Source organism: Lampris incognitus, chromosome 2 (assembly GCF_029633865.1).
Source record: "Lampris incognitus isolate fLamInc1 chromosome 2, fLamInc1.hap2, whole genome shotgun sequence".
Lineage (NCBI taxonomy): Eukaryota > Metazoa > Chordata > Actinopteri > Lampriformes > Lampridae > Lampris > Lampris incognitus.
In genome coordinates, this window is record NC_079212.1 from 133,017,473 (window position 1) to 133,079,836 (window position 62,364).

The 62,364-nt window shown below is 43.7% G+C and overlaps 1 protein-coding gene across 1 annotated transcript; it reads right to left on the reverse strand.

Annotated features, from left to right (window-relative positions):
- Window positions 1-42,404: 42,404 nt before the first annotated feature.
- LOC130108028 (rac GTPase-activating protein 1-like) lies at window positions 42,405-60,301 on the reverse strand. Its single transcript, XM_056274863.1, has 16 exons — window positions 60,217-60,301; window positions 58,955-59,157; window positions 58,485-58,639; window positions 57,736-57,805; window positions 57,272-57,325; window positions 56,948-57,019; window positions 56,618-56,735; window positions 54,604-54,743; window positions 54,292-54,456; window positions 54,087-54,182; window positions 53,727-53,925; window positions 53,412-53,517; window positions 53,031-53,163; window positions 44,266-44,368; window positions 43,884-43,989; window positions 42,405-42,480 (listed from the first exon to the last, which is right to left on the reverse strand). Exons 1-16 carry the CDS (start codon window positions 60,299-60,301, stop codon window positions 42,405-42,407), a joined length of 1,881 nt encoding a protein of 626 aa, XP_056130838.1.
- Between the last annotated feature and the right edge of the window lie 2,063 nt (window positions 60,302-62,364).

Here is a 62,364-nt window from a genome sequence, read left to right on the forward strand (position 1 = left end):
TACACAGATCAAATAGGCCTACATTCAGCATTTTTTTTTCCATTGCCACCCCCATACTTGGCCATAAAAAATATTTGTTCACCACAAAATTCCCTGGCTTGCACCTACCACCTACACTGTGTGTTGTAGTGTAGAAAAGTATCCGCTTCTGTAATGTAAGCAGTGACAATGTGCATATAAGCCACAGCAAGTCACATGTTTTCAGCACAGGAAACGTGCCAAGTGTTTTAGTTAGCGTGCTGTAGACAACACAAGGATGTTTGTGCATGAGCATAAATAATAATGATATCCTTTTTATTGCAACCTATCAATTATGCTTAATAATAAGTATAATAAACATAAATATGCCAAATATTGCTCATTCATTCTCAATGCTCATTCATTTCTTAAAAGGCCAATAATAGATGGAGCCTCTATCAATAACCAAGCCAGAAATACACCCTGGTCAAATTTCCAGTCCATCACAGGGCCCCTACACCCTATCTATTACAAAGCCACTCATATGTAGGCAGAATTTAGAGTCTTATATTCTCCTAAAATGTGTGTCTTCGGAGTGTAGAGGGAAACTAGTGTGCCCAGAGGAAACCCACACAAACATGTAAAAAGAACAAAATGAAAACTTCACAAATAAGGGTTGTGATGGAAATGAAGACCAACTTCTGCTGTGTGCCAGCAGTGACCGACTACATCCTGCTGTGCTTCAAATTTTAGTAATCATAAAAACTCTTCAGCTGTGGTTTTGCCAAAAAAATAATAAAACAAATCAGATTTTGGCACAAACCTGTTAAAATGCTAAAAATGAGACCCAGTTGGAAATCAGTTTTTTCCCCCCCTTTCTTTTCTTGGCTTAAACAAGTAATACAATAATCGGCCATTAAGAAAACAGGCCTGACCTGACTGGCAGTGATTGACATTTCACTGCAAACCTTCATGATTGTGTAGAGAGGAGCCAACATGGGAAAGCATTGCCCTAGGCTCTGCTGGGGAGCACCCGTGACTACCTGCAGATTTGAGTGAGAGGAGCCCGGATCATTTTTGATGTTAGTTTCACTCCACTTTGCAAGTCAGATGGCTTCAGCAACTTGGGAATGTTGAATATATATGCACACTGTTCATAATAAACACTGTTCATAATAAATTATCCACTACTACTACTACTACTACCTTTGGCTGCTCCTGTTAGGGGTCGCCACAGCGGATAATCCGTTTCCATCTCTTTCTGTCCTCTGCATCTTCCTCTATCATGTCACCCACCTGCATGTCCTCTCTCGCCACATCCATAAACCTCCTCTTTGGTTTCCTCTTTTCCTCTTCCCTGGCAGCTCCATATTCAGCATCCTCCTCCCCCAATATACCCAGCATCTCTCCTCCGCACATGTCCAAGCCATCTCAATCTTGCCTCGACAATAAACAAATGATCAAGGGACAGACATCTTCAAACAAAGTACTTGAAGACTGATAAGCTATCTGCAGTTTCTGCCTCTCACCTGTCACATCCACATCCACTTGTTCATGGGCGACATTTGTCGGCTCCACTGTTGCAGAACTGGATGCAGTGTACTTAATTAAATAAGAGCTAGAAAAACATTCGTGCCAGATGAAGCCTAACACTTCATTTGTTGAATCCAACCAAGTGCATACCAATACAGAAAGTATGGTTTTTGTGTGGTTTTATAAAACGCACATTTTGTAATTTCTCCAGTCCACAGTTGCAAGTTCAATTCTCTTTCTGTTTATTATCATTTTGTTTGTGTAATAAACAAATCTCAATGGATACCTCAACTGCTCGGTGGTTAGCACTGTTGCCTCACAGCAAGATGGTCCCGAGGTTAATCCAAGCCTTTCTGTTTGGAATGATCATGTTCTTCCCTTCTTAACGTGGTATAGATTTCCTCCCACAGACCAAAGGATATAAATTGGAGACTCATAAATCCAAATTTTTGTCCAATTTATATCTTGATTGCTGATTTGTCAGAGTGGCGTGAAAGACTGACTGGTGGTTGACTGGTGACCTGTACAGGCAGCCTCCCTGCTCAAACCAATGCCTGCTGGGAAGGCCTCTGGACTACGCAATCCTCAACTGGATTAAGTGGGCATGGGTAATGATTACGGCATGGTGGCGCAGTGGTTAGCGCAGTCGCCTCACAGCAAGAAGGTTCTGGGTCCCCGGGGTAGTCCAACCTTGGGGGTCATCCCGGGTCGTCCTATGTGTGGAGTTTGCATGTTCTCCCTGTGTCTGCCTGGGTTTCTTCTGGGGGCTCCGGTTTCCTCCCACAGTCCAAAGACATGTAGGTCAGGTGAATTGGCCATAGGTGTGTGTGTGTGTTGGCCCTGTGACGGCCTGGCAGCCTGTCCTGGGTGTCTCCCCGGCCTTCCCCCCAATGACTGCTAGAATAGGCTCCAGCATCCTCGCGACCCTGAGAGCAGGGTAAGCGGTTTGGATAATGGATGGGTAATGATTGCAGTAACATAAACTGATATATGCAGTATGGAAACCTACACTGTAGTTATCAAGGCCACACATGACCTCAAGAGTGTAATTGTGACCAGTAGCTCATCACCTAGATTCATAGTATTTTTAGCCAATGTTTGCCAGTTCCTGATACTATTCCCTGAGCCGTGCTAGAACAAATATGCATGAATTGTCAATTTTCCTGTCTCGAAGAGTATTTGATGAAGGTGTAAAACCTGAAAAGGCTTTTTCCCACCATGATTACGGGTGCAATAGTGATGTAATAGCCATTAACATCACCAACGTACTCATTATCGTAGAACTTTGACACAAGACTGCACCACCAAAGGGTGTTATTGATTTTAGACCTAATTCCCCTTTTTGACAAAAGGAAGGGGTGGGAACTGAACACTGGTGATAAAGTCAAGAGAGACAAAAGTGACCCAGCAAACCTGTGTCCAAATAAACTCTTGAGAATAGCTTTTTAGATAGCGAAAGATACTGGACCATACGTTGAAGCCTCAGAGGTCTGGGCTGTGCCTTACAGCCTCTGAAACCAATTAAATTGATTCTGATTCTGGACTCGATACTATACATTTTTCTCATACAAGTTTTTCTATGTTGGTCTTGTTTTAATAATTACCAGCACATCAGTATTGACTTACAATTTGTCATCCAAATAGTGTACACACACACACACACACACACACACACATATATATATATATAGCAAAGATCATATATATATATCATATATAGACAGGTGGCAACTCGTGATCTTTACTATATATATAGTAAGATCACGAGTTGCCACCTGTGTATATATGATATGTATATGATATATATTATCTTTGCTATATATAGTAAAGATCACGAGTTGCCACCTGTGTATATATGATATGTATATGATATATATTATCTTTGCTATATATAGTAAAGATCACGAGTTGCCACCTGTGTATGACCAGTCAGATTAGAGTTAAAGCCATTTGTTTTATAAGCAGCAATAGGCAGTTATTAAGTTTATCAGGCTTTTGACAGCAAGGCAGCCTCCTTAACCAACCTGACACCCTAGGAGCATATAGTATGGTTAATATCACAGTCTTTGTCATGATAAGCTGCTAAAAGATCTGCTGCGTGACTATCCCGAGAAGAAGGTTGTCATCAGTGACGGAATGGCTCAGGGAGATAAGAGGAGCTAACTGACCAGAGAATCAGGCCTTAGTTTTCTGCATTTCACCTCCCTCAATGCCACCACTGTCCGTCCTTTGGAGCTCAACGGAGCAGACAACCTGAGCTCACAGATTGGAGGAGAGAAGAAAGTCAATATCTCTGGCTCCCCCGGGATGCTTGAGGAAGTCAAGCAAGAACAACAACAAAAAGGGCCAAGGATAAAAAGAAAAAAAGGAAAGAAAAAAACAAACCTGCGGACCCTGCAGAGGGAATGCACACACGCTTGTACCCACATAGACACACACAATCAATCAAACAGCGAAACTATTTATTTTCTCTCTGGTGGCTGTTTTGTATCTATCAATAGCGGTCAAATATGCAAAATTACATGCAGCCTCCTTCGCTCGCTTTTTGACAAATTATGCATCCAAAAAACACATGGCGGTTTGTGCACATGCACACACACGCATGCACATTTATCATCCAATTGAAAATATTTTGTGGTTTTCTTTATCATATTGTTATTCATGCGAGTCTCTGTGCCTCTCTCTGTCCACCTGTCTGTCCTCCCATCCCAAGTGATGTAACAGCTGTGTAATGGCGAATATATTTCTAGAATCCAAGCTGCATAGAGGAGAGAAAGGCGTGTGAGTCACTATCCTGATCCCCAACTGAAAATCTGGTATTAAATTCAGGAGCCTCTGGATTCCAACATAAAGTCCTGAGCCCAAATAGCGTGGTACACAAACATGCAACAAGTGCACTTTTTCTCACGCTCTCTCTCTCTCTCTTTTCCATATACATTCACACAAAGACACACACACACAAATACACACACACCCACACAAAGGAAGAGCAGTACAGGTGATTCTCACCTTATTGTCATGCAGCATCTAGCCATGTATGAAGGTCAATACTTTGAAGGAGGGCATGTGAGGAACAAGCCAACCAGAGGGAAGAGGTGAGATGAAAGTGTGATTGACTGGCTCCGGGATAAGGTGTGTGTGAGCCTGTGTGAGCCTGTGTGAGCGTGTGTGTGTGTGTGGGGGGGGGGGTGGCATGTGGGGCAAACGGAATCTGCATACCCAATGAAGAATCGGCACTGGCTGCAGATGAAAGGCCCTGTTGCTATGGTAACACACCTGCTGTATAGGAATATTAGTGCAGCAGCTTCGCTGATATGAGGGATTCAGGGTTTGAGGGCATGACGTTTGTGAGAAGATGGGAAGTGTGTGTGTGTGTGTGTGTGCAGGTGTGCGCACAATCCATCACACACCGACTTGACATGCAGCTGTGAAAACACTGCCGCTATCCATATCGCCGCAACCTTTTCTGCTCTCTGCCAATATGATAGCGTGTAATGCTCCACGAAGCAACAAAAGTTGGGCTTTTCTTCCCTTCCTTATACGCTGCACTGTAGAGTTCAGCTTGTGTGTCTCCTTTTTGTCTTTGATTACTACATCTGACATGCTGTGTTTCAGGGAGCTCAAACATCCGATCGTATGAAACCTAATTGAACGTAATGACAATTTCACAGACCCTTCGGTGGATTCAGAAGTCCAGCTGTATTTGGACCATCGCAGATTAACTGACCTCGCAGCTAGATACAAATGCCTCCTACAATCCCGAGCCTGCAGAATAATCACGCAGATTATCTGAATTGACTTGTCATTTCCCCTGATGCTATGAGGGTCACAGCCCCTTCGCTGATAAAGAAACACAGATAGCAGTGATCGGGGCTATATAACACAATTTATCATACTGTAAATCCCTCATGGTTTACAGTAGATAAGGAAATGATATATGTGTTTGGCTTTCCCCCAAAGCCATTTTTCAGTTTGCTTACACTTTTGCATCATATGTGTTTTGTAAGAAAGGATAAAAATCTGCTGTCACGGAAATGTATTATACCGACTGTACCACCCACGATAACCTTGGTGAACATTTTCCATGTATGTTTCAGAAAAAGGTCAACTTTGGATACCGTTTGTACCGAGGGTCTTTTGGGATGTTCAGTGGTGCGAGTTACACATATTTCAATGTTTTAAAACCGTTTCTGGCATCTCCCCTTCTTGCCGGAGGAAAGGGGAAACTGATAACAAGAGCTGTCCCTCCACTTCCTGCCCCCGTGCAGATAAATAAACGACAATACAGAAGGCTTTGATAGAGGTGGGGGACTTCTGACTGTGACGGAAAAAGAGCGAGGGGAGGGGGAGAACGAGAGAGCAGATTTAGAAGACTACAAAGAGCTGTCTTCCCTGCAAGGCCATATGGAGAAAGGGCCTCGTCCACCTCCTCCTCCACCTCTCTTCAACCCGCTCCCTCTCTCATTTATTTCAATTTGTCATGCTTTACTTTGCTCTTAAGAGAGCACGCTTGCCGGCGAGCAGCCCATATAGGCCACGAAATTGTGTCTGCGCCCAGCCTGTAATGAAGCATTTAGATGCGGGGGGGGGGGGGGGGGTTGATGGTTGCACGTTAATACAAGCGGCGGTGTTGGTGATGCAACACGGCCTACCGAGGAGCCGTTTCGGCTCGGCTTTTCAGACAACATGAGCCCATGTGGTACACAGTATGTCACAGTGACTTGTCTCCCTCATCACCAGAGGCTATGCGCCCTGGATGAGGGGTCAAGGGTGCGTTAGGGGTGGATGATGCCTGAGGGTGGTTGTTGACATCTGATGAAATGAGACTGGAAATGTGGCACGCGGGTCAAGGGCCGGCAACAGCGCAAGTCAAAACATGCTGATACTGCCTTAATGGTGGTATGATAGCATACTGTCATACAGGATTGTGATGATGCTGATAAGGATTCAGTTGGATATGATTGGTTGTGCGGAACTTTTTTGTGCGCAACAGCTCATGCATGTTAATGACTGGATACATAAAGAGAAGATGTTGTGTAGCATAATGGCAACACATGGCTTCATGTGTGATGACTTGGAGGTTAAATATTGAGTTTCGCATGAGATAATGCCTTTTTTTTGGGGGGGGGGGGTTCCACATTTTTCTCTCCAATTGTACTTGACCAATTCTCCCACTCTTCCGAGCCATCCCGGTCACTGCTCCATCCCCTCTGCCAATCCAGGGAGGGCTGCAGACTACCACATGCCTCCTCCGATACATGTGGCGTCGCCAGCCGCTTCTTTTCACCTGACAGTGAGGAGTTTCACCAGGGACGTAGCTCGTGGGAGGATCACGCCATTCCCCCCACCCCCCCGAACGGGCTCCCCGACCAGCCAAAGGAAGCGCTAGTGCAGCTACCAGCACACATACCCACATCTGGTGTCCCACCCGCAGACACAGCCAATTGGGTCTGTAGGGATGCCCGACTAAGGTAACACGGGGGTTCGAACCGGCAATCCCCATGTTGGTAGGCAATGGAATAGACTGCCACGCCACCCGGACGCCCTATATAATGATAATGCCTTTTAATCCCTGCTCGCCGCGCTTTAATCACAAGTTGTCTATCCACCTCCATTTCCACCTCCACCTAACGATGGAAAAAAATGAAAAGCGAGTTAGTTGTGAATTATCATTTTCACTGATATTAAAATCATAACAAATGAGTGTCTCGTTCTGATACAAAATACATCATAAAGGTAGCTGTGTGGCTACCACATCTGGAGATGCCCTGATAAAATTGAAAGAGTCGAATTAGCCTCGGCCCAAACTCACTGGAGATTAATTAAACTTTGAAAATCCCGGCAACACGAGGTTTTCCACTTTACCAAAAACCACTCCACACTGGCTTACTGGCGCACACGCTATTTGCTTTGTAGATGGTGCAGTTTTTTTTTCTGAAGCAATGAATAAATTTGCTTTAAACTGTTGCCAGTAATGCTTGCGTAAACATGCTAAGGGGCTAACCTTTGGCCCCCTCGTGTTCCTCCCTAAAGGAAACACACACACACACACACACACAGCCTCTCCTCGTGTGTGTATGTGTGTCTGCTGCCTTCTGCACATAACTTGCCTTTATGCAAATATCTTCTCTCATCCGCCATGTGCACGCAGTAGAAGTACACGAGTAATATGTGAATGTGGAAGTGTTAGCCCGCATATCACGTGTAGGTAAAATACACACCGGCTTTATAAGGCGTCGCTTGGCTGAGCCCCTTGCAGAAGGAGCTTTTAGCTCGAGTCGGGATGTTACGTCGGTTCGTCTCATCCTCTCTGACGCTCACCTCAGCGTACTTCACCGGCTCTCTTTCTTTACTTCTCAAGCACACGGTAAGCAGAGAAAGCATTTAAACCCACTGTGTTTGTGTTTGTGTGTATATGCTGGTGTGTTTCCTGTGACGCGCTGCCAGGCTGTCTACACCGCAGCCTCTGACACCGAGATAGATGCCCCTCTGAAATGAAAATAAAGCAGAGGAAACTCCAGCAGGCGAGGGTTTCTTTTCACCTTGTTAATGTATTGCTGGTTATGGCTTCAGGCACGGCCTGCGTTCATCACAGGCACGATACCAACGAGACTTCATACATTTGCACAACACAGCTAGATATTGTGTGTGTGTGTGTGTTTTTAACTAAGGTTTGCTACAGGTGTATGACATAGGGGGAGGACATATTCTATACTGAGATGAAAGGAGGCATGTCATGGTAAGTTCTTGTGTCCCTTTGCAACTGCTGCAATTACCCAGGGTGCTACACGTCTGTTACGTCTGTTATGCCAAGGTAAAAAAACTGTGCACCTAGATATGCACAGGTATTGTGTGTGTGTCTGTTTTTGTGCATGTGTATGCATGTAAATGTGTGTGTATGTGTGTCCGTTTTTGTGCACACGTATGCATGTAAATGTTTGTGTCCGTTTTTGTGCATGTGTATGCATGTAAATGTGTGTGTGTCCGTTTTTGTGCACATGTATGTATGTAAATGTGTGTGTGTGTCCGTTTCTGTGCACATGTATGCATGTAAATGTGTGTGTGTCTGTGCATGTAAATGTGTGTGTGTCCGTTTTTGTGCATGTGTATGCATGTAAATGTGTGTGTGTGCCCATTTTTGTGCACATGTATTCATGTAAATGTGTGTGTGTGTCCGTTTTTGTGCACGTGTATGCATGTAAATGTGTGTGTATGTGTGTCCGTTTTTGTGCACGTGTATGCATGTAAATGTGTGTCGGTTTTTGTGCACGTGTATGTATGTAAATGTGTGTGTCGGTTTTTGTGCACATGTATGTATGTAAATGGGTGTGTGTGTGTCCGTTTTTGTGCATGTGTATGCATGTAAATGTGTGTGTGTATGCGTATGTCCGTTTCTGTGCACGTGTATGCATGTAAATGTGTGTGTGCCCGTTTTTGTGCACATGTATTCATGTAAATGTGTGTGTGTGTGTGTGTGTGTGTGTGTGTTTGTGTGTGTGTGTGCGTGTGTGTGTGTGCGCATCTCCACACTACTCTATGGATGTGAGGCGTGGACCATCTACAGCCACCATCTCAGAAGCCTGGAGGCCTTCCATGTGAGATGTCTCCAGAGGCTCCTCGGCATCACTTGGAGGGACAGAGTGCCACACACAGAGGTGTTGGAGCAGGCAGGCAGCTGCAGGGTGGAGTCTACCATGAACCACCATCAACTCAGATGTCTACCCTAAACCACCATCAACTCAGATGTCTACCCTAAACCACCATCAACTCAGGTGTCTAACCTAAACCACCATCAACTCAGATGTCTACCCTAAACAACCATCAACTCAGATGTCTACCCTAAACCACCATCAACTCAGGTGTCTAACCTAAACCACCATCAACTCAGGTGTCTAACCTAAACCACCATCAACTCAGGTGTCTAACCTGAACCACCATCAACTCAGATGTCTACCCTCAACAACCATTAACTCAGGTAGGCTGGGCATGTCATCCGCATGCCCAGCCAACGACTCCCACGTAAAGTCCTCTACGGCCAACTACACCTTGGTCAACGCACTGCTGGTGGGCAGAAGAAGCGGTTCAAAGACCAAATGAAGACCACACTGAAAAGATGTCGGATCAACCCTCTTCTTCCTCCTGCCGCATCACCTGGCACTCTCACGTCTCAGAGGGAGTGAAGTATATGGAAAACCAGCGCACACAACACCGTGTAGCAAAGCATGAAAAGAGGCATGCTCGCAAAGCTACCCCTGCCCCCCCCCCAGCCCCCCAGCACCACTTTTACATGCCCGGTCTGCAACCGCAACTGTGCATCCAGGATCGGACCATTCAGCCACCAAAGGACTCACAAATAGGAGAAGATGGTCATCATCGCACACGATGGGACAACCAGCAAGCATGAGGGTGTTAATAGTTTACCATGTTTCAAACAGTACCATTCAATAACCTTTGTTGATATTTACTTTTCAAGTATACTTCAGGACAGCACAAGTACTACACATAGAACCTTTTGAGGGATCCAGAGACAGGCAAACGTACAGACCAGTGACGTTAAACTGATGACCGGTGTGCGGTATGCTTCAAGGCCTTCAATTTGCCACTTATTGTCAAGCAGTCCTATGACAGCACAAGACCAGGCCTCATCTGACTCAGTGTTTCACTGCATCGCTTGTACAAGAAAGCACCGGGACATAAAAGACGGGATGGGCCAGGAGTAAGGCTGGGACACGAAGGACAACAAAGACGGGGGGGGGGGGGGTAAACGGCACTCGATGGAGGGAAAATCAAAAGTCGAGACGACTGTAAAATGGTCGGGAGACGAACCTGCATGATCATTGCTGGTGTGCCAGGGCCATTACCCGAGGTCCACGAGCTCACACATAAGCCCGGCAGACTGGCAGAACTAATTTGAAAATGGCTCCAGTCTTCCCGAGGAAGTCAGTTCATTTTCACTGCAAAAGCAACGTGACAGGCTTATGAAAAAACCATCATGTCTGTTGTAATTAGTCTGTAGTTATAAAAAGAAAGGAGGTAATGAATTGCATAATTCCGGAGAGTAAGTAATCCGTTTTCCTGCTTAAAAAGTCCTATTATATCTTTGTAACACATCCATCGCATGTGCACACCCCCCCCCGCCAGACACACACACACACACACGCACGTGCACGGAGTGAAGACTGTAAAAACTCCCGTTTTATTGGCCCTGCCGCTCCTATCTCCCCCCGAGGTGGGAAGAGGAGCAGGAGTAGGAGGACTAGGTGGGAGCGCCTGCAGTCTCTCGCTGAAGGGCCTATATTGGCTCTTCTGTTTGCTGGAGGGTGAAATGAGCCCAGGTGGAGCATACTGAGCACTAGCTGGTGTAGCGTGACCACACAGGAGGCTATCCCACCTTAAGCCCTCCTGCATGTTTTCCAGCTGATAAATTGCATATCTGGTCCGGGAGTGTGGCGTGGGGATGGTCCATCGGTTTTTTGAGTCAAGAGGCGCTTGGCTTGGGGGGTGTATGGCGGCAGTGGTGTTACTGAAGGCTTTTGAGGCGACTGTTCAAAATTCAAAAACCGATTTCACTCGCAACCGACGTTTGCTTGGCCGGCCACAAGTGGCTTAAAATCAATCAATCAATAAACTTCAATATTGTGCGGTGAATGAAACGCATACCTGACTCAGAGATAAAACTCCTCTCTCAGCTAGGCGTTGCTAGGTCTCGATAAGCGGTACTGTATATACTACAGTACATGGACGCCGCACAACAAAGGCATTTCATATGTTCTGTTGGCAAATATAATCTTGAAGAAACGCACAGCCCTTATTTTCACACTATTTTCCACAGTACAACAAACCTATCGCAGCACAACAAAAGCAGTGCCTGTCCTCCCCCTGTGAGCAAAAACCACCAACATCCATCAGATTGATTGAAATGCAAGTGGCGTATTCACACGTGGTGGAAAACAACACTTGTTTCTTATTTTCATACCCCCCCCCCGTGCTCCGCTTTGCAAATTAAGTGGAGTGTTTGTGACAGCTTGATGCTGGCGAAAGCAATAGCAAGCAGAGCTTTGGATTGCAAATGTTCCCTGAGGGGGCCAGCCCTAGTTCTATATACTTAATAAACTTCAAATCCGACAGGCTGGCAGAGGTGGCACACCACTTCTTATTCCTCGCCCTTCCCACAGAGCGATACGGGGCGCTGTGGAAATATGGGGAGTGGGGAGAGTTTTAGGCATCTCTAGAAAGGATCAGCCAAGGACAGGTTGTGTACGCATTGCTCCTTATAGGAGAGAGTATAGAAAATTGGAAGAATGTGTGTTTTCATGAAGGGGACACACAGAATCTTGCAATGTTTCTATCAAATATAGAGTCGTGTGGATATATGCCCAATGTCTGCTGGGATAGGCTCCAGCATCCCCGCGACGCTAAGAGCAGGATAAGCCGTTTGGATACTGGATGGATGGATGGATGGATGGATGTATATATATATATATATATATATATACACTACCGTTCAAAAGTTTGGGATCACCCAAACAATTTTGTGTTTTCCATGAAAAGTCACACTTATTCACCACCATATGTTGTGAAATGAATAGAAAATAGAGTCAAGACATTGACAAGGTTAGAAATAATGATTTGTATTTGAAATAAGATTTTTTTTACATCAAACTTTGCTTTCGTCAAAGAATCCTCCATTTGCAGCAATTACAGCATTGCAGACCTTTGGCATTCTAGCTGTTAATTTGTTGAGGTAATCTGGAGAAATTGCACCCCACGCTTCCAGAAGCAGCTCCCACAAGTTGGATTGGTTGGATGGGCACTTCTTGCGTACCATACGGTCAAGCTGCTCCCACAACAGCTCAATGGGGTTCAGATCTGGTGACTGCGCTGGCCACTCCATTACTGATAGAATACCAGCTGCCTGCTTCTGCTCTAAATAGTTCTTGCACAATTTGGAGGTGTGTTTAGGGTCATTGTCCTGTTGTAGGATGAAATTGGCTCCAATCAAGCACTGTCCACTGGGTATGGCATGGCGTTGCAAAATGGAGTGATAGCCTTCCTTATTCAGAATCCCTTTTACCCTGTACAAATCTCCCACCTTACCAGCACCAAAGCAACCCCAGACCATCACATTACCTCCACCATGCTTAACAGATGGCGTCAGGCATTCTTCCAGCATCTTTTCATTTGTTCTGCGTCTCACAAACGTTCTTCTTTGTGATCCAAACACCTCAAACTTGGATTCATCCGTCCACAACACTTTTTTCCAGTCTACCTCTGTCCAATGTCTGTGTTCTTTTGCCCATCTTAATCTTTTTCTTTTATTGGTCAGTCTCAGATATGGCTTTTTCTTTGCCACTCTGCCCTGAAGCCCAGAATCCCGCAGCCGCCTCTTCACTGTAGATGTTGACACTGGTGTTTTGCGGGTACTATTTAATGAAGATGCCAGTTGGGGACCTGTGAGGCGTCTGTTTCTCAAACTAGAGACTCTAATGTACTTATCTTCTTGCTCAGTTGTGCAACGCGGCCTCCCACTTCTTTTTCTACTCTGGTTAGAGCCTGTTTGTGCTGTCCTCTGAAGGGAGTAGTACACACCGGTGTAGGAAATCTTCAATTTCTTAGCAATTTCTCGCATGGAATAGCCTTCATTTCTAAGAACAAGAATAGACTGTCGAGTTTCAGATGAAAGTTCTCTTTTTCTGGCCATTTTGAGCGTTTAATTGACCCCACAAATGTGATGCTCCAGAAACTCAATCTGCTCAAAGGAAGGTCAGTTTTGTAGCTTCTGTAACGAGCTAAACTGTTTTCAGATGTGTGAACATGATTGCACAAGGGTTTTCTAATCATCAATTAGCCTTCTGAGCCAATGAGCAAACACATTGTACCATTAGAACACTGGAGTGATAGTTGCTTGAAATGGGCCTCTATACGCCTATGTAGATATTGCACCAAAAACCAGACATTTGCAGCTAGAATAGTCATTTACCACATTAGCAATGTATAGAGTGTATTTCTTTAAAGTTAAGACTAGTTTAAAGTTATCTTCATTGAAAAGTACAGTGCTTTTCCTTCAGAAATATGGACATTTCAATGTGATCCCAAACTTTTGAACGGTAGTGTATATATATATACACCTAGGAGGGCCTTTACCGGGTTTGAAAAAGCCACCACAGGTATAAGGGGCAGTGGCGCCGGCAGCCGTAATCCTGTACGCACCGTGCGTACAGGGATCTGTACGCACCGTGCGCTATTAGCCGGTGACGTTAACACCAATCATCGGCCTTCAAATGCATTTGCATCAAACGGCATGAATGGCAAAAAAAACAAAAAAACAAAAAAAACAAAAACAAAACCATAAAAAAAATGTACACACGGTGCATACAGGATTACGGCTGCCGGCGCCACTGATAAGGAGTATGCATAATTCCTGGGCATGTTGGTAAGGACTGGCGTTGGTTGTCTAACAAGTCTCCTCTAACAAGTCTCAACAATTCCATCCTTAAGACCTTTTTTTCCCCCTCCTTTTTCTCCCAAGTTGTATCTGGCAAATTACCCCACTCTTCCAAGCTGTCCCAGTCATTGCTTCACCCCCTCTGCCAATCCGGGAAGGGCTGCAGACTATCAATCAATCAATCAATCAAGCTGCATTTTATATAGTGCTTTTCTAGCTGCAACAGCCACTCAAAACACCTGTTATAATAGACTACCACACGTCTCCTCCAATACATGTGGAGTTGCCAGCCGCTTCTTTTCACCTGACAGTGAGGAGTTTCACCAGGGGGACGTAGCGTGCAGGAGGATCACGCTATTGCCCCCAGTTCCCCCTCCCCCCTGAACAGGCGTCCCGACTGACCAGAGGAAGCGCTAGTGCAGTGACCAGTACACATACCTACATCCGGCTTCCCACCCGCAGACACGGCCAATTGCGTCTGTAGGGACGCCCGACCAAGCCGGAGGTAACAGGGATTTGAGCCAACGATCCCCATGTTGGTAGGCAACAGAATAGACCACTACACTATCCGGACGCCCTTAAGACCATTTCATATTATGTATTTTCAGACAGCACAGTCCCATACAAATCCAATAGGATTTGTCACACAGGACCCAGCTTTTCAGAATGCCCAGTATTCCCAGGATCGCGGTAACACCACTCACTAATTCCTTACTTTCTGTTGTACAACTTCTAATAGCTCCACGAGTGAAAACTAACAGCAGAGAAGCACCATAAGCATAATCTAGCAACATCTCTTAGGAGTTCCCATTAATCCTCCCCTAGCAAATTAAAGTGATAAATTGAATTAGAGGCCTTCCTTGTTCAATTATACTGATTTAGAACAAAGTATCTGATAGAGAGCAAATATGGCAGTCTACTCTATTCTGACACATCCTCAGAAGTCTAATCTCTCTTGCACATGTCGTGTTTGATGTCCAATTAGCCAGAATGCGCACGATTGAATATCCTATTTAAACCGCATTATCTACACTAGGGAAAAGCTCAAAGCTACCTCTGAGTTTCTCGTCAAAATCCCCAAGATCTGCATTTCCGATGGTGCCAACTAATACTAGAGTTTATGGAGAGATAAGTGGGAGTGGTGGTGGGGGAGGGAGGGGGACTCAGCAGTGCCAGCTGTGGTTCAGTAAAAGCAATTAAGAGAAGTTGGATGTAGGGTTGGGTTCTGTCAACATTTGCAGAATCAGCACCGGGCCCACCAAATAAAACTCGGAACTTAACAGCGTGTTTTAAAGCGCACCGATGACACTGTGGTTCGGACGGCCGCCGTGTGATGCCCTTGTAAAAACAATCCTCATAAGAGCTTAATAATTGTTTGGTTAGTGCCGGGTTTGCGCTCGTCTCACTGGTTTATCCTGCATACCAAGTGTGGGTCCGGAGATGCCGGGATTTTGACAACTAAATTACTTCTTATTGCCCGGTACACAAGACGCTGACCAGGAATGTGGCGTTTACTATCCACATGAACCGCTTTATTAGTGGGATCTTTCAGAACGGAATTTCATGGAAGCCAATGACCTTTCTGCTCAGCGCCGCCACTGCCGCTGCCTCTGCAGAGAGCGTGTCTGAGACTGGATGACGTGAGCCTAGTAATGCGAGCCTCACTCCCCTTCTCCACTGGCTGGTGTGAGCGGAGCTAGCAGGCGTGTGCTAAGGTTGTGTGAAGCCCCACCATTCCCTCTAATAAGGCCCTGTGGGACCTGAACACTGCTGAAAGTACACGCAAGCCGTCTAAAAAGTATGAGTGCCAGCTACTTTTGGGGGGCTTCTTAACAAGGCGAGTGTGAACATTCCCAGTTAGAGAATAACGACCTAATATCACACCCTGCTATATGACAGGCTATTGCACAGCACGGGGGGTTACAAGAAGATGTCAGCTTCCATGATAGTTTGATACAAAATAAATTGTATAATTGCACGAGGCCTAGACTGGAGCGAGCTTGTGCGTTTTCATGTTCATGGGTGCACGTGCATGAGCTTGTGTGATTGTGTACATGTGTTAGTGTTTGTGGGTGCTAGTACCCGCATGCATGCACGAGTACGCAATGTTTATTTATGTACAATTTAAAGAAACTGGTTTGTTGGTATAAATTCCTCTTACTGCCACAGGTTGTATGGGAATGCAATCCCATTGAGCTTGACAGAGCTATCCGTTTCTATTAACCGCTATCCTCCATGTGTACTGTGGCCTGGATGCTCCTGTACTCTGCAGCAGTCACAATGGCTACATAGTTACACACCGGGAGAAATTAGAGTACAATAGAGAGAACACAATTCCCAAATGAATGAAGTGGTGAAAGTTTTCACAAAAGAATACATTTTCTTTTTTTCTTTTATTTTCTTTTTTACTTTTTGCCCCCCTTTTCTCCCCAATTTTACATAGCCAATTACCCCACTCTTCCGAGCCGCCCCGGTCGCTGCTCCACCCCCTCTGCCGATCCGGGGATGGCTGCAGACTACCCCATGCCTCCTTCGATACATGTGGAGTCGCCAGCCGCTTCTTTTCACCTGACAGTAAGGAGTTTCGCCAGGGGGACGTAGCGCGTGGGAGGATCACGCCCCCTCCCCCAAGCAGGCGCCCCGACCAACCGAGGAGGCGCTAGTGCAGCAACCAGGACTCATACCCACATCCGGCTTCAGACCCGCAGACATGGCCAATTGTGTCTGTAGGGACGCCCGACCAAGCCGGAGGTAACACGGGGATTCGAACCAGCGATCCCCATGTTGATAGGCAACAGAATAGACCGCTACGCTACCCGGATGCCAAAGAATACATTTTCTAATAAATACTGATGCAGCAAGCTTATAGAGGGAAAGTTAGAATGTAGTAAAACTATGAAAAGAACAAAAAACGGTATGTGTGAGGTTTAGCTAAATCATGCGGTCAAACTTTAATTATATAGAATATTTTGTACATAAAAATCCAAAGCGATGCGGTCTACATGAGAACAACTAAAGATTACATGAGAAAATGTAGAAATTAAGAAATATCCATAAAATATACATAGACAAGGGGACATCTACATAGTATATGTAGACTGAAAATACGTAGAGGGTGAGAAAATGAAGCCCGGTTGGGATAAGGACCAAATGCATGTACAATTATGTATGCATGTATGCTAGTGAGTATTGTGCTGAGTAGCTGTGTTGGGACTGCCTGGGAGTTGGGGGGCGGTGGCTTAGATTTATCCCCACAGGGTATGAACCCTGGGAATGATGCTCACGAGTTCTCTCTGTATGGTGACCCTTCACCTCCATGTTTCTGTCATTTCCAACCAAGGCACTTAATAGTAGTATAACAGGAAAGTCCTCAGGAACCAAAAAGAGGGGGGAAACTCTTGTGTAGCTAATTTACTATAAGCCTTGACCATGGAGCGACAAAGTCCTCCCTTTCATTCCCTATCAGATCCATGGATCTCGTACCTCATAGCCTCTTGGTTCTGCTGCAGGGGTCTCCAGCTTTATCTGCAGCTGAGGTCTTATCTCTGACTTGTCCCCAAACCTGACTCAGAGAAGATTAGCTATGTGCCTCTTGTCAGCAGCCAGTTTTCCCCTCTGCCAAGACAGAAAGGGAACCCGACATAAGCCGAGATTAAACAGGTTTTCTTGGGGTTCTGGGGATCTTCTTCTGGAGCGACTTAAAAAAACAAAAACAAACCCATGTGTACATCCATTATCTGCATTTGGAGTGTGATTTGGTAATCAACCGAAATTATGAGGTTTTTACGTTTTAAATTTCCAGGAGCAGACACTGGCATCTTTACCAATTTATTACTCTAATTTGGGAAGTTACATTACTTCTGCAGTGACTTCCACAGATCTCAACTAGCTCCGCACATGGGCGTAGGTTTCGTTTGAACATGGGGGAATTATACAGCGGGTCTGGGAGATGTCCAACAGGAAATTTGGAGTGTTAAATACTTAATTTCCTTCATTCTGGTGAATTTTTACGCACCAATTCGTGCATTTTCTGCATCAGTTTAAGGTGGAAATGTCTTTATGTATTTATGTAAAGGAGAACACAAAATTCAGGCACAAGGTGACAATTCAAAATACAATGGAATATAATGCAGTAAGGCTCTCAGGCATTCTGTATTGCTCTCATAATGTATTCTCCTGTACATCAACTTTTCTCATTTAATATAATCCCTGCTGAATCAGATCACATGTATGTCCTCTTCTGTATCTTTTGTTTGGGCAAGTAACCTCTTTAAATGTGCACGTGGCACCTATTCACATCAATGATAAATTAATTCAGTTTGATTAATTTACAAACACCTGGGGCCTCAGGTATCAATCGTTACTATGAGCAAATTTGTGCGTACACACCCATGGGATTTTTTTAGCCCTGAAGTTTGTCTCAGAGACCAGTGTAGAACCCAAGTGACCCCTGAATTTATACACCGATTGGCTAACACTGATGTCTTTGCAGGCCTGGGTGACTGCTCGTTACAAGAGATAGACAATAGATGTTAGGAGGAAGGAATTACAAATAACCATCATGCTTTGCTGCTGACTGTCAGACAAACTTGAGGCCTAAAAAATTCCATGGGTGTGTATGCACAAATTTGCCCATAGTAACGATTGATACACGAGGCCCCTGGACTTCAATAGCTCATATGTGTTTCAGCGAGATTTTTGCTCACATCCAAAACTTTCTGCACATTCAAAACATATCACACACATCTGTGTTTTGGCATGATTTTCAGGAATCATGTACATCCTAACGATGTCAAAGCAAGAGTATAACACATTTTGGCCATAGCCAGTTAAAACACTGATTCAACCTATTAGAGAACGAGGCCTCGTTAAACCATAGTTATCAACCTGCCTGCGTGGCACACGGTGCCAGAGGAGAGGAGGCGCTGTGCTGTTGCTGCTGACTGAGATCACAACACTGTTTGTCTGTGAATGTGTGTGTGTGTGTGTGGCGGGGATAATTACATTGGCCACAAAAGATTCAGTGGTTGTATGAGTTCATAATTCATATTCATATTTTGGGAGTAAAAAAAAAAAAAGACCCGGTGCAGAAGAAAAAACACCCACCCTTGTCGGAGGCATTGTTGCACCTATGAGTAACATTATAGTGGTTACAGCTGTAAAAGTCGTCTGCTTCTTTCGTGCTTTGATTGAAAATGCGGGGGGGGGGCAGATGCACGTGTTCTAAATATTGAGGGGGACATATCTCCTGCTCCCCCCCTCCCCCCGAAATCTACGCCTATGGCTCGGCTCATTCTTCATGCAAAGTAATGGTGTGCTTCTTTCTTGTCTATTGAAGCCCTAGACTGTCTCTGATGCATATTTCATAGGGATTCCTCATTCTGGGCATCGAGCAAGCGCCACTAAAATACATGGCAGGGGAATGTAATCGGGCTGTTAAAAGCTTGGTTATGCCTGGTTGTACAGTAGATCTGGGTCAGTTGTTGTTGTTTCAAAGCCGTCAGTAAAAGCAGGAGAGCTGAGCGGGTATATGATAATGGAACCTGTCGGGAGAGATCACAAGCTCAGCCAATTAGCTGCTGAAAGGATGGTGTTGAACCTTGACCCCGCCTGCTCTGCCTGTATTCTACTGAGAGATCTCATTTTGTTCATTAAGCCCAGTGTAGTATTATTCTCTGCTGTCCGTGGTTTAGAGAAGCACAGGCATCACAGGCAGGGTTAAGCCGCAAAAGGCCCAATTACAAATTCATGCGCCCCTGTTTTGACATTTAGAAGAACAAGAGGAGAAGAGGGGGTTCCAAAGAGATTTTGCAGAGGAATAAATAAATAAATAAATACATTGTATATCGTCTCCAAGAGTTGAAAATCAATGTGCTTTTCCAACCCTTTGATGGACCCCCAAATAATTACTGCCATGGCTGCTGTTGGATTTAAAGAGGGAAAAACCAAGATCGGATGAAAAAGTGTTTTGTATAGGCTCAACCTGAATCCTTTCCATTTCATTTTTGATTTTTTTTTTTTGTCTTTCGGTCTCTGTTGAACAAGTCAGAGATGTTATGTTGTTGGACAACGGGGAGCCATTCTTGTGGGTATAAATGATGTTGGAAATGTCTTAATCACGTCTGTTATTGTGGCCGGCACGGTGGTGCAGTGGTTAGCGCGGTCGCCTCACAGCAAGAAGGTCTTGGGTTTGAGCCCTGAGGTAGTCCAACCTTGGTGGGTCGTCCTCTGTGTAGAGTTTGCATGTTCTCCCCATGTCTGCGTGGGTTTCCTCCGGGTGCTCCGGTTTCCTCCCACAGTCCAAAGACATGTAGGTCAGGTGAATCGACCGTACTAAATTGTCCCTAGGTATGAATGTGTTTGTGTGGGCCCTGTGATGGCCTGGCAGCCCGTCCAGGGTGTCTCCCCGCCTGCCATCCAATGACTGCTGGGATAGGCTCCAGCATCCCCACGACCCTGAGAGCAGGATAAGCGGCTCAGATAATGGTTGGATGGATGTGTTATTGTGGTCTTCGCTAGAACAAATTCGAGCGTGGCATAAATTTAAAACACTCAAAATTAACATCAATGCCGTGTTTCTTTTACGTCAGACTTTACTGTTCGGGTTACTTTGTTAGAGCGGAGCCCAACAGAGAGCCCCTCTCTTTGGTTCGTTTCACCATAATTGTCACCCGTTTGATTTGGCATTTACATCTCGCAGAGGTGAAGCAGTGACTTGCATTGTATGTATTGCACATGTGCGTTTCACCCCCCTGGCATTTGCACATGAACCATGAGGTGATGCATATTCCTGTCATCCTTATTTGCACAGGGACCGCCAAGGAGCTGTGCATCATTTCAGAATGTTTGGCCATCTGCAGACGCCGCTCTCCACCCTCGGAGGGACTTGGACAGCGTAGCAGTGGCTAACACAGTCGGCCCGTGTTGTTTGCACAGGAACACTCTCCAATCTGCACTGTGGTGGCCTCTGTTTGTATTTAGAGCTGCACCCGTGTCTCTCCCTGTTTTACGGATATGGGTTTCAGTCTGCTTACAGCCTGCTCCTCCAGCCTGGACGTGTGCGTAACTACCGAGTGGCTGAAGTTTCTCTCTTTCGACAACGTTCACATCACAAACTGCTTTTCGTCTCAGTGTTAAAAGGTGAAATGTGGAGGGGCGTCTGGGTGGTGTGGCGGCCTATTCCGTTGCCTACCAACACGTGGGTCGCTGGTTCGAATCCCCATGTTACCTCCTTTCATATGCAAATAGGCGTGAGCATTAACTACAGTTACAATGGCCATGTGTGCTATTCACAGAGGAGTTGGGAAAGTTTGCAATCACAGCATTGTAAGATGGCGACAGGTGTACTCTTAGCCCCCCCGCCGGTTCAGGGATAGTCCTTCCCTCTTCCCATGGCCTCTTTGACTCCCCGTTCAAACCAGCGTTCCTCCCTATCAAGGATGTGCACATCCTCATCCTTGAAACAGTGGCCACTGGCCTGTAGATGGATGTAGACTGCAGTCAGTTGAGACTGAGGAGGTCACTTAGATGAGTGATGAGATGTATCCGTCTGTAAACGTTGTATACAGGTGAACTGACTCAACCTTCTTTGAAATATTCAGGAAGTTTTTGTTGTCTTTAGTGTTTCCGTGACGTTAAGAGGCATCGGTTACAAGCTTCTACCTCAGCCACCCCCACCATTTGTTGGCCACATGCCTTAATATACACAAATAATGATTGCAATAAAAGCGATTCATTGAAATCTTCAGTTGTGTGTGCTTAAACTGTGACTGCAACAGCTTTTAGAGCAAAGACAGCCCGTGTCAGCGAGACATAAATACAGGCAGACATGTTCACTTTTTGGTCTCCGAGTGCACATTTCAACTTGATAGAAAAAACTACAGCTGCTAGCTGATGTGCGGCAGGTTTCATACACGGCAGGTTAACCCTTCCCTGCTGTGGATGAAACATTAAATGATAATTGACTTTAACATATATTTCTAATTTCAGGGTCGGATCCAATCACCCGAGTCTGAGTTGCTATGGGAACGTCTGCGGTGATTGACAAGCAACAGCTGGGTAGGAGGATAAAAGTGTCACAGGCAAAACCGGCGTCAGTCACAATGGGTAAACAAAGGCAGCAGTGTTAATGAGGAAATGATGAGTGACTGTATGGCAGCACTCATCACTGTCAGAGAAGTTTTGACAAACCTATCAGCAAAGAAAAACCTGGAAAAGAGGATGAGGCACGAACGACTAAACAAATGCACATACACACACACTCACAAGTGTGTAATGATTTAATAATTTTCCTTTTTTTTCCTCTTTTTTTTTTGTGTGGATTTTTCCTCCTTTTTCTCCCCAACTGTACCCGGCCAATTACCCCACTCTTCCGAGCCATCCCAGTTGCTGCTCCAACCCAACTACCGATCCGGGGAGGGCTGCAGTCTACCACATGCCTCCTCCGCTACATGTGGAGTCGCCAGCCACTTCCTTTCACCTGACAGTAAGGAGTTTCGCCAGGGGGACGTAGCACGTGGGAGGATCACGCTATTCCTCCCAATTTCGCCCGCCCCCCCGAAACAGGTGCCCCGGTCGACCAGAGGAGGAGGTACTGCAGCGACCAGGACACACACCCACATTTGGCTTCCCACCCGCAGACACAGCCACTTGTGTCTGTAGGGACGCCCGACCGAGCCGGAGGTAACTTGGGGATTTGAACCGGCAATCCTCATGTTGGTAGGCAACGGAATAGACCACTACATTACCCAGACGCCCCATTTAACCACTTTTCTGTAAGGGATAACCCCATGGTTGCAATATCCATCCATGATAGTTACCTCCCTGCTTGGTGAGATTCAAACGTTAGGCCTGGACAAGGACAACAAAGAATATGCACAGTCCTCTCCGTGCTTTGACACAAAAGCACTCCTGTGCTCCGCTCAGTGAACGCCGCTCTCCATGCGATGCAGGTCGCCTTTGATATCGAAAGGAACAGAAAGATCTCATTTTATAATTCAAATGAAGCAATTAAGGCTAACTCAATAACAACCTCTGGATGATATGAGTACAGGGGCTTTTTTTGGGGGGGGGGGCTTGGTCTACAGAGAACATTACAGACCACACCCCTACATTCGCTCTATCTCATGTCATTGAGAGGGACCAGAGGAAGCAGGTCAGCGATAGAGACTAACGAGAGAAACATTTTTTTTTACACTGGAGCTTTGATAGCAGTTGATGTCCTTACATAAAGATGGTGTTTCTAAAAACCAGCCCATATGTAGTCATATGTTGTATGGGTAACAAAGTACCACCAGGGCCAGCATTAAAGATGTTTTTTAACCCAGAGGATGGACTAGTGTATTCAGCCCATCCCTATGGCTTTGCCATCGGAGACGCTGTCAAAGAAGGAAAACGAGGACTACTTCGACGGGGCCCAAGGCAGTGAAGGGCCCTTCTGTGTACTAAATTATGTGCATCATGGCCGGGGGACCGGCAACACTTCCTGTCAATGGCCCCAGAATTACTAGCAGGACCTCCCGTTTTCAATTTAAGAACTTTGTCGAGCAATGCGAGACATACAGACTTCTACTCTTTGAGAGGAGGAGTATCCAGATGGCATTTGAAGTTAAACGAAATCTCCCAAACAAAATCTCACAACATAGCATGCCACGTTATGCCACTTTAATCTTTCAAAAAAGGCCGGTTATACTGAGAAATACATTGGTTTTTCTGAAAACATGTTTATTCATAGAAATCTGCAGGCTACATCTGAAAGAGCAGTGCGTCAAAATGGCACCTTAAGGGACTCGAATTAAAAGAATTTAAAGTTGCAGTGATGAGCTTTGAAAAAGACATCAGAGATGCAGTTGCTCCATGTGACTTGGCATCTGTCTCATGCAGTCAGCTTAGAGTTCATTCACAGGGTGGGTTTAATTTAATTAGCCAAAAGTCTGCGGGTTTGTGTGTGTGTGTGTGTGTGTGTGTGTGTGTGTGTGTGTATATATGTGTGTGTACAAAGTGGTTACTGGTGTTCAGCCCACCTATCCCAAGGATCAATAATGGTGGCGCTCTTATCTGTTCCTCCCTGCTGTTAGTGCAAAGGAAACCATAAATTGACGAAACACAACACTGGCAACCTTACACAGGAAAACCTACAGCTGTAGGACTGTAAAACATTGTTACGGATGGAATTAGCCTTAAATACTCAAAACCTTACAAAGTTGTGTTCTCGTTAATTTTAATTAACATTTTCTAATTTAGCAGACACTTTGATCCAAACCGACTTGAGAGAGTCAGCAGATATAATTGCGTGTCAACCTACACATATCTTATAGCACTAAATAGTGATATATGCATTTCATGTCAAGTGCAATTAGCGTAAGTGCGGTTTTAACGCAAAGAACCAGAAATATATTGATTAATGAGTGTCAGCTTCAAGGATAATTTGGGGAGTGTTTACTACTTTCCTAGTTTTTTTTTTCCATGGTGCATATTGGTTGCATCATTTTACTCACCGCCTTCATTTTGGAGATTTTAAATGCAGGTTTACAATGGCGAGCCTTAAACCTGTTCCCTCAACAGAAAAAAAAACAAAATAAAAAACAAAACACAGTTAGTGCAGGAGTTAAGCTGTGTATATGATTTCACATTATCATAGTAGTTGATGGATAGGTAGCAGGGAAGTTAGACCAGGAAGCAGTTCAGCAACGCAATCGACCTTTATAATATTGGACAATTCAAGTAAGTTTTTAACTTGCACTTTCATTCTCATTTCCAAATATGCTGTTTAGATAACTGAGTTAAATTAGACCCCCCCCTTCTCTCCCCAATTGCATCCGGCCAATTACCCCACTCTTCCGAGCTGTCCCGGTCGCTGCTCTGCCGGGGCTGCAGACTACCACATGCCTCCTCCAGTATGTGGAGTCGCCAGCCACTTCTTTTCACCTGACAGTGAGGAGTTTCGCCAGGAGTTTCGACGTAGCACGTGGGAGGATCACGCTATTCCCCCCTCCCCCAAACAGGCGCCCTGGTCGACCAGAGGAGGCGCTAGTGCAGTGACCAGGACACATACTCACATCCGGCTTCCGACCCACAGACACGGCTAATTGTGTCTGTAGGGATGCCCGACCAAGCCGGAGGAAATAACACGGGGATTCGAACCAGTGATGCCCGTGTTGGTAGGCAACAGAATAGACCACTACACTACCCGGACGCTGACTTTTGTTTTTTTAAAATGTGTGACACTTGTTTTGTGATGTCCCCATGAGACACCGTTGTGAAGGAGTGTCAAACGGTGGTCCCCGCATCCAAGATCTCTGCAATGGGCGCCATGCACGATGGCAGAAACAACAAAATAAGACCCAAGTTGTTAAAAAAAAAATTCATTTTACCCTTTTAGCCTTCAGTGGAAGGTCCCTTGCCTGAATAAGACTCTAAATATTGAGTCAGCTGTATAGTGCCTTAGAGCCGGTTTCCTGCCTGTTCGTATAGCACCATAGGTATCTGCAGCTGATCCCAACCAGCCAGAGGATGACCAGTCTCAACAGTGGCCCTCAGCCATGTGCCTCGGAGGGCAGAGAGGATACACACTTTCATCCACCCAACCGGACTCCATGCCAGCTGATTTCAGTGTTTGGTCCTCTTTGGTTAGAGCCGGTGTGGAGTCCGGTTGGGTGGATGAAAACCTGCATACTCTCGACCCTGGGCACATGGTTGAGCTATGAATAATTATGAACTCATCAAAGATTTGTGCAACAAATATCCAACTCACAAAGGAGGTACAGAGTTATTAAGAGTGGCTTTTAGAATATACTACAACTGTCCTTAAGTCAAAATAAAGATTCTGATGTGTGTTCCTCCTGTGGCTGACACACACACACACACACTTGGGTTTTTAAAGATTGAAGAGTTTTTCTTATTCAAGTTGGCCGTTATTAATCCATCTCTTCACTACTACTGTCCTTAGCAGATTGGTCAGTGTCACCACCGCCTGGTGATCTAGTGCTCACAGCTCATATCTGAAGAAAGTCTGGTCTTACAACAGGAGAGTATCTCTGTGTTTGAGAATATCCAAGGAGCAGATAGGTTTTACTTTGACTCAGTCTGAGCAGGAGCAAACCTGGAGAGGCTTTAGATCAAAATCAAACACAAACCAAACCCTGGTTCGTGGGTTTTTGTTGATGCTCTTCCTGGTGTTTACCTTTTTTTTTAGCTTCAGGTTTATCAGTCTTTTGCATTAGTCACCAGCCTGCTCAATACAGTACTGACATGGGTACCTGCTGCTGTTCTCAATGACACCATTTAAAAAGACCCAGTCATGGAAGAACGTAAGAAACCGGGGGGGGTAGAAAAGGTTAAGAATAAAAGTACAAATATAGAAAAGAGGATACAAAAACACAGAGGATATCTACGTGTTTAATGACTCGATGTCAAAGTTAATGAGAGAATATTCTGTAAATCGCAGCTGTAACACACCTCCTCACACCCTGAAATCAGTTCGTCAGCGTGGTTACAGTCGAAATACGATTGGCCGACCTGTTTAGCTCCATGGTTTAGCACAATTTAAAGGTCTTGAACAAAATTGGTCGGATTTCGCTGTGATCTGATCGGCATCACTGGGCTTTTGATTTTGTCTGGGGCTGCGATCAATAATCTGTGACCCTCAGAAACCCTTTTCAGAGAGCAGTTTTATTTGTATCTTTTTAAAAAGGTCTATTGCCCCAAAATGAGGGTAGTATGCAATGCTTACTCATCTGTCTGGGCTAAGTTTTTTGTCAGTTTGAAGATAATAGCAGTTTTATTTAGTGCAGCTCTGCATGTAATTAATGTCTTGAAAGGAATAAACAGCTAGCTTTTCTGATCCTACCTTAACTTTTGGCAGCACGGTGGCCCAGTGGTCAGCACTGTTGTCTCAAAGCAAGAAGGTCCTGGATTCGAACCCCAGGCCGTCCCAGGTCCTTTCTGTGTGGAGTTTGCATGTTCTCCCCGTGTCTGCGTGGGTTTCCTCCGGGTGCTCCGGTTTCCTCCCACCATCAGAAGGACTTGCATGTCAGGGTTAATACTCCTGTCTGTGCCCCTAAGCAAGTCAGTGGAAAGAAGAACTGGAGTTGGTTCCCGGGTGCTGCAGCTGCCCACTGCTCCTATAGATAGGATGGGTTAAATGCAGAAAACAAATTCATTATAACTATACAATGACAAAATAAGGCGGCTTTCTTCTTCTCTTAACCTAACCCGACTTCAACCTCTACCTAACTCTAACCTTAACCCAATGCTTACCTTAGACTAACCTTAACTGATAGCTAAGCTATTCGCTAGCTAACCCACAGACAGGGCTGACCTCATTTAGTGCTAAACCAGCAAAACTGTGAACATTATGATGATTTTAGGGATTTTATTTTAGAAATGTTTTTGACTAAACTTTACCAAGATGAGAACAGCATCACTGTTTCGCAACATAGCTGTTGTGCATAAAAACTTAGCTCCAATGTCCTGTTTGTTGTTCCATTTGTTCCCTGTTTTTTTTTCCTCATTTTTTTTTTTTTTTTTTGTGAGTGATGTCTGCAAGTGCTTAAAAACTGCTGTGTACCGGAGTCAAATTCCTCGTGTGCACAGACACACTTGGCCAATAAAGTTGATTCTGATTCTGATGAAGAGGAGCCCTGAGGCAATTTTTTTGCACAGAAGCGTTATTTTGACAAAATGGTTTTGCTTTAAGTGATCTAAAATGGTATCAAGTGGTGACCCTAAGTGTTGCAAGCTGTGCATTGCCCTGCTATTGAACATTTGAAAAATAACAAGACGTACTAGGCCGGACAAGTTTTGTTTTCCACTGTGTTTACGACTCCAGACAATTTGTGGTCGGAGTAAACCAAACACCATTGTGTGGTGTCGTATGTTAAAATGACAGTATGTTTAAAAGACAAGGCCATTAGAATCGAGGTCTGAAGGAGCACTGACCTTTCGACACACTTGACGGTGCTCAGCTGACAGGAGCCAGAAGTATGTCTGATGGCGTAGTTACAAATGATGAGGCGGGGTGTATGATAGGTGGTGTAGTGGATGTTTGACAGGTGGTGCACCTTGTAGTTTAGATAAAAAAGACGACGCAATGAATTAGGCTACACATATGACGAGGCTCCTTTACACACATTGGTACCCAGTACGCATGCCTTTATGTATGAACTCTGATCTACCCCATTTGATTAGGACCCTTGAGGTAAAATCCAAGGGAGGACAATAATAGTAATAATGATAATAATAATAACAACAATAATAATGTTGTGTGAGATTGATGGACCTATACTAACAATGCCACTTTTATATGTTAATAAAAAAACTAAGCTAATATAGTGGTAGAGGTTGGTCAACATTTTGGGTGTGTTGAGATGGAGAGGATTCATTTAAACTTAGCTGCGCTGCTACATGACATAAATTACAGGGTGCAACAGTGCCCTCTAGTGGCTACCAAGACGAGCACGGGAAACACTCGAGAAGCCCTCTGCTGTAAGCTTAACTTATTTCTCGAGGGCCTCTCATGGCCATTTTGCATAATATGAAAATGCAAATTCAGTGTGAATGGATATATGTTGCATATGACCTTGTATTATATGCAGCATACATGCTTAGGCATTTTCACTGCTGATGCAAAAGTTCTTCGAAGGAGCGCGTTACGGTAGGCTACTCCCAAATCTGCTGTAGAAACCTACTACCAGAGTGGAGCAAAATCACAGAACGGCTTCTCTCTCTCTCTCTGGAATGGGTTAAATCCACAGAACGTGTGCCTGTCAGGTTAGTATTCAATTCTCTACTGACCACCATGCTGAGATCCAACTTGAGAAATACCAGAAATTAAATAAAAACACACACAAAAAAAACCCCAACAAAACATACACATAAACAAGAAATTTCAATTGTAGCGTATAGGGAAAGATGCGTTAAAAGCAAACGTTTAAGGGGAAATGTTGTGATACAACCTTAAAAAAAATGTCCGTCTGACAGAATAGGATAGGGTCTGACGTTTGAGGGATTATACATCTCATAATAAAGCAACAGACTTTGGAAGAGAAAGAAGGTTGACGATGGGTTTTCAATTCTACTCCCTTCGGCGAAGAGATGGGTGTATATATGCTGTATATAAAGCCATGCCTGTCCATGTGGAAAAAAACAATGACAAAGTCTGAGACAGAGGCACACACATACCTAGGCACACGGTGACTGCACACATACGCAATACAACACTGGCAGGCATTCATGCTCACAGTCCCTCCACTATTCCATATCATGCACCCGTGCACACACATTCAATTACTTGAATTTAGATGCACTCATGCGGCAGTCACACACAAATTACACACCTGCATAAAAGTATTTTGGTTTGTATTTGTATGTTTTGTTTTTCCTGTACATTTGTGTTTTTTGTGTGTGCATTGTACATGTGCACATGTGAGAAAGTCCAGCTCCGAAGAAGTGTTACTAAAACATGGGAACAGTGGTGGTAGTCACTGATGTCACGTGTGTGAGTGTGTGTGTGTGTGTGTGTGTGTGTGTGTGTGTGTGTGTGTGTGTGTGTGTGTCCATGCAGGTGAGCCCACCAGCCCACATGTGCAGCTGAACATGCGGGGGATGTCAACCCACTAGCAGGCAATATGTCATTTAGAATGTCCTTATTCTCTGAAGACCTGTCATTTTCATTGCATCAGAAATGGGAACTCTGGCACTAGGTCTTGAACAATTTTTTTTTCCATTTCTTATAAACATCTGGCCCTCTCATTTCCTCACTTTTGGCTGGAACTGCTTTTTAATTAAAGGTGGAGATACGCTCTTGCTGCAATGGCCAGGGGATGCAATGTAGTCATGATCTATTTAATCAAGCTGCCCTGTATACATGTTGGAGCTTTATTAGACCCCAGGTCAGGTTATTGGGCACAACCCCATCAGAGATCGCGGCACATAAACAAGAGATTAAGCGTCAGATCAAATGGACTGACTGCATAAGGATTAACTGAGAATTCAGGTTCACATATTGGCTTCGGGACACTAGAAGCCACCAAAGAAGCTTAAGGTACTTGCCTGCTGGAATGATGGAAGTGGGCTGGGTTATTAAATATAATTTATATTCACCTTGTGAGAGAAATGAACAGGATGCCGCGTGTTGCTTCTCATCAACGATATGCACTTCACTCTCTTCCCTGGTACAGACAAATATTCGGGTTCCACTGTGTCTGACAGAGATGAGAGCCCAGCTGAATGGAGAAGAAAATATCAAAGCACTCGCCATCTTTTTGCAGTGATTTGTTAAATTCTTGTCTTTAAGGGGGGCAAGTGAGGGATGGAAAACGAGAGAAAGTGTTTGCGTGAAAGTGCATGTGAAAGAGAATGAGGGAGGGGGGAAACAGAGAGAGCGAGAGAGAGAGAGAGAGAGAGAGGGAGAGAGAGAGAGAGAGAGAGAGAGAGAGAGAGAGAGAGAGAGAGAGAGAGAGAGAGAGAGAGGGAGAGAGAGAGAGAGAGAGAGAGAGAGAGGGAGAGAGAGAGACAGAATGTGTGCATGTGTATTTGGACCAGCTGCACCGCAAATCTGTTTATTCTGCACAATTTGGCATCAAACACAACAGACTGCTGAGTGCCTTGCTACTGCTTGGTGCCCCATTAAAATTGAATTTATTGCTGCCTTTAGAGCAAGAACGAATTACACTTTTTCCTTACGCTCCCTCACTCCTCTTTGTAGCTTTCCCTTTTCCTCTGCTGTGGTGATAGTAACAGTGTGGGTTTTTTTTCTTCTTCCTAGCAGCAGCTGTCAAACAAGTCATCAGAACATCTCATTACAGACCCAAATGGGAAGGCAGAGTAGGCAGAGAACACTGGCATGCCTTCCTACTTGTCAGGCATATTTGGCATCACTGCCATCTATCCTGTCACATGAGAAATCTCCTTGAAAAGCGTCAACCAGCTCGGCTAAACCCAGCGGAAACTCCTATCGGGCCTCTGTTGTGTTGGTGGCATCCGGCGAGGCCATCATTTGAGTTCAGTCAAAGTGATACATACACCCCTCTTGATCCTTAACAGTCCTTGGTAGGGGTAATTTGTGTTTAACTGTGTACTGTACTCGCCTTCATTTCTGTATACACTTACTTTTAAAAGATAGTTTTCTGACCGTGTCCATGATGTAAAATAGGTTCTCTCCTGTACCTTAAGCCCATCTCACTCATTATAACCTTTCACCCTTACCACCTCCCCCAATCCAGGCAAAATGAGTACAAATTATTGCGCAGGACCCATCAGTCTTATCATGAGCTATGGAGCGAGTATACTACAAGGATGGTAACGAAAGGTAAGTAAGCCAATGATACTTAAATATTTATGCCGTTATTGTAATACGTACTGTGGGAATTTATGTTTGTTTTTGCACTTTGCTGCCGATTTAGGCCGATAGCTGAACAGCAAGTAAGTACGGTTATCAACGTACAGTATATTTCATTATTTATTACTAACTGGTAAACAGCCACAGTTGTCCTTAATTTAGACTATAACCACCTTTCTCTGTGTCGAGTGTGGTTGTTCAATGAGACAACTAGTATGTGGTGCTATCTAAAGAATGGAAGGAGGGACTGGTGAAGAAAGGGGTAGAGACATGTTGCTTTCAGCTCCAGGTCAGGGAAAGACACACCTACGATAGCTGGCTTCCGTCAGTTAATTATAGGATCCAGAATGACGACCGTCACTCGACCTTTCTCCTCTCACACATGCACGCCACAAGCACGGGGGTGATTACACATTTCTGTGCACATAAAAACACAAGAAAGAAAACAACATATCTGGAAGATGTTATGTTTGAATTCAGTGATTAGGACAGTAATTCAAGCAGTTTTATCCGTTTAACTATTTCATTAATTAAATTCAACACAATACAATTTTTACTATTACTGATTGTAATGTAAAAAAAAAGCTTTTAAAACATAAGATTTGTAAGCTTTATGTGTTTTTCCGTGTGGTGTATTATTGAGTCGATTGATTCTATATACACGGTTCTTTCGACTGTTTGTCAATTGTATACTTATCTTGTACAGTTTAATGAAACAAGTCGACTGGAGGAAATGATGCAGCTGTAACCAAAGCAAAGGAATGTAAGACTGACCATAATATGGAAGATAAACAAAAGAACAAAGAAACTACTACTACCACTACCACTTCTTCCTGTCCTCTACATCTTCCTTTGTCACACAAGCCACCTGCATGTCCTCTCTCACCACATCCTTAGCCCTCCTCTTTGGCCTTCCTCTTTTCCTCTTCCCTGGCAGCTCCATATTCAGCATACTTTTCCCAATATACTCAGCATCTCTCCTTCACACATGTCCAAGCCATCTCAATCTTGCCTCTCTTGTTTTGTCTCTAAACCGTCCAACCTGAGCTGCCCTTCTAATATAATCGTTCCTATTCCTGTCCTTCTTCGTCACTCCCAATGAAAATCTTAGCATCTTCAGCTCTGCCACCTCCAGCTCCACCTCCTGTCTTTCCGTCAGTGCCACTGTCTCCAAACCATATAACATAGCTGGTCTCGCAACCATCTTGTAAACCTTCCCTTTAACTCTTGCTGGTACCCTTCTGTCGCAAATCACTCCTGACACTCTTCTCCACCCACTCCACCCTGCCCGCACTCTCTTCTTCACCTCTCTTCTGTACTCCCTGTTACTTTGGACAGTTGACCCCAAGTATTTAAACTCATAAGCCTTCATCACCTCTACTCGTTGCATCCTCACCATTCCACTGTCTTCCCTCTCTTTTACACATATGTATTCCGTCTTGCTCCTACTGAGTTTCATTCTTATTCTCTCCAGTCCATACATCCACCTCTCCAGGCTCTCCTCAACCTGCACCTTACTCTTGCTACAGATCACACATGTCATCCACAAACATCATAGCCAAGAGACTCCTGCCTGATCTCGTCCGTCAACCTGTCCTTCACCATTGCAAACAAGAAAGGGCTCAGAGCCGATCCTTGATGTAATCCCACCTCCACCTTGGACCCATTTGTCATTCCAACTGCACACCACCACTGTCACACTTCCCTCATACATATCCTGTACCACTCCTACATACTTCTCTGCAACTTCCAACTTCCTCATACAATACCATACCTTCTCTCTCAGCACCCTGTCATATTCTCTCTCTAAATCCACAAAGACAAAGTGTAACTCCTTCTAGCCTTTTCTATATTTCTCCATCAACATTCTCAAAGCAAACATCGCAACTGCAGTGCTCGTTCGTGGCATTAAACCATATTGCTGCTCGCTAGTCATCACCTCTCCTCCTAACCTAGCTTCTATTACTCTTTCCCATATCTTCATGCTGTGGCTGATCACCTTTATACCTCTGTAGTTGCTACATTTCTGCACATCGCCCTTATTCTTGAAAATTGGTGCCAGTATACTACTTCTCCACTCCTCAGCCATCCTCTCACTTTCCAAGATTGTGTTAAACAATCTAGTTAAAAACTCCACTGCCATCTCTCATAAACATCTCCATGCCTCCACAGGTATGTCATCTGGACCAACTGCCTTTCCACTCATCCTCTTCATAGCTGCCCTCACTTCCTCCTTGCTAATCTACTGCACTTCCTGATTTACTATCCCCACATCATCCAACCTTCTTTCTCTATTTTCCTCATTCATCAGCCCCTCAAAGTACTCCTTCCGCCTTCTCAACACCCTCTCCTCACTTGGCAGCACATTTCCACATTTCCATCTCTATCCTTGATTGCCCTTGCCTGCTGCACATCCTTCACAGCTCGATCCCTCCATCTAGCCAATCGGTACAAGTCCTTTTCTCCTTCCTCCTTCATCCTTCCTGTCTAACCTCTCATATAACTCACCATACGCCTTCTCCTTTGCCACCTCTCTCTTCGCTTTATGCGGCATCTCCTTGCACTCCCGTCTACTTTCTTCATCTCTTTGACTATCCCACTTCTTCTTTGCCAACCTCTTCCTCTGTATACTTTGCTGTACTTCCTCATTCCACCACCAAGTCTCCATGTCTTCTTTCCTCTATCCAGATGACACACCAAGTATCTTCCTGGCTGACTCCCTCACTATTTCTGCAGTGGTTGCCCAGCCATCCAGCAACTCTTCACTTCTACACAGTCCCTGTTTTAACTCCTCCCTGAACTCCACACAACCGTCTTCCTTCTTCAACTTCCACCAGTTGATTCTTTGCTCTGCCTTCACTCTCTTCCTCTTCTTGGTCTCCAAAGTCATCCTACAGACCATCAGCCGATGCTGCCTAGCTACATTCTCCCCTGACACCACCTTGCAGTCTCCAATCCCTTTCAGATCGCACCTTCTACATAAGATATAGTCCACCTGTGTGCACTTTCCTCCACTCTTGCATGTCACCCTGTGTTCATCCCTCTTCTTCAAATATGTATTCACCAGAGCCATTTCCATCCTTTTTGCAAAATCCACCACCATCTGTCCTTCCACATTTCTGTCCTTGACACCATACCTACCCATCACCTCCGTTCCCTTCACCAACATGCCCATTGAAGTCTGCTCCAATCACCACTCTTTCCTCCTTGGGTACACTCTCCACCGCTTCATCCAACTCACTCCAGAATTCTTCTTTCTCTTCCATCTAACACCCAACTTGCAGGGCATGTGCACCGGTAACATACATCAATACACCTTAGATTTCCAGCTTCATATTCATCACTGTTCGACACTCTCTTCACCTCCAGCAAACTCTTGACATACTCTCCCTTCAGAATTACCCCTACCCCATTTCTCCTCCCATTCGCACCATGGCAGAAGAGTCTGAACCCACCTCCGATGCTCCTGGCCTTACTCCCCTTCCACCTGGACTTTTGCACACACAGTAAACCACAACAAAAAAAGTTAAAAAAGAACAAAATACGTATGTATTATGTAGCGAATTCGGGGGACAACGCAGCCACAGGAATTGCCGCGGCCGGGAAGCGAACTCGTATCGCCCGCACCGCAGGACGCATCGCTAACCGCTCGGCTAAAGGGTCAAATCCGCCAGCCAGTGGCCAGCGTGTCTTCTTATCCATGCACGTTACAATGTGTATTGGAAAGGCTCTTGAGGAAAGCTACACAGAGGGGCAAGAACGGCTGAATATGGTGTTGCGCTGTTTGCATAAACAAAGCGAAAACAGTGTGATTAGCATGAAGATAGTTCGGCGACATCATCAGGAGGTTTGCTTGACTAGCGGCTACTGAGCTAATGTTCGCATGCTAACGTCTGTCAGCAAACGTTAGCCCAAGCTAGCACATTCCCAGATAAATGTATGCTATAGCATAGCATTATGTATCAAACTATTCTTGTAGCTGGCAAAACAACGGCAAGTCGACATTTTCAAAGTGAACATGTGGAACTTCACAGGAATTCCAACAGCGTAATTTATCCCCTTACCGACTCTAAATGGGAGAGACTTTCCTGTAGCCATGCTTCAAGCTGACTGCGTCGTTGAAAGCAAACTTGCTGCTCGAGTTGAAAATTAAAACCCAAGCGACCAATCATATCCCTCATTTTGATTCCAGGGGAGAAACAGCAGCTTGTTGTGCTACATCGCCTTTATCACTGATCCGAGGTGTGCCAGAGTCTGGTGTTGCGTTGAGTGCGGCTGCTCCGCTAACAGTTGGCGGTGGTAATGTGCCTTGTCTGCCGCTACAAAGAGAAGTCGATCGCAAGCCGATACGTCACAGCTTTCAAAACATCCACCGTTAATCTTGGCAAAGGCTTTATGGGTTAGGAAATGCATTCGAGTTTGCTAGACCTCAAAGACGCGCAGTGTGTTCTGGAGACAACCTGTGAATGTGGGCTGGGGCCAAAACAAGAACAAGGAAAAAAAATACCACAGTGACCTTTGTTTTTTTTATTATTATAGAACGTTCTTATTACCAGGCTCCTCTAGTAGTGGCAGGGGCTTCTCTTACATGTAATATCTTTAATTTTTCTGAGTCGGGAAGACAACGAGCACTCTTCAGATGGCATTAAATAGATTACTTTTGAAATATTAGGCTTTGATTTAGGAGCCAAAAGGTGCCCACTTTTAGTTGGTTCAAGCCTGCACTGTTAACCAGTCGGTGTCTTGCGTGCGCATACACAGGAGCGGAGAAAAAGGTAAAACTCTATCCTCAACTAAATTCATAAATCTCCAAAGCCATTGATAAATTCATATTTAATGACCAGGTCCACCGCCTGATAGGAGGGGGCTAGTTCATTATTGCCTGTTCCCCCTGCTGTTTGGTCGAGATAATTGATTTCTCCGTGGTAACAAGGTATCGACCACACGTGGTAGCCAGCTAAGACGGGGATTCGATTCAAAGAAGGGGTGCCGAGGGAGCAAGGAGGGGGAAAAGAGGAGCGGTGGCGGAACGAAGCAGAGGTAGACAGGGAGGCCAAGCGGACAAGTCATTCTTTGCAAGAAACACTCACAGGGTTTGAGGTAGATGTAAAGTGCAAATGACTCAATAGGAACTGTTTTATATATATATATAATTTTGTAATGGTCTCACTTGCGAACTTATATTTCACCTTGTGTCCTTTTGTGTGTTTAACTCACAAGGACAGCTTAATGATTGCACAAACTCATATAATTGACAACAGTGTTGTGGTGGGTGGGGGCGCAACTAAACTGGAGAACCACTACCCAGAGATGCGCTTGCTCTTCCTTCACCGGTCGGTCTCTCGTTAGGTTCATAAGTTTGAAGCTGGGATTTTCTCAACGCTCCGAACCTAACTGATCGTTTTCTCCACTTGATTTCTTTTGCAACAGCAAACGAAACAGCGAAATAAAAAGACATAATCCTCTAACAGGTCAAAAAGAATACAGAAGACTCCCGCAGAAAGATGCATTTAGCTGCAAGAGCCTGGCATGTGCTGCACAATAAACATTAGCTCCGATAGAACACATAGTTACACTGTATTAGCATTCTAGTTATTTAGTAGGGACATTGTGGCTTTAATAATTATAAATCAAAATATTGATTGAAAATATTGCCAATATATTCATTTTAATTCAACCACTCCCGTTTTCCAGACTGTGAACTTCCTTCTATTGTGTCCTCACGCATGCTCAGTAATCCATCCATCCGTTATCCAATCCGTTTATCCGAATTCGGGTCGCGGGATGCTGGAGCCTATCCCAGCAGTCATTGGGCGGCGGGCGGGGACACACCCTGGACATCACAGTGCTCAATAATCCAGGTAAGGAAATCACAGGAAGTTGAATCAGTTCATGTGGACACAGCGTTTATACGCATTATGTCCAGAGGGACTATGCTTCAAGTGGACGCAAAACGTACGACGGAGCCCAGGGCGCCCAAGAGGGTTTTATGTCAGCTTTGATAGGAAGAAAAGACACTTTTCCCGCCTGAAAGGGTTGTCATTCTTTGTATTAGCTCAAGCTTCAACTTATATGGTGCTATTCCATTCAGTATTTTGCTGAAAATCTTTTCCATGATCTTTTATTGTTTTCAGTGTGCAACCACAGCCACCCAGTACTGACAGCTCACCATATAGACAATTATTTTCTGGCCGTTAATTCACCACCGCTTTCATTTGACAGACCCCCCCCCCGCAGCGAGTCACATATACATTGATTCGTTAAGCACACTATCAGGTGAGTGTGGCTGTTATGATATAGGTGGTGGTGACAGATACGAGGACCCAAGGCAGCCAGCGCTCCAGTCACCCTCTAAACACCGACTGGATGGTTAAAACTTTACAACTATTGACTCAAGTAATCAATAATGTCAATAACTGGATTTATAAGGATTTGACAATATTAATTTCATACACTGTCTAGAGATGCTAATGCCAGTTTTTTTGGCACTACGGCTTTGCAGTTTATTGTATAAAGACATTTAAATAGAATTGCTGTGTGTTTACGAGCTCACATTGTAATTTATTTAAGAGCTCTTAATTGGACTAGTTACTCATTTGGCCCTTGTAGTCCCACAGCACGGCAGCGCTCCATCACTACACACTGGGGCACAGTGGAGTACAGCGCTGCAGCGATACACACAGCCAGCTGTTTGATGTCTGCAGCCGACTGTTCTACTCTTCTGTACAGTATAAATAAACGCAATCCCCCGATGAGAAGGCAGATCGACACACTGGAGACTTTATTTCAGGCTAATGAACTATTTATGTTGATTTGAAATTCAAACATTCTTTGAAGGACCATTTCTGCAGGCATGCACAGACGTGTGTGTGTGTGTGTCTGTGACAGGGAAAGAAAACGGGGAAAATGTGCTAGTATGGAAGAATACTGTATACCATAATCTCACTTCTCACCCAAACAAGCCAAGCTCGGAGCTCAAGGGCCTTTTGTGCTGCTACAATCTTTGTGCTGAATAAAAGTGGATAAATTACACATCACTGGGTTCAATCTTGCTCAACATTTCACAGCAACTGTTAATGGAATAACCATAAGACGTATAAATGATCTCTTCTTTAATTCATAATACTGTTGGACCCTATTGCCTGCCCACTCAGCCCAATAGATTACGGAGATAGCTGTAATGTCTATTGGAACAATGAGCCAAATTGCATTATCATTCAGCGCCTTGTCCGTCTTGGACTATCACGCCGCGTGCTCCAGTCCCTTCAGTGAGGAATATCTTAAATAACAATGGCCAACATTCAATTTACACTAAGAAAATGGGGATGGAGTGTGTGAAACATGAATAAGGCTTTAACCAAGTATGACTATGGCATTAGTAAGACACGGCATCGCATTCACAGTTAATAGGGCATCAGTAATCCTTGTCCGGATTTTTTTTCCTTCTCCAACTAATTGCAACAAAACCCATGCTCAAGGTCCATGCTTCACACGTTGGAGGCAGCCCTCCTGCAGTTACGCCAACAACTTCCTGCCCCACATGCCAACCTCATGCATGAATAACAGCCACCAAGACAAAAGTCTGAGCCTTTTGATGTTTTATTTTTAGCCCAGCCGCGGCCTTCCGTGTGCTCGTAGGAGCTCAAGAAAAGGAATGAGTCCTTATTCAGTTCACACGATTAAAATGCGGCTAACCTCATCAGTTAGTCGGACAATAGTTCACCTTATAATGTGATATATGTAGTTATATTGGAACTCTTTCAGCAAACTGTTCAATACACATTTCCCTGTTAGCTAGCATAATGTATAGTCATTATCGTTAGTAACCGTGAGTAACTGAGAAACAATTGTGAATTAACATTTGTTAAAGGTATAACGAGTAGGATTTTTCTAAAACAATTAAAAAAAATCAATGTATAGACTCATAAAAAGATAAACCCTCTCAATCATCACTTATGATGACCCACTAGACGTGTGTGGCGGTGTCTGTATCTGCAGAGACCCTGTCCTCCACCTTTATTTTCTTGTTTCGCTGTGTACGGGACGTTTCTGGGCGTTACCCTTTGGGCAGCGGGACCCTATGAAAACGCAGCGACCAGGTGCCAGATCGAAATCGGAAGCACGCATCCAAGAGGAAGCTACGAAAATGGCGGATACAGCACCAAAAAGACGCAAGTATAGCGAGGTGAAACACCAAGCAGACAAAGCTCTTTCCAAAACGAGAGTGAATCTGGGGTTGGCTTTCACCCGCTGGCGAGCACTGAAGGAGAGGATGGCGATGAAGAGCGACGCGGAGTTGGCCTGTACACTGGGACGTGTTCTGGCAACGGCGGTCAGGGGGCGTGTCCTTCTGGTGACGTTGAGTCGGGGCCAACTTTGAATGTTGCGTTTACAAGCAACTGACAAATCCTACTCGTTCTACCTTTAACATGGACAATTCTCTTGAAGAGAGATACACCTTGAAAAAGTGATGCTGTTGAAAATAAAATTCAGAATGTTAAATATGGAAAACTTGTATAAAAGTTACTCTGAAAGCAGCAGAGGGGGATTTTCTGGGAGGTCCTCTGTAGTGATTTCTGTTTCGATGTAATGATTATAGTAGAATAAAGGTACATTAAAACAAAATTTCAAAGTCATTCTTTTTTTTGTCTATAAAACCAGTCTCATTCATAGTTTATGAAGAAATAGAAATATGAGATATACTGACGTCACAAGTTTAAGTCTCACGTTTCTGACTTGAGGAGATAGATGGATAAAGTTTACAAGTGTCATCGCCAACAGAAAGAACATGAAATTCATAGATCGAGCGATTTCACCCTTATAATCACATTCTAATGGTAGTTATGATTGTTGATTATTGAAGTGTTGTTAGTAATACTGACTGACCCTTACATAAAAGAAATTATATTCTCTGCATCATTGCACTTTATCACCTCATCACAGAAAGTTGAATCAGTTCATCTGGACACAATGTTTATTGAGAAACGTTTCATCCCTCATCTAAGTGACCTCTTCAGTCTCAACTGACTGCATGCATCCCCACCCTTATAAACAATGCAGTGGCATAACGACCAAAAACAACGATGGGTTTGCCGTAAAACTTGTACGTGAGTAAGAGCAAACGGCACATAAGATGGCAGCTGTCGCCATCTTACAATACTGTGATTACATCCATCCATCCATCGTCTTAACTGCTTATCCTGCTCTCAGGGTCGCGGGGATGCTGGAGCTCATTCCAGCAGTCATTGGGCGGCAGGCGGGGAGACACCCTGGACAGACCGCCAGGCCACCGCAGGGCCTATTTAGGAACCGATAGGCAGAATCAAAATTTGAATTTCTTAAAGAGTCCTTTGGAATCGGAATTTTGGAACTGGTTCCAACCCTAATTAAATGTACCTAGCAAACAAAGAGACACAAAATGTGTTTACCGTTGTTCCCAAATGCAGCAAAAGTATGGCTAACATCACATCTACCTCCTTTTAAGGTTCATGGTGTCCGACTGTGGACAAAAGCTAAATATATTAGCAGGAAGGTATGGAAGAGCTGCACAAACACATGACAGCCCTTCTTTCAACTGGAGCTCACAGTGTGGTTAACACAGTGATACTTTAGACACATAACCTATCTAGATGTGCAGGCTATGCAATAACAGAACATTCCCCAATCTTCTGTGAATAGTACACATTGCCATTGAGACTAGTTAACGCTCGCGGCAATTTGCACATGAAACCGATCGTTGTTTTCAGTCATTATGCCACTGTATTGTTTATAAGGGTGGGAATACCTGCAGTCAATTGAGACGGAAGAGGTCACTTAGATGAGTGATGAAATGTTTCTCTCTCAATAAACATTGTGTCCAGATGAACTGATTCAACTTTCTGTGATTTTCTTGCCTGAATTATTGAGCATGCATAAAGACATTTGTCATCTCTCATTTGGCCTGTATATAGTCCATCCTCGTTTAGACATCTTCCAATGATCAAAAGAGCTATGCCGTCTGGAGTTTGGCTCCTGGTAGGGTCACCCGAGGTGGATAGGTCAAGGGGGAGGTTCCAGAAGAAGGTTGCAAGCGCATCAGCCACTGCATGTAAAAAGCTGTCACGCACAGGCGTCCTCCCATTATGCGGCTCCAGGATCGGCCTCTACACCCAACTGAGGACCCAGAGGGACCCAGAGGGTGGACAGTCATACTCGACCCCGAATGACCACCGATGATGATGATGATGATAATGATAAATGATGATGATATCTTAAGATTGTTGCATTGTCGTGTCATTGTTGTATGTGTTAAGTACACACAGAGCCACGAAACCGGAGTCAAATTCCATGTATGTGCAAACCTACATGGCCAATTAACTTGATTCTGATCTGATTTGATCATCTTTGCAAGCTTAAGGATACATTTTTAAAATGGTGCAATGGCGGCCTCTTGTGGAATGTATTTCAGGCAGAAAATACATTAACAGCTGTTCCATAAATACAGTGCAAAATGCAAGACAACGCCCCACGAAATTTATATAACACTGTTAAAAAATAAAAAGGTGGGGTTACCATTCATCATGATTTCTATACTTTGCTTATCATATAAATTGATCATAAGTACAAGCAACAGAGAGCAAAACAAAATCCAAACACATCACACATCAGTAAGGCAACCTAGTCACAAAACAAGCAAAAAATTAGAATTGACTGAAACATGATAAGGTACTTTTTTGTCTCACTTAATTCAGCTGTTATAACCACAGGATAAAAAGAGGCACCAACACCAATGAATGCATAGATTATGACCACTGTCAATACATGGTGTTTACACAAAATAGTAAACAATGGTCCCACAATTCTGGATTGCTTGGTCATTAAAACCTCATTAAAAAGCCTTACGCTCACATAGAGGTTACCTGATTTGGTCAATAAAAGGTTGTTAGTTGTCAAATACTATGCACATACATCTTTTGATATGACAAATAGGGTTATAAACCGTTCAAACATCATTTGATCACAAAAGTTAGTCGTATACAATTCTAACCAACTAAAATTGCACAGCAGTTGTCCCACAATGATACAAACAATATAGTACTCCGTTATCACAGTGAATAACCCAACAGTGTATTATAAAGTGTTTTCTCCACCTTACTTCAGCTGAGGAGATGCAAAGAAATTGACCCGGCGATTAGAGGTAGCTGATGGTTTACTCTTGCTCCCAAATCTGCAGGGGAAAAAAGAATCCATTAATCAGGGAAACAAAGCAAGCCAAATATTATCTTAATTATGTCATTATGTATTTGGGTGAGTTTGAGTGAGTGAGTTGGCCTCAAGTGACATGTACAATGCTGCAGCTAGTTTCCTTTCAGACACCAGTTAAGCAGACCACATACACGCATCTCTGTTCTGGCTCCCAGCACATTTAAGAACTGATTTTGTGACTCTTGATCTTTTTTTTCTTTCTTTTTTTTTCAACCCACAACTGCCCCACATTACATCCTCTGACTTCGGGCCTCTGCTGCCCATCCTGCTGTCCAGGCTCAAGTTTAGGGGTAACCAAGCTTTTGCAGTTGCTGCTCCCAGACTCTAGAATAAAGTCCCCCTTCTATTAGATCTACTCTGATAGCAGACTAAATCACTCCCTCAAAAAGCATTTTCACCCTTTTGCCTTCGAGTGTGATAGATAGATTTATCCAGTGACTTAAAGCTGCAATCCGTAACATTTCTTCATTAATAAATCACCATCTTATCCATCTGGACCACAGAGTCAGGTTGTATAATACTAAATTTCATCTTTATCATGGTTGGAGACACGCTTCAGTCTCCATATACCGTTGTTGAAATTTATTGACTGGGTATGACAAAACTGGTACAGCAGCAAATGTGGCCATGCTTCTGTCAGACAGATGGTCAATATAGTTGTGGTGATGTAGTTTCATGAAGTTTAGATTGCCTCCATTAGTTTTGGTCCAAGAACTGTGTATTTACATGGTTTTGGACTATTTACTGGTTAGCTGATAGCACATGAGCCATAATGGCTGCTATACCTTGTTTTGCAGTTTGAGACAAATCAGTGTCAACAGGTTCATTTCTCTCAACCTCCTACATCCAAACTATGTTGGAACACTTGTCTGCAATATTGAATGATTGTCCAACAAAATCAGCAAATCGTCATCGCATTTCAAATGCCAAAAATAATGCAAAATCTTAGGGATTGAAGTTTTAAGATTGGTTTCTGTGAAACTTCAGCATTTTACTGCTTTAAATGGCTGTGGATCTTGTTTTTTAGCCTTCTATTTCTATCTATAGTTTTATTTTTAACACTGGGAGAAGGATGCTGAATATGGAGCTGCCAGGGAAGAGGAAAAGAGGAAGGCCAAAGAGGAGGTTTATGGATGTGGTGAGAGAGGACATGCAGGTCGCTGGTGTGACAGAGGAAGATGCAGAGGACAGGAAGAAATGGAAACGGATGAGCCGCTATGGCGACCCCTAACAGGAATAGCCAAAAGTAGTAGTCGCTTTATTTTTTAACTTTGTACAGCACTTTAGCTAATAGCTAGTGCTTTTGAATGGGCTTTATAAATGAATTTATCTTTAACTAGTGAATGAAAGGAATTGGGTTCTTACATGGTGGTGCTTGAGAGGGTCTGCTTCATGCGCTGGGACAGCGAGCTGGAGGAGGGGGTTTTCACCATGTTTTGCTCTGGAGTGGTCACTGGTCCCAACATGCTCACTGGATTACAGACAAACAACCAATTAAAGAATGTATCTTAAATCAGTTCAACTGAAGCCATTCAGTAGTAGGCCTGAGAGCTCAACCTGCTGTAAGGCCATAATTTAGTAATATTTCTTGTACACTAATCCCTTGATATTGTATAAATCACTGAACAAAGTAAGGAGTTTTATTTTGATTCAGCATACATACATTATGTGGAAAGAATAACTGCCAAAAGTGCATCAACAAAACATTTGAAATATTGTCTATTCCACTGTACCCTCTGTAAATTACCTTCGAAGTCTGGAGTGTGCTGATCATCGTCCATTACTTTATTATGGGGCTGGCCATACTGGCTCCAGTAGCTCTGTGGGATACTCAGTAGGCGCTCTATCACCTGGAAACATAGAAAACAACCCAGCCATGAAAGAGAGGCCCCATTTACCTTTGGCATTTTATGTGAATTACATCTAGACTATAATCTGGATAAAGGTATCTCCACCTAGCATTAACCGTTTACTTGTTGTCATACATGCATTTCCAGCAGTTGGATAAAATGTCATTACATTTCTGACTGCTCTCCAGAGCAATATGAAAATTTTTCCTGAATGTTGCACTTTTCACCCATTTTTCATGTCCATCTTTTAGGTTCAAGAGAAATGGGAGACAACCCCAAAACTGTCACTTTATATGTACACAGAAAAACGGTTATGGTGATTATCACCCAATAGAGGTAAGCAAAAGGGGTTGTTGAATGCCATTTTTATAGTTGCATACATCAATAATGCAAACGTTCAAAGACCATAGGCAGGGTGGCATATTAAGGCAGGGTGCAGATTTGGGGGAGAGAATTGTGTTGTGTACTTCCAATTACAATGACTGGGTAACTAACAAGCATTTTCTTGCAAATTTCTTGTGAAAAAAAAAACTTTGCATGGTCTTACTTCTAGAGACACCCAATTGAAGTGGCTTTGTGGCATGTCATGACAGATGTAGGCTAGAACAGCTTGTCCCACTTTTTTGTAATAAGCAAGTCTACAGCCTACAATTCTCTGTGGAGTTGTGTCATACACTATATTCATCTTTATTTGAACTCAGGCATCACAAAATGTTTTTGGAATAGAGAGAAGATGTATGCGCCTTGGAGAAACGGATCCATTTGCAAGCTTACTTCCACACAATGTGTCTCAAACAACCTCCTGAAGCATCTTTCATGCATGCTAAACAATCCAAGTAAGGAAATCACAGAAAGTTGAATCAGTTCATCTGGACACCAGATGTGTCCAGATGAATTAATTCAACTTTCTGTAACCTCCTGAAGTGGTTTAAGCAGCTGGATTACAATTCATACCATATCTAGTACATTTACACCTAGATTTCAGAATCATGTTTATTGACCATGTAGGTTTGCACTACATGGAATTTGACTTCGGTTTCATGGCTCTCTCAGTGTACTTAAACATAGAATAACAACACTACAACACAACAATCTTCAGATGTACAATAATAATAATAGTTTTATTTATTTAGCACTTTTCTAAAACAATGCTACAAAGTGTGTCACAAAAAATAAATAAATAAAACCAGACAAGGCAAAAATAAGAGTAAGACCAAATAAGATTAAAAATAAAAACAGTATAGCTAAAAACAAATATCAACATTTTCAAAAGCTTTCATAAAAAGAAATGTAAGCTAGAGACTTGGTTTGTCTTAGTACAGCAGGAAGAGTTAGAAGGAAGAGAGTCACAAAGTGTGGGGCTTGAACAGCAAAAGCCCGATCACCCTTTGTAACAAACCGAGACCTGGGAATAACTAGCAGGGCTCCATCTGCAGATCTTAATGGTTGAGGGGGCATATACCAAGTCAATAAATCACAAATGTATGAAGGGAAAAGACCATTTAAAGCCTTAAAAGTGAGCAGTAAATTTTTTAAATCAATTCGAAATATAACAGGGAGCCAGTGTAGGGAGGCTAGCACGGGAGTGATATGGTCATGCCTCCTTGTCCCGATAATGAGCCGAGCAGTGGCGTTTTGTACCAACTGCAGATGGTGGAGGGAGTCCTTGCTGATACCAGAATAAAGTACATTACAATAGTCAAGTCGAGAATAGATAAAAGCATGCAATACTTTTTGCAGATAGCCAATTGATGAAAATGACCTAATTTTGGAGATTAGTTTGAGTTGGAAAAAGCATGACTGAACAATAGGTTTGATTTGATTATCAAAACCGAGGTTATCATCAAATATTACCCCAAGATTCCTAGCAGCCTGTTTAAGATTACCTGACAGACCACCAAGATTAGTAACAAAAGAGCGGACGTAATTTTCGGGACCGAACAGAATGACCTCAGATTTATCACCATTAAATTTGAGAAATTTTTCAGACATCCAGGATTTAATGTCAGAGAGGCAAGTTGTGAGATTTGCTAGGGCGCTAAGATCTGTGGGTTTTAGTGGCATGTATAACTGAGTGTCATCAGCATAAAAATGGTAGACCACATCGTAATTTTGAATGACCTGGCCAAGAGACAGCAAGTATATAGAAGAGAAGGGGGCCAAGAACTGAGCCTTGAGGGACACTACAACTCAACTGAGCCACCAAGGAGGTAGAGTTACCCAGAAAAACAGAAAAAGTTCTGTTGGTGAGGTAAGAGCATAGTAAGCTAAGAGCCAAGCCCTTGGTGCCAACCCAAGTCACTAAGCGATGTAAGAAGATGTTGCGATTGACCATGTCAAAGGCAGCACTTATGTCTAGGAGGACTAAAATCAAGCAGTCACCTCTGTCTGCAAACAGCAGGAGATCATTAGTGACCTAAACTAGAGCTGTCTCTGTACTATTAAGTGCTCTAAAACCAGACAGGAAATTATTAAAAACAGTATTAGTGTTCATAAAAGAAATCAACTGAGAAGAAATTACTCTCTCCAGAACCTTAGATAGAAAAGACAAATTGGAGATTGGTCTGTAGTTACTTAGGGACAGGGGATCTAAATTGGGTTTTTCTTCAGCAATGGGTGAATAATGGCATGCTTAAAACTGTCTGGAAAAGAACCACAGGCCAGAAAATTATTAAGAATTTGTAGAATAATATGGCTAACAATTCAAAATACCTCCTTGAGCAGCTTAGTGGGAATGATGTCTAGGATGCAGGAGGAGTTCATATTAGAGCCTGTACTCTCCAACACTGAAATTATAATTAGTTGAAACTGGGTGAAAGAGGCAGAATTAACACAGGGAATGGAACGAATGCAGGAGCCTGGCAGAATTTGGGACCTAATATTCTCCACCTTATTAACAAAATGAGTGAGAAATTTTTCGGACACCTCAACATCAGGTTCAAAAAGAGAAGTGGAGGGACCATTAATAACAGAATCAAATACCTTGAAGAGAACTTAAGGAATTTGGTTATTTCTTGATATTAGTTCAGAGAAGTACGCTGATCTCACATCCTTAATTGCCTTCTGGTGAATTAACATTTGGTTTTTAAGGGTGTTATGTGCCAATTCGGACTCGTAGACCTTCCATTGTCATTCAAAGAAGGTTGAATCAGCTCATCTGGACACAACGTTTATTGACGTTTCATCACTCAAGATGTCACTTAGTTGAGTATTGGAGGTGTATAGACAGCACAGTGGTGCAGTGGTTAGCGCTGTTGCCTCACAGCAAGAAGGTCTCCCCGTGTCTGCGGTGGGTTTTCTCCAGGTGCTCTGGTTTCCCCCACCATCAAAAAAAGACATGCATGTTTGGGTTTATACTTCTGTCTGTGCCCTTGACCGAGGCATGGCAAGACGAACTGGAGTTGGTCCCCGGGTGCTGCACAGCGGCTGCCCACTGCTCCTAGCTACACAGCTAGGATGGGTTAAAATGCAGAGTGTAATTTCCCCACGGGGATCAATAAAGTATCTCAAAAAAAAAAATCAAAAATAAGTCATGAATGGAGGGCAGGTTGGCACCACTAGTTTTATCTACAGACCTAACTGCCCGTTGTAGTCCGTCCCTGCCCTGTTTTTTGGCTGAACCAAACTAGACAGTGATGGATGTGCAGAGGACAGACTGGATTACTGCCGTGTAGAACTGAATCAGCAGTTCCTGAGGCAGGTTGAACTTCTTGAGCTGGTGGAGAAAGCACATCCTCTGCTGGGCCTTTTTGATGTATGTGTCTATGTTAGATGTCCACCGTAGGTCCTGGGAGATTGTGGACCCAGACATCTGTAGGTTTTCACCGTAGACACCATACTGTTGAGTATGGTGGCGGAGGGGGGGGGGTAGTGTTGGGGAGCTCCTCCTGAAGTTCACTGTCATCTCCACTGTCTTGAGCGTGTTCAGCTCCAGGTTGTTATGACCACCCAGAGGGCCAGCTGATCAACCTCCCGTCTATATGCAGACTCATCACCATCCCAGATAATGCCAATGATGGTTATGTCATCCGCAAACTTCAGGAGTTTAACAGGAGGGTCACCTGAGGTGCAGAGTAGAGGGGAGAGCACACATCCCTGAGGGGTGCCAGTGCTTATTGTCCAGGTGCTGGATGTGATTTTCCCCAGCCTCACCAGCTGCCTCCTGTCTGTCAAGAAGTTTTAATCCACTGGCAGATAGGGGCTGGTACAGTGAGCCGGGTGAGTTTGGAGTGGAGGATATCTGGGACGATGGTGTTGAACCGAAGTCCACAAACAGGACCCTTGCATATGTCCCTGGGGAGTCAAGGTGTTCGAAGATGTAGTGCAATCTCATGTTGACTGCATCATCCACTGACCTGTTTGCCTGGTAGGCAAACTGCAAGGGAATGAGCAGGGGGCCTGTGATTTCCTTCAGGTGGGGCAACACCAGTCTCTCGAAGGATTTCACAACCACAGACGTTAGGGCAATGGGCCTGTAGTAATTTAATCCTGTGATACGGGGTTTCTTGGGGACTGGGATGATAGTGGAGCTCTTGAAGCAGGAGGGAGACTTCACACAGCTCCAGTGATCTGTTGAAGATCAGTGTAAAAATAGGGGCCAGCACAGACTTTAAGGCAGGAGGGTGACACACCATCCGGGCCTGGTGCCTTTCTGGTCTTCTGTCTCTGGAAGAGCTGGCGCATGTCCTCAACACAGAGATCCTGAGTGCAGGTGGGGATTTGGTGGGGAGGGGAGAGTGGCTGGCAGGGAGTGCAGTTGGCTGAGTTTTGTGGCTGGAGAGGGTGAGAAGTGTATAAGTTTGCTTTTCAAACCTTCAGTAAAACCCATTTAGGTCGTCTGCCAGTTGATGGTTCCCTGCAGTGTGGGGGGATGGTCTCCTGTAGTTGGTAATGTCTTTCAAACCACTCCAGACTGATAATGGGTTATTGGCAGAAAACCTGTTTTTCAACTTTTCAGAGTAGCACCTTTTTGCCACTCTGATCTCCTTTGTGAGTGTATTTCTGGCTTTGTTATACCGGATCCTATCTCCACTCCTATAGGCTTCCTCTTTGGCCTGACAAAGCTGCCTGAGTTTTGCTGTGAATCAGGGCTTATTGCTGTTAAAGGTACAGAAGGTTTTGGTGGCAATAAATGTCCTCACAAAAGCCGATGTAAGATGTAACAGTGTCAGTGAGTGTTTAGATGCAGCCTCAAAAACACTCCAGTCAGTGCAGTCGAGGCAGGCCTGGAGCTCCAGTTTTGACTCATTGGTCCATTTCCTCACAGTTATAACCACAGGCTTTGCAGATTTTAGTTTCCACCTATAGGCTGGGATAAAATGAATCAGACAGTGATCAGAGAGGCCCAGGGCTGCACAGGGGACAAAGCGATAGGCGTCCTTTAATATTGTGTAGCAATGATCCAGAGTGTTTTTGTCTCTGATGGGAAATTTAACATGCGGTCTTGTATTTTGGCAGTTCATGGCTGAGGTTTGCTCTATTAAAATCCCCAAGGATAATGAGCAGGCATTTTTTTAAGAGATCAGATCGAGCAGAAAATAAGTCTGATCTTTTGTTTTGTTTTGCGACACCTCCGCTCAGTCCGCTGTCATGCAGCTGTCGTAAACGTGGAGCAGAATTTGTGGCAGAATCAGGCATGACCAGGGCCCAGCTTAAATGTCTGAAGTGTGGCATTATTTTAAAATAGAAAATGAAAATAGACCAACAGCCACTTGCAATGCAAGCATTTCGTGGGGCGATTTTGTAGAGCTGCGTACAATACCACTAACTTGATTAGGCACCTAAAAAAAAACACGAAACTGAATTTAATGAGTTCGCTCGTTAAATTCCATTTAACGAGTGAACTCGTTAACAGTGCAGCCTTCGCCTCGCTAACCAAGAAGAAGGCTGCACCAAAGCAACTCACACTGGAGGGTACTTTTAATGCTGCACTAAGGAATTGATTGTTGTGACTGAATGTCAAAGTTCAGCTACCATTTTGAAGTTGAATTGTGTGACTATTTGCAGTAAGTGGAATAAGTTATATATTTTAGTTTGTTTACAATTACTTGGTTATTTTGTTAAAGAACAAATTAAAACCAATGCTGCACTATTAGTGGACTTGTGATAAGAGGCATATTTATACTGTTTATTTTGAAAATAAACAAAAACCCATTAAGGAACAGCTTGGATGCAGGCATTTTCTTTCTTAATGTATTGCAGAGCTATTCATTTGTCAAGTATATACACTGGATTGGTTATTCAAGGAAAATGTATCGGATCGGATCGGTGTCGGCAGACAGCAATATTAAATGATCGCAATCGGAGCCCAAAAAACTTGATTGGGACATCCCTAGTACAGAGTCTGGATATTTGCGCTCCATGTTTGTAATTTGATCAGCCAGGAGTTTTAACGCCTCTTTAACACAGGCCCGGGGTGGGATATAGACACCGACCAGAATAAATGATGAACATTCCCACGGTGAATAGAATGGTTTACAGTCAATGAAAAAGGTCTCTAAATGAGGAGTGCATGATTTCTTCAACACCATGACATCCATGCACCAAACTTTGTTTATGTAGAAGCATATGCCGCCACCCCGTTTTTTTTCCCCTCGATAGCTCCATTTCGCAGTGTGCCTGGAGTAGTTGGAACTGCAGCAGTTAACATGTACTGTCTGTGATATACTCACTAAGCCAAGTTTTAGTAAGACACAGGGCAGCAGAACTGGAAAAGTTCGATTTTTTTCCATTTAGGAGTAGCAGTTCGTCCATATTGTTGGCCAGAGAGTGGACATTCGCCAGGTGGATGGACGGGAGCGCAGTCCTAAATCCCCACTGTCGTAGTTTAGCGAGTGCTCCAGCTCACTTACCCCTTCAGCATAGTTTGTACAGGGCTGTACCGATCAAGACCTCAGCAAGACTTTCGTTAAAATGTTCAAATAAAGTTGGCAAAAAAATCTGTTCATTTTGTCCAGTGGACAGTTGGAGACTTAAAAGTTCTTCCCTACTCTATGTGATCAGTGAGTGGGTGCTGGAAACTAAACAAATAAATAAAAACAGAAAAAGTACAAGAGAGCGCAGAACTGAGGCTACTGTCCCCAGCAATCTGGATCACAGTCTGATCACCCAAAATGAACCCCCCCCCCTTTTCCGCCCAATTGTACTTGGCCAATCACCCCACTCTTCCAGGCCATCCCTGTCACTGCTCCACCCCCTCTGCCGATCTGGGGAGGGCTGCAGACAACCACATGCCTCCTCCGATACATGTGGAGTCCCCAGCCGCTTCTTTTATATCTGACAGTGAGGAGTTTCGTCAGGGGGATGTAGCACGTGGGAGGATCACACTATTCCCCCCAGTTCCCCCTCCCCCCCGAACAGGCGCCCCGACCAACCAGAGGAGGCACTAGTGCAGCAACCAGGACACACCCACATCCGGCTTCCCACCTGCAGACATGGCCAATTGTGCCTGTAGGGACGCCCGACCAAGCCAGAGGTAACACAGGGATTCGAACTGGCGATCACCGTGTTGGTAGGCAACAGAGTAGACCGCTACGCTACCTGGACACCCACCCAAAATGAATTTTAATGCCAGGTGTAAACGGGTTGCGAATCAGAACAATGTTTTGGGGAATAAAAAACAGTTGATCTAGAAATATAATATCTGTCACTGCAGCTTTACAATCTTTGCATTATTTAAAACAGGTCTAAATTCAGTACCATGTTTAGTAAATAAAAAAATCAATACATACTATTTATTAGTAAACTTAATAAATAGTGGCCTGAGGCAGCTGGTCAGAGGGTATGGTTTATTCCCATCTACTTTGTGAAATGCCAGGATCAGACTACACGATTTCAGCCCGATTTCGACATGATTTTGTCATTGCCGACAAATCTCCAGCATTGGGCCCGATTATGAATGTCGGGAATGATGAACAGGAGTCTTTACCCCATGCAGTGTGACATAAAGAACAGCGATGTGGCATCTGGGATGCCCCACGACACCCCGACAAAAAGTCTAGCATGTCAGAATTTTTTGTATTTTTCTGCCTAGTCTGACATCCACAACATGTTCCTTGATGTTGACCAATAGGATGACAGAGTGCTCTCTGGTGCAGCATATATAAACATGGCAAAGAAAAAGCGATGCTGCTATTGCTGCTGTCAGGTGGAACAACAAAACTGAGGAAAGGTTCGTTGAGCAGTGGCAACAATTCCCTTGCCTTTTACAGGTTTCCTCGAGGGAGCACCATGACAGAGTCAAAAAAAGATGGGCTAAATGTTGGCGAGAAATAGTTGAGACACTTCAGCAACCCAGTGAGTAGCTGGTTAAGCTATGCTAGGTTATCAAAGGTTATCATTAGCACTAGCCACAACAGCATCCAGTCATTTTTTCCTTTTGTTTTCGGAACTCAAGACCGCCAGCATCACACATAGTATTTCTGTAACCATGATTGACAATTTCCTGACCCTCCTCCCTGACTACCTATGAACTCGCACAAGATTGTGAAAGGCAGCACACGATGATTGGTCGGGGTCATACTTGTAGTGCTGCCAGTCTCCCGGCCAGGACACAGCAAAAATGTATGGCACTATGATTGCCTAATCTGACATGGTGACCATAGTGAAAGACAAAAATATCATGTAGTCCGAGTCTGGCTTAAAGCTCAGCAAACTCCCCTACCCTTGGCTGTCTGCTGGTATCATTAAGGATGGTCATAGGGTCTGGGTCAGGAATGGCGTGGCCCACCAGAGTAGGGCCAAACACCCTTGCCAGGTTGTTCACATCCATCTTGGTATCCACAGACTGAGACACTCTAGGACAGAAATGAGAATATCAATTTCTTAAAAATATGACTCATCATTGCAAAAAAGTGGAGGTACTGCTAAATTCCCACCTATTGTCACACTTCCCTGGTCCAACCATTCTTATTTATGCCCATTCTATCACAGAGAACTAGAATTAACTTGAGCATGTGTGGTCAGGATGGAAAGGAAAGCAACTTAGCATCTTTTTCCCCATCATGCCAGTAATACTTCACAACCAATGATGTCAAATCCTTACTTCTTTAAATGGATCATCAGGCAGGCCAGGGTATCTCGGTTGGGCGAAGGCAGCTCACTGATGGTCTGGTACAGCATGGCAAGGCTGTTGTCTTCATCTGGAATTTCTGACAATGAATTAAGTCAAATTATATGATACACACCGTGGTGGCCAGACACTCTTGCACATACCACAAATGTTCCTTTTATATAACCACTGAATCTGAGTTCTTATAACAAAAAACACTGATGTTAACAGAAATCATGTTCAAACAGGAACTGACTACTGTTGCTATACAAGTCTTATAAAAAGGATTAGTTAATCTCAGTAACTAACCAGCTGCCGCCATGAAGGCTTTGTTTAGATGGAAGGTCAGCAGGGGTTCTGGAAGGTTCCTGAGGAAGTCTTTTAGGACACCAGTAATGACATTGATATCTTCTACTTTACTGAGTTGAGGCAGAGTCTTTCCTCTGAGCAACTTCTCTTTTAACTCTTTGACCATGCGCTCAGTGCCAGAAACACGGTACAGACCAACCTGTGGCACGGTCAAGATGAAAAAACCAAGTTAGTCCTCACTGTCAAAGTGCTTCTAATATTCTATAATTGCATGAGTTAACCAATTATAAAAACAATGTGCTGCAATAGTAACATAGGTAGAAGAAAATAGGAAAATTATTTGAACAAAGTCCTGCTTACCTCATGTAGTCCCCTATGTTCAATCTCCTTAATGCAGGCGATAACCAACGCTGGGATCATTGGAGATGTAGTTGGCGCAAAGTCAGCCAGGGTGGTCTATACAAAGGAAATATTATTAAAATAATTTGCCATGGAAACAGCAAAGAAATCATTGAAACATGAGGGTATGTGTGAGCAGACGATTCAGCATGACAGGGCGCAATACCTCTGTATGTCTGATGGGGATGCTAAAAGCAGCAGGGTTACAGGGCAAGGGACAGCGATCTCGACAATCTGGGTGGGCCACCAATCTGCAATCCTGGCACCGCAGGTACATCTTCCCAAACTTGGTTCGCCCCCCACACGGTACACAGATTTCTGACTTGATAACCTTTGTGTTACAAAGAAGGACATCTCAATTTGAGGAGTAACCTTAGCTTACAGGTAACAGGGTGTAAACCCTGTAGCTCTAATCCAGGAAGAGACGCTGAACAAAGTAGTTCTCATAACAAGTCAACAGTAGTAAATGTGGTCATACCGTTTTCACAACAAACTGATGACTCTTTCTTCCCTCATTTGCTCTAGGGGTTCGGAATCGGGGTGGGCAATGTGTTGCTGGTGTACTGTGAGCCTCACTAGTGGTCTCAGATTGATCAGTAGTGGTTGCATCACCCCATGCTGGGGTAACTAAAAAAAAAAAACAAATCAGTGTTAAATTGGGGGACTCAAGAAGAAGCTCAATATAAAATTTATAGAAAGCAAATATCAAAACAAAAGTAGTCCCAATGCCTTGAAATCCAATCTTTTTATTTTCTGGTATAATTTTTGTTCATTTCACTTATTCAAATGAAGTGAATATCACTCTGTAAGACTGCTGTGCACCTATTTAAGTGCTGCCTTTCCTCTTTCTCCCCTGTGGATGCTCCTCAAGTTGCTAAGGTGGTCACCATGGCCAAGGCTTCCACCTCTTCCCTGGATCCCATGCCCACCATCCTGGTCAAGGCATGTTTACCTACCCTGTACCCCATTACTGTGGACATTATCAACTCCTCTTTGGAATCTAGCATGGTACTCTCCAGCTTTAAAATGGCTGCAGTCACCGCCATCCTCAAAAATCCAAGCCTGGATCCAGATGACCTCACTAACTACTGGCCAATCTCCAACCTTCCATTTCTCAGTAAAATCCTAGAAGCGGTTGCTGCCCAACTCCATCAGCACATGTCCAACCATGAGCTCAGTGAACCCCTCCAATCTGGCTTTAGAGCACACCACATCACGGAGACTGCCCTTTTCAAAATAACCAAAGACCTCATTGCTGCTGACTCCAGCCACATCAACATTCTCATCCTCCTGGACCTGTCTGCAGCCTTCGACACTGTCCCACACCATTCTGAACCACTTATCTGAATACCCTAGGCCTCACTGGTGTAAGTCTCTCCTGGTTCCAGTCATATCTCACCAACAGGAAACAGTTTGTCATCATTAGACTCCAGTTCCACCCTAGCCCCAGTCAACCAAGGAGTGCTACAAGGCTCCATGCTTGGACCCCTCCTCTTTACCATCTACATGCCCCCCCCCGGTCAGATCATCCGCTACCACGGTTTAAGTTTCCATTGCTACACTGATGACACGCAGCTTTATCTCAGCACTAGACCAGCCTCTCAGCTCCCGCCACAATCCCTTTTCAACTGCCTTTATCCAATAAAAATCTGGAAGTCATCAAATCTACTCAAGCTAAATAGCAATAAGACTGAGCTAATGGCTGTGGCTCCCAAGGTGCTGCTCCTCCGGAGGTTGGAGATCTTCTCCTCAACATGGATGGCTGCGCCATCTGCCCATCTCCAGAAGTCCGCAACCTTGGTGTCAGTCTGGAATCTACCCTCATTCCAGTCATACATCAAATCTGTCACCAAATCTGTTTTCTTTCACCTCAAAAACATCTCCAGACTCCAGCCACTACTCTCAGACTCTGTGGCAGAGACCTTCATCCATGCCTTCATCACTTCCCATCTGAATTTTGCAATGGAGTCCTGTCTGGTGTACCTAGCAAAGCCCTAGACAGGCTATGTGCAGAATTCAGCTGCTTCCCACCCTTATCCACCTTCACTGGCTCCTGGTCAAATCCTGCATTGCCTATAAAATCCTCCTCCGCACCTGTAATGCCCTTAACCCCTTACCTCCACGCCCTTGCCCCCAATAACTATCGGATCTCTTCAACCCCTATATTCCATCCCGGAATATGCGGTCTGCAGACATTGGCTTGCTTTCGAACCCCCACACCAGCCTGCAGACTTTTGGGAATAGAGCTTTAAGTGTGGCAGCTCCCACCCTTTGGACCTCTATTCCAGCAGAGATCCGCAACACTGCTTCTTTGGACAATTTTAAAAGACTACGGAAAACTTACCTTTTTACTAAGGCCTATGGTCTGTAGTCTTTTGATCTATGTTTTAATCTTTTTTTTCTTATCTAGTGTAAAGCATCCTTGGGTTCCTTGAAAGGCGCTATACAAAACTTTGTTGTTGTTGAATCTCAAAGGTCTAGAAAATTCTCACCACTCCTGCCTCTGCTACGTGTCCAGTAGGGTACAGTCTCTATGGTGGAGACAGCCTCAACAGGACCACCATTTGCAGGGACAGTAATGGTGGTTTTGGCTACAACGGACTCATTCACCTGGATCGTAAGAAACACAGAATTCTTAAATTCTTCCGACAAGTCATTATCCATGTTTATATCTAAAAAGATGCCCTCCCCTCCTTCTACAAATGTCATTAGGGTAATCACCCAGTGAGCTGACATTGCAACAAGAGTTGGGTTACAGGAATGGACAGAAATATTTGAGACAAGCATTTTTGAGCATGGCTAATTCTAGAGGTCAGCATTACTCTGTCTGCTCCAGTTGAGCGAGGTTTCTTCATAGTCTGTGGAGGAACCTCGGAGAGCTTTCTAGAGGACCGCTGTGGATGGAAAAAGAAATTTTACAAACACTCTTCACTATGAACTGCCTCCCAGAAAATTATAAAAAAGAATGGAAAACTCAAGTGTTTTACAGGTTGAAGCATAAAAACAAAATGAACTGTGCATGCCCCCACCCCACCCACGTTCCCATAACCACAGCAAGTTTGCCCTTGATAGCCTGGTGCAATAACATAGTAATTCCCCTCATTTAGATATCTAACTTATCAAAAAGTTGTAAAAGAAGAACTCACTCTTTTCTGTCTTTTCCGAAGTCTTACTGTATTCACCACAGAAGAGTCCCAGTCCTAAAGACACAACACATAATATTCAAGAGACCAGTCTGTACTTGGCACCCGTACAAAACCCGTTTGCTTTGTGATTCATAGCAGTACATACGGTTTAGTTTAACTGTTTTTGTGTGAACGTTTTGATACAAGAGCTGAAAGTAAAGAAAGATAATTTTGTTTTGTCTGATCCTTAGTTTTGAACGTATTTCTACATTACTCACAGTTGTAATATTTGCAAATGAACAAAAAACATTGCTAGGTTATGCAAAATATGATTAGTATTACAAAAATAAAAACTGCTCATTTTCTATATGCGAATCAAATTCTCATTAAATATTTGGATACATTCCAAATTTCAGTCTAGGTTGCATCTTTAAAATACTATATAAGTACACAAAGTGCAGAAGATCTCGAGGGGAAAAACATACCAGAGAGTCATCTGTTTGGTCGTAGCTGATATCTGACAACAGAGAGCCTGATTTATCAACAGTATTTAATCTGTAAAAGATGAACAGACTCAGTACACAATATATCATTGTACAAGACAATCTGCGAGTATGTTGGTACTGAAACTCATGTGTGGCTGGATTTTACGAGCTAACATTAAGAAATCACCTCCTTTAAATTTGAATTGTATACCCTACAACAGTGAATCCCAACCACAGGCCAGCATGACCAAGCAGATTTTCCTTTCAAACACTACACCATCTTATTCCACTAGTTTCACCTCCTCAAGTTGAAGGTGAACAAATTAGTGAAATCAACTAGTTAAGAGTTTAGTGATTCTGTAAACTTTAAAATTGTTAGGCCTTAATGGTACATAACTGTGAACCACTGCCCTAAAGTAAGTACAGTAAGGCTCAATAGACCGAAATGTACATCTTTATAAGCTAAAACGTAATGGCTTTCAGTCTAGACATAGAATTGGATCCATTAGATATTCAGGCTCCTAACTTGGCATCAGTTAAGTTTACAGGTATCAAGAGTATACTACCACAACACTGTTGTGTGCTTACTGACAAACGTTTTGTATAAAATCGACATGACACCACTGGAGAGGGGACATTCAAGTATTATTCGGTACTACTAAATCTGGCATTCACGTTTGCAGTTAGTCAGCAACACATGGTATCTGTGTGCCTCTAACTGTCCCACCAAAAGATTAGGAGGTTCTGACCTACGGTTGGAGTGGAGGTTGTTGTTGGCATCCTGCGCTGCCTTGGAGTGGGCACTAAGGAAGGCCAGGGCGGAGCGCTGCTCCTCACTAAGGTGGATACCGCTGCTGTTGGCCTCTGGGATCAGCAACTCGCGTATAAGCTGCAGCTGCTGCTCCTACACCCACAAGCACATAAAGTCACAGAAACCACAGATATACATCTGATTAACTCCCCCCCCCCCAAATAATGCACACCATACCAAGCAGCAATATATTTTCTCCTAAGAAAACACATTGGCTGTGTTTGTTTTTCAGAAAGTAACTAGACTTCGCCTTGTTTTTCTGCTTTTCCTAAAATACTATGTTTGACAGAGATCTTAAATAAGCAACAATAGCAGTAGCAAAGAAAAATAAGTTAGATGTATGCAGAATGTTTGAAGCCTAATCGAGCAGATATAGTTAATATGGAAAGTATATTAACCGGGAGGTACCATTTTCTCATAATGTGCCTCAGCCTTCTGCCGACGTCGAATTTCAACGTCCACCTGATTGCGAGCATGCTTTAGTTTGACCTCCAGAGCAATTTTCTCCGTCTCTGCCTTAGTAAGCACTTCTTTAAAGGCACACAGTTCCTCATCCGCTTGGAGCCACTTCTTACGGCAATCCTCAAAGTTCACTGCCATCTGGATGAACTCTAAGTACAACACAGGAAGAGGATGCAGTTTGTTGCTGCATTCTACACATTGTACCCACATACTTTTGGAGTGTTGTGTACTTGTCAACAAAATTCAATGAGCAATTCAGTTGCATGGCACTGACAAAAAAATACCTTCAGGCAGGGGGTGGAAAGAGTTATGATCTACAGGGAATATGCGGACAATGGCGATTCTCTGGTACGTAACATGGAAATGCTGGTCCATTACAGACACTTTACAGATATACGCGCATTGCCAAGGTTATATGCCTGGCCCGAAGTGAACTTCTGATCTGTGTTTGTTTATTATTGGGTTTGCGGTTACTGGCTATATGGCACCAACTATAAACGGAGTAAAAAGTTAACTTGATGAGCAGACTAACATTGGGCTCATGATTGTTGTGCTGTGGGGCGCAACCTGACCCCAGGAACAAACGCCATTTCAAAAATAAAAATGTTTCAGTTTCCTAAAGAAGCGGAGAGCTGGCCAGCATGGATCACAACTTGCTTTTTATCAGATATAGTCTAGAGGAACTTTGTTGTTAATGATTTGTTTGTGGAAGTCTGCCAAAAGTTAAGTTTGGGCCATAATAACGACATGCGCAATAACGATTGTTTGTGTTGTTACCGTTGAAGCTACAATAAGGAATACTTGGGAATGGGAATGAAGACACCCCACCCCACCCAAGGTTCCGACTTGTCCCTTACTGAAAAGTTATATCGAAATACCAGAAAGCTGAATCAGTTCATCTGGACACAATGTTTATTGGGAGAAACGTTTCATTACTCATCGAAGTGACTTCTTAGATGTGCAAACACATTTTGATGTAATGCCTTGATGCACGCTCAATAATCTAGGTAAGGAAATACCAGAAAGTTGAATTAGTTCATCTGGACACAGCGTTTATTTGGAAAAACGTTTCATCACGGGTTGGATTATTGAGATGCATCAAGACGTTACATCGAAATGTGTGTGCAGTCAGTCCTGTGCCCCATCAGTTGCAATACACGTTGAGGCAGTCAAAATATGTGAAAAATGCCTACACTGTGGGTACTTACGCGGTTCGATGCCTTCATTCAGGACGTCTACATGGGCTCGCAGATTTTGGAACTGGTTGTGCAGGTTCAGCACAGACGGCTCCATCATGTCCTTTCTGTGATATCTAAATTGAATGTAGAGAGAACTGGAGTTTGGCGGATAACGAATTATAACAAACCGTGTCATCGTCTGGCTACAATTTAAAGCTGAACTTTGAAAATAAAAGCTGACCAAATCAATGCCCTTTTTCTGAAACCACCCTCATCAGTTGGCTGGCAAGCCGCCGTTGATGCGCTTCAGCTAGGTTAGCTAACGTTAGTTGTATACTTAGACTAGCTGTTCTCAGATAGCATGCTAATGTTAGCTAAGTAGAGGGTCAAGTCAAGCCAAGTGGAAAACGAGCGAAAACGAAAAATCCCCTTCAGTTACCTGCGAGAGATTAACCCTTTCGAAGCGTGAATAAAATATACTATTTATCCGATGTTAGCACAAAGAATGAGCTAGATTGGTGCTCGGGAGATTCCTCACGCTGCTCGCTCATACCAGAGACTTATGTGCCACACCTGTGTGTCAAAGCTTATCACAACTTCGTTTGTTGCTTCAACGTTCAAAATCAGCGCTCCTTTTCTTCTTCGATGCATAACTTGTTAAGACGCTCTATCGCCCCCACCAACCCGGTGATGGAACTGCATGAAATGGTACTAATTAAAAAAAACTAATGGAATTATTTTCTGTTTTTAAATCTAAGAATAAAAACATGTTTTAACAGAAGACTTTAAACCAGCTCTGTTGTACTGTCAAGGCAACAGTAAATAATTGTGGGTACAAAGAGTCAGGCAGCGCTCAAGGCTGTAGCTAATTCACAATACAGTTGTGCCAACATTATTTTTGAGAAGAGCCATAAAGTTCATTTTAAAAAAGCAATTAAATAAAATTATACATACACCTCAATAAAGAATAGTTTATCCCTGCTTTCTTTGCATTTTGAAGCTGTAAATTGTTCTTACATCAAGTTAGATCATGATAGACACATCTATGGGATATCAGCATAATTCCTTTTTTTTAATTCCATGATTCATCAACTGCCTGACATCAGTTGTCTTTTTTCCTGATGAGCTGGGTTATATGGACAAAAAGAGGTAGAACTGCCAGTGTGAAATGGATCCATTAATTTTCCGTTCACTCTCATTCTTGGGTAACAGCCCTTAAAGAAGCAATGTGCACCAGAAACTAAGCTCTCTGGGAACCTCTATGGGTCAACAGTGACAATTTTGCCCCAATTATCTCACCATTTATGAAAGCTTGGTCTATATTTAGTGTATGTATGGCTTGGTAGAATTTATCCATAATTTTCTATTCGACTTGGTCAGAAATTGTTTACATTACTGCGGGAAATGTTGAGCTTATGATAAGTAATTGAGCTTTTATCACATGTTTTTTCAGTAAAATGTTCACAAAAGGCTCATAGCCTATTATTAATTATGTACAGTATCTTGACATGTTGATAAAGAAGAAATTTGAAAATGTTATTAATGTTCTTCTTTAATAGATTTTGACTTTGACGTGTCCTTGTGGATATGTTGCCCTATTAGTGGTAGTAAAAGGTTTTGTTTTTGTTTGTTTGTTTGTTTGTTTTTTACTATACTGATAATAGATTACATTTATTTTGAATTTCATTTGAATGGCCCAAGGTCTTTATGCACACTGACGAAAAAGACATCATTACGAATGAAAAATTCAGTCCCTGGTTTAAAAAAAAACCAAAACATCCATTTTGATATTATGATTTGTGCAGTAGGTTATTCGTGACTGTACCTCCTGATGTGGGTCGTACCATCACCTGAACTCTTTGTCTTTGTTTACATGGCACTCTCCTCTTCTGATCCATTACTTTTGGTCAACAATACTTTTGCTTTTGGGGCCAATGGGCAAAATAATAGAATCTTTTTTTTCACAATTAAATAGATACAGACTTCTTTGTGCCAAAAATGCTCTAAATCCAGCCATTTTGCTTTTTATTTATGAAGGCTTATTCATGGCCTGATTTCCAAAACCAGCATCGGTATCTGTGCATCCCTATTGTAGTCTGAATCTAAACAGCACAGTGGGGCTACTCCATCACTCTCTGCACCTTTCTCCGTCTGCCATAAAAAGGAAAATATGTTGTA

Excerpts from the sequence above, each read along its gene's own strand:
- LOC130108028 (XM_056274863.1), bottom strand. The coding sequence starts at position 60,301 with ATGGAGCCGTCTGTGCTGAACCTGCACAACCAGTTCCAAAATCTGCGA. Across the intron at positions 53,164-53,411 it reads CTGATGATCCATTTAAAGAA|AGTGTCTCAGTCTGTGGATA; the intron begins GTAAGGATTTGA and ends TTTCTGTCCTAG. Across the intron at positions 44,369-53,030 it reads ATACCAGCAGACAGCCAAGG|GTGATAGAGCGCCTACTGAG; the intron begins GTAGGGGAGTTT and ends CTATGTTTCCAG.